Below are 68,889 nucleotides of genomic sequence, written 5' to 3' on the forward strand. Positions count from 1 at the left end.
CTGAAAACAATCCGGTGATTTCTAGCAAGATCCAAATGAATTAACAGTGTGATGGAGTAACCAAGAAAATTAATATAATATTAGACTACATTATATAATATAATATTAGACTACATTAAAAGAAAGAGCTCGGCACAATGACAGCCTCAAAGTCCCTTCAAGTCCTGTCTCTGACCCATATTAACCACTGGGCAAGTCCAGACCTGCTTAAGCCATACTGTTCTAGGAAAGTCTCTGAGACTATCAATTGCAGATTTCCAGTGTCTGGAAAACGATCAATCAATAAACATTTATTAAGTAACTGTTGTGTGCCAGGCACTGTGCTAAGTGCTAGGAAGACAAAAAGAAGTAGGGGAGTCCCTGCCCTCAAGGAGCTTACAATTTAAAGGGAGAGGAAGGAGGAGACAACATGCAAGCACAGATATATAAAGTAAGCTAGCTACAGGATAGAGAATAATTGAGGACAAGCACTAGGTGCTTAATAAATGCTTAATTGGGGCAGCTAGATGGCGAAGTGGATAGAGCACCGGCCCTGGAGTCAGGAGTACCTGAGTTCAAATCCAGCCTCAGACACTTAACACTTACTAGCTGTGTGACCCTGGGCAAGTCACTTAACCCCAATTGCCTCACTAAAAAAAAAAACAAAAACTAAACTTAATAATAAATGCTTAATTGGACTAGATTGGAGTGGGCATCGGGAAGGGTGTTTCCACAATCCAGGTGCAGGTTAGAGAAGTTAACTAGAGATGTCTTGGAAGGTAGTGAGTTCCTCATCCCTCCAGGTCTTTAGGCAGACTGAGATGCCCATCTGTCCATTCAGTGGCCACACGGGCATCCAGGAAATTCTCGTTCAGGTCCACGTTGGCCAGAATTGCCTCTAGGCCTCTCCCAATTCTGATTCCAGGCGGGGTCGGAGCAAGGATTTGAACCTGGGGTCTTTGGGGCCGCCTCTCGAACGCACAAAGAGCTTGGTAAACGTTAGTTACGATTATTACTGTAGTTGATGGGTGACCTCAGGCCAGTCCCTTCCTCTCCTGAAGCCTCAGGGATATCTCGAGCCTGCTCGAGACATCTCTAGTTAACTTCTCTAACCTGCACCTGGATTGTGGAAACACCCTTCCCGATGCCCACTCCAATCTAGTCCAATTAAGCATTTATTATTAAGCTTAGTTTTTTTTTTTTTTTTTTTTAGTGAGGCAATTGGGGTTAAGTGACTTGCCCAGGGTCACACAGTAAGGCTGCAATCACTGGGGTCAGTGTACGAGACGCAAGGTTTAACACTCCCCTCCAGATAAAGTTCCTTTTCCGAATAAATGGGGAAAAGAGAAAACTCTCCGGAACGCCACGTGCGCACCCCGCCCCCACCCCGGAGTTGCGTGTGCTCAGTTTCCGTCCCGAGGATGGGCTCCGGGAGTTGGGATGCAGGGGGCGTGGCCCAAACGGTCAGGCTCGTGGCAGGGGGCGGGGCTCTTAGGGATTGTGGGGCGGGGGGGTGGGGCCTCAAGGCCTGGAGAGGCCGGTAGGAGAAGGAAGCAGTCCCCAGAGGGGGCGGGGCTTCCGGAACGCTTCCTGTCTGCACCTGCGCCGTAGCTCCCTGACCCCGGAAATGGCGGTACTGCCCTAAGCTGTCACACCGAAGACCGGCAACCGGCGCCGGGAGCGTGAGCGGTAGCGGGAGGCAGCCTCGGCTTCTACGGGGTGGGGGGGTGGGTAAATGGAAGGGGAAGAGAGAAAGAAGAACCCTGGCCGAGGGAGGGAGAGAGAGGGAGAGAATAAAGTAAAGAGAGGTGGAGGGATGGGGTCAAGGGAGAGGGGATGGAATGGAGGGGGAGAGGGGAGGGGAGAAGGAACGGAGTCGGGGAAGAGGGAGGAAGGATGGCACGGAGAGGAAGAGAGGGGAGGGGGGATAGAACGGAGTGGAAGAGAGGGGAGGGGGATAGAACGGAGTGGAAGAGAGGGGAGGGGGATGGAACGGACTGGAAGAGAGGGGAGGGGGAAAGGAGGGGGGAGAGGGAGAAATAGACTAGAGTGGGTATAGAGGGGAGGAGACAGAACTAGTAGGGAAAAGGGTGATCTAATGGAGCGGAAGTAGTTAGAATGAGGGGACAGAAAGGATAGAACAGTGGGGGAGAGGAGAGAATGGAATCGAAAGGAGTCAGGGCAGAGGTGAATGAGTTAGAATGGAGTGGAGGGGCCCTTGGAGATCGTCCTGCCCAAACTCCCACTCCCCATTCAGTCAGTCAACACTTATCACACTCTAATAATGCAATAGAAGTTGGAGTCAGAACAGCTAGGTTTGGACCCCTATTGTACCTCTCACTAGATGTGAGTCTGAGCATGTCACCCATTGTCTCTGGGCCTCAGACTCTCAATGGGTAAAACGGTGATGCTGTTTTTTGAATTTAACCTAATGCAGAGAGGTGTAGTGGGGAAAGTGCTTTTGTCTGACTTAAGGTACCATAATTTTATGAAGCAGCATTTCCCTTGTACCAAATTGGACCACCAGCTGTTTGCAGAAGCCATTTGCTGTCTCTTGCCTTACAGGACTGTCCCATATACCTGGAATGCACTTCTTCCTCATCTAAGACTCTCAATCAGCCAGTAAACATTTATTAAGTACCTATTACGTGTCAGGCACTTCACTAAGTGCTAGGAATAAAAAGAAAGACAAAAGACCTGGCTCTCTAGGAGCTCACAGTCTAATGGGGGAGGGAGACAACATGCAAATAACTATGGACCAGCCAGATGTATACAGGATCAGTTGGAGATAGTCCACACAAAGGGAGGGCACTAGAATTAAGGGGATTTTCTAAGAAAGGCTTCTTACTGAAGGAAGGATTTTAGCTGGAACTTGAAGCTTGCCAGGAGGTGGAGATGAGGAGGGAGTGCACTCCAGGCATGGGGGACAAGCCAGAGAAAATGCCTGGAGTAGGGTAACAGGTGTCTTGTTTGAGGAACAGCTCTGGAGGTCAGTGTCCCTGGATTGAAGGGGATGTGGGTGGGGTAGGGGGTTGTGAAATGTAAGAAGACTAGAAAGGAATGAAGGGCTTTAAATGCCCGCCAGGACCTTCATCTTTGCTCCTAGATGTCATTGGGAGCCACTGAAGTTTCTGGTTCAGGAGTGTGCCATGGTCAGACCTGTACTTTAGGAGAGTGATTTGGTGGCTAAGTGGAAAATGGCCTGGAGTGGGCAGAGGCAGCCAGGAGTGAGAGGATGGGGACCGGTTCCAGGACAGGGACAGTGTCTGAGGAGGGAGGGGGCACTTGTTCTTCAAAGCTTCATCTTCCAGGCTCCATTCTGCTTTCACCTTCATGAAATCCTCTACTCCCCACTCTCCTCAGATGGCTTTCTCTAGACTCCTCTCAGTACACCTCTGGATCCCTTCCAGCAGATTCTAAGTGATTTGCAGGTTTTGTTTTTGTATCCTCAGCATTAGCTCAGTGACTCGTAAGGTTTTGGTTTTGTTAAGTCCAGACCTGCCTTTGATTTCAGTGGTATGGAAAATTCCTAGTGCAGAATTTCCCTCCACTGGTGCTGATGATCAGCTGTTGTGTCTCTTTTCACTGAGTTGCATAGGGCACTGAGGTTAGGTGACTTGCCCAGGGTCACCTAGTCCATATGTGTCAGTAGTGGGAGTCTTCCCGTGCCCAAGGCCAGCCATCTCTCTGCTATATCCTGCTGCCTCTTGCCTTCCGTATCAACCAATCAATCAACAAGTGTTTCTTTGGCATTTACTGTGTGCCAGGCATTGTATTGTTGGCTTGGGGTAGGGGGAGGGCTCAGGAAGCCAGAAGGGACCTGGGGACAATCTCTAACTTTACAAATGAGGAAATGGGCCCAGAGAGGAGGAAAGAGAAATGGTGAGAGACCTCCTGTGGGGGAAGACTATGAAAGGAGGGATCCACTGTCATGACCACTGAAGGACACACAGTGTTGGTTCCATTTTATCCCTGTGACCCTCGGAGGCATTATCTCCACCATGCAGATGTGGAGAAAGTTCTGGAGAGGTGAATAGACTTGCTCAGGTCATTCCAGGAGCAGAACCAGACTTTGAACTTGGGTCTTGACTACAAATTTGAGTCCTCTTTCTCTTCATACTTTCTGCTGCCTTGAGCCCAGAGCAGGGAGGGGACTAGGGGGAAGCTGGCAGTGTTGTTGGTGATGGGAGCAGACTGCATTGGGAGAGCAGCGTCTGGAATGGTTTCCTGCTTCAGGCTTGAGAGCAGGGAAGCTGCCGACCTCATTAATTACCCCGCAATTAGCACCAGTGAGAGAGAGGCTGGCAGGGACCTTTGAGGTCATGGGGTCCAGCCCTCTCGCTTCATAAATGTGGAAATCGAGGCACAAAAAGGTTCAGTGACTTGCCCAGAGTCACACAGTTGCTAAGCGCCTGAGGCAGGATTGAAACAGGTTTTCTTGACTCCGAACCTAGTGCTCTCTCCACTATACCCTGCTACTTTAGGCTCACATCGGACTTGTCCTCCCTATTTCGTGCATGTCCCTAAAGCAATGGGGACCCTGCCCCTCAGCATTAGAAAGGCCTCCCATCATCTTCCAGCACCGTCGGGGAGAGTCCCAGTGTCCCAGTGTTCGTGATCACTGTCTCCATAAAATCTTTTCAAAGTACAAAGGGTTGTGGTTAGCAATGTCCTCATCTTAGGGAGAGGAAAACTAAAGGCCAAGATATGAAGGCAAGCCCGACCCATCTCAGAGTACTCCTGTCAGCCTCTCCCTACTCTATTGGCTTAGGAACATCAGTAGCTCATTCTTGGGACGTTCGAAGGCTCATCAAGGGCCTTCTCCCCAGTGGCTACTGTTTTCCGAGTCATTCCAGGTCAGCCTCTTCTGTTCTGCCCCAGTGACCCTGCTCAGACTGTGTAAGGATGCTTGGGTTTCGTTCTGGGCACCACAGTTTAGGAAGGTATGGATAGGTTGGAGAGAGTGCAGAGGAAGGCAGGCAGGATCCTTTAATTCATGCCCTTCGAGAAGGGGCCAAAGGGACTGGGAGCATTTCACCTCGAGAAAGAGAAGGCTTTGGGGACCTTGGAGCTGACCCCCTGTACCTGCCGTGTAAATGGGGAAACCGCTTTGGAGTCAGATGATCGAGCTTCCAATCTTGGCTGTGCTACTTATTGCTTGTATTGGCCTGCACACACTGCTGATCCTCTCAGCCTTCCTTTCCTCTTCTGTAAACTAGGACATCACACTAGATGCCTTTGAGGTCCTTCAGCCCTAGGCTCCTGAGCCACCGCCATTTTGGTGGGGAAGAGGGAAGAAAAGTTCTGACAGCTACAACAGAGATTCTTCCCCCTTTTTGTGTCACAGACGCCTTTGGGAATCTGGAGAAGCCCATGCAGAAGAATAAAATACAGAAGGTTACAAAGGAAGCCCATTAGATCGAAATACAGCCACCAAGACAAGTGCCTGGTCTCAATTCCCAGTGGAACTCTGAGGTCTCTTCCAGCGCCAGCCCCAAGATCCTTGGGGGAGACTTGCTCCCTTTGGCCCCAGAGGCCAGAACTAGGAGCCTCGGGTGGAACTTGCAAGAGGTCCCTTAGAGCTGGGTGTCTGCCAGTGAGAGCCGTCTCCTAGTGCAGCAGGCTGCTGGGGGAGCTCGTGAGCTCTCCCTCCTTGGAGGGCTTCACACAAAATCTAGAGCATTGCCTCTTGGGAGTGACGGAACCAGGATCCACCTGCTAAGATCCCTTCCAACCCTCCGACTTTGTCATAGCTTATAAGTCCTTGGAGAACTGGAAATGTCCCTTCTCCCTTCTGCTCCCCCCGCCCCCCAAATCACTTGATTTAAGTCTTATTTTAAACACTGTAATCATTTCCTGAAATACAACTCCCTCCTCGCCCCCTCTGGAATGCTCAGAAATATAAATGAGACCTAATATTAAAGTAACTGTGCCTGACAGTAATTCTCTATCTATATATGTGTATATATGTACACACACATATGTATATATATATATATATATATATATGTGTGTGTGTGTGTGTGTATATGTATATGGAAAGGGTGGAGAAGGGACTGGAGGCTGTCTCTAGTTGTATATATAATCTAGAAATAGATATACATATGTATGTATATATCTCATTCCCCATTACCCCCTAGAGACTGTTTTCTTGTCCAGATCATGGAAGATTAGGGCAGGTGACAGGGCCTCAGGAACCCATGTAGTCCAATGCCTTCATTTTGTAGACGAGTGAAATACTATGTATACAGTCCCATCTCCAAGCACTGCTAGACTTTACTGGGCCTGTGAGCTCATGGCTGGGCTGTCCTGCTGGGTAGATGGCCGTTCCTCCTGTGTGTGCGCTTTGGGTCGGCAGCTTTCTGTCAGTCTTCCATCAGGTATCAAAGGCTCAGACAGAATTCCAGGCGACCTCAGAGCCACATGGGAGCATAGATTTAGAGCGAGAGTCCAGCCACACATTGTATACGGCAGGCCCCAGAGACTATTAAAGAAGAGTTTAGCCATGGCCACGCAAGGGGAATGTGGGGAGTCACAGAGCTGGGATTTCAACTCGGGCCCCTAGACACCTTCCTTTTCCCTTTGGTTCCCTGCATTATTTCTCACTGGGGCAGGAATCCCTTCAGTTGTATTCCCAGCAAGCAGCTCTCTAGCTGCCGCTGAAAGCATCCCCAGGCTGCCTATTCTCTCACTCTCATTGTTAGGAAGGTTCTCTTGACCTCCTGCCAAAACCTGCCTCTGTGACTGCTACCCATGGGCTCTACTTAGGCTCTTTGGGGCCAGAAAGAAAAGGTCGAATCAGTCTTCCTTGTGACAGCCTTTCAAGTACAGCTACCCATGAGCCTTCTCTGGGTTAAATAGCACCAGTTCCCCCAGTTGATTTCCATATGGCACAGCTGGAGGACCTTTAGTTGTCCTGGTTGTCTGGATACTCTCCAGCTCACCAGGGATCTTCAGAACTGAACCTGACACTCCAGATGAGGTTTGAACAGGGCATGGTGAGACGATGGATCACCTTCCTGGGCCACCATGTACTTCTCAATGTGGCTTGGGATGTTATGACAGCTTTCTTTCCTCCCCTATCACGTTATTGACTTCTATTGAGCTTCTACTCCACTAAGACCCCCCAGATCTTTGTCAGACAAATGGGTAGCTAGCTTAGTCATTTCATCTTTAGACCTGTAAAATAGATTTTTTTGAGCCCAAGTGTATAAGGTGGTTCATTTATCCAAATGAATTTTTTTAAATTTTATTTTATTTTTGCGGGGCAGTGGGGGTTAAGTGACTTGCCCAGGGTCACACAGCTAGTAAGTGTTAAGTGTCTGAGGCCGGATTTGAACTCAGGTCCTCCTGAATCCAGGGCCAGTGCTTTATCCACTGTGCCACCTAGCTGCCCCCTATCCATATAAATCTTAAAATTCATCGTAGTGTTCTAAGCCCATGGAGCTATTTTTGGATCATGACTGTCACCCATTTATCCCTTCTACAAAGTTAAAAAGTATCCATGGCCTCTCTGTCTTGGTCCAGGTCATTGGTAACCAGAGTAAGCAGTGGCAGAAGGACCAGCACAGCTCCTTGGGGCGCTCTACTGAACATCTCCCAAGGTGACGTTGAGCTATGAATGACGACTCTGAGTCTGGCCAACGAGCTCATTCCGAATCTGTTGAAATCTACTCCCCCTCTTGCCATGGTTTCTAGGGGACTTGCTTTACCCCTCCTGTCATCCTTTTCCCCAACAATCTCTTTGTTGCACTTGTGTGAGGTCATTCCATGCTTTGTGGTCACTTGTCCCTTGCTTACACCTGCTTTGTGAATCTTTTTAAAAGTTCAGATGGGGGTGGGGAGGCGAGTTCCTTGTGTATCTGCATCACCCTTTTATCTACTCCTCCTGATTGTTTTCTCTGTGTATCTTCAGAATTTCATCTTTGCAGGGCGTCTAGAGTTTGAGGCCAAACCCAGCCTTTCTCTGAACCTTTGGAGATTTCCGTCCTGAAGTCTAGGGCCCGTGGGAGACTCAGCTCAAGCTTTCTCTCCTCTCTCTTAAGTTTTCCAATGGAAAGGCTGCTTCCCTACAAGGCTCCCTTCATTTATACTCCAACAATCAGTTCCTCTTTATTGGTACCAATCAGACCCAGAACTGGATTTCCTCTAGTGGGTTCTCCCCTCTTTGATGGGTGATGTCAAAGCCCTTCACAGAGTCATTAGCTGCCCACTCTGTTGGCCTGTCCCGTTCAGACTTGCCTCTACCTGCAGGGCACTGGGCAAGCTACCTCCACTTCTGGGGGGTCTTGGGAGGAGGAGGAGGGTGCCTCCGAAACCAGAAAGCCTCACCAGATGACAGCTGGCCTCGCCCCCTGCTGACCTCTCATTCTTTCTTGTTTGCCTTCAGGAGGAGGGGACCCCAGCAAAATGCCTGCATTGCCCTTGGATGAACTACAGATCACGGAAAAGGATCCAAAGACGGGCAAGCTGAGGACCGTGCCAGCTCTGGTGAGCTGGGTGACTCGGGGCCCTTTAGCGCCGTGCAGATTCCCCTGTTTATCTGCCTTGGTTGGGGGGGTAAGGGGCGGGGGCTGGTCAGCCGTTAGTTGGAGAGCTCTCCAGCCACAAGCGTCTGCCAGGCGCGGTGCTTGTTAGCCACTGGGAATATACAGATACAAGAGAGTCTTTTCTTTGAGGAGTTAATGTTTTTGCTGGGAAGTATGCTCTGAATGTATAATCAATCAAGAATCATCAATTAAGTGCTAGGAATACAGGGAGCAGCTAGGTGGTGCAGTGGATAAAGCACTGGCCTTGGATTCAGGAGGACCTGAGTTCAAATCCAGTCTCAGACACTTGACACTTACTAGCTGTGTGACCCTGGGCAAGTCACTTAACCCTCATTGCCCTGCGAAAAAACCAAATGCTAGGAATACAGACAAAAGTAAAACAGGGTCTGCCCTTGGGGAGCTTGCACTCTAACAGGAGAAACATATGACTATATACAAAGTGGATACAATGTATCGGTGGGGTGGGGAGCAAGGTAGACTTCGCATAGCTTCAGAGAAAGCTGGAGAGTTGAAGAGATGAGGAGGAGGAGGGCATTCCAGGCCTGAGGGACGGCCTATACAATGGAATGGAGATGGGAGGTAGAATGCGGCTAAAAGACCAGTTTGGCTGCGTGGAAGAATGGTGTGGGATAAGGCCAGACAGGGGCGCGGCTCGACCCTAGAGGTGGTATGGGGCTATTTGAGCCTCCCAGAGGACCTGCTCCAACCTGTGCTCACTTTGGAGGCAGGGAGACCAGTGAGGCCGTTGTTCAAGGGAGAGGGGACGAGGGCCGGCCTGTGGGTGGTGTGCTCTGCGTGGAGAAGTGTTGGGGATCGACCTGAAAGCCAAGGCGATGATCAGTTAGGAGAAGGAGGAGGGAGAGTGAGGCTGAGCACCTGGGCTTCTGAAGGGGTGGTGGTGTCCTCTCCGGGCGGAGGGAAGGGCAAGGCAGAGGGTGTGCTTGTTTGGGGGGGACAAGAACTAGCTCAGCTTTAGACATGCTAGCTTTGAGATGTGTCTGGGTCATTCATCTTGAGATGCCCAAGATGCCCAGGGAGGGCAGGCGTGGGTTGGGATCCCTAGAGAGAGCATCTGGCACATAGTAGGCATGGTGTCACAAGGGCTGGCTGATGACAGGCCTGCTGTTGGAGGAGGAAGGAAACTGGGTTAGCCCGGAGGGGATGTGGAGAAGCCACAACCAGGAACTGCAGGGGGACGTCCCAGAGGCCCACTCACAGGGAGAGCCATCCCACAGGGGCGGCAGGCTCCCCCTCGGGGTGGCGTGACCACTGGTCAGGGATGCCTGAGTGGGGATGCCCTGGGGTACGGGTTGGACAAGATGCTGCTGAGGCCCCCAATTGTGGGAGCATCCCAGGTGTAGCGGACAGCGCCTGTGCACAGGCCTGGGGGTTGGAGGCAGACTGTTATGTGGGGACCAGCGAGCAGGCCAGTTTGGCTAGAAAACCGGGGAGTTCTTCTCAGCAGGGGCCTGCATGTCAGTCACGTTCAGTCATGAATCCATCCCAATGGCTCACGGTCAGAGTTACAAGACAGAGAGCCAGAGGGCGTTGGGCCTGCCTCATGGGTGGGTGGAAGCGAGCGGTCTGACTGAAGGCCCAGGACCACGGCATGTGTGTGGCAGTGCCGACCGGGAGGCCAGGACCCTCCTTGATCTTTGTGTGTTGTCGTCACACGTCTCCTTCTCTGGTTCTGCTCACCTCAGTCCCCATTAGATCAGTGTGAGTCAAGCAGCATATGTGGCTGTGCGCCCCACATTGTACCGGGACTCAAACAAAAGAGAAATCACCCCTGTCCTCAGGGAGCCCACATTCTGCTGGGACAGGCGACATGTACCAAGAAAGAGGTAGGAAATGGCTATAAAGTAGCCAGCAGGAAAAAGAAGCCTCTACAAGGGAGCTAGGGATGCTAAGAGGTGGGGGTGAGGAGCGAGCGCATGCCAGGCATGGGGTATGGCTTGTGCAAGAGCTTGGAGGCAGGAGATGGACTTCACATGCACAGAGCTGCAGTCTACCAGAGGCTTCTTAGGCTTGCTCACTGGCTCTCCATGATGCGGGCCCTCCTTCCCCGAAGGCTCCGAGTACCCTGTAGCCTCAGCCCCCATGTTGTTGAGCCAGGCCCTGGGGCTGGGCCCCCTCGCGTCCTGTGTCTGGGCTGTTTCTGCCCCTCCCCTGGGTCAGAGGAGATCCTGTGGCCACCTCATGGGAGCTGGGGAGGACGGGGCAGAGTCTTTGCTGAGTGTGCCTGGAGCACCAGGTGTGTGTGTGTGGGGGAGACGGGGACGGGATGAGATACGGAGCATAGGGCCCCTGTTCTCAAGGAATTGACAGTCTAAGAGAATGTGGAGAGACTGGTTAGCAAGAACAGGAAGTGTGCCTGCCTCTGTGTGAGCTCTCTGGGCCTCAGTTTCTTCATCCGGCCGTGGTAGCTTTAGAACCAGGATCCCAGTGGGAGCATTCCCAGCAGAGATCAGCTCTGGGGCAGGTGCCCCCCCTGGCCGGGCGGTGCTCTGAGGCGAGGGCAGGAAGGTTTTCTCAGTGACGGCCCTCGTCTCCTGCACCGTCCGGGCCCATGGGCCTACCCTGCTCCCCTCAGCGCTAGAACCTTCTCCATAGAGACGTACAGAGCCCGGGGCTCCTGAGGGCTTCAGTGGTGCCCCTCCTGGTTCCGGTGACTCCCTTGTCTCATCTTGGCCCCTGGCAGAGCAGAGCCTCATCCTGAGTTGGGCCAATAAGCCCCTGTTGATGGTTGCCACTGCTGCCCACGGCAGAGTCCTCTGCTTATAAGTGTGGGGACAGAAGTGCTCCATGGTGGGAAGGTGTGTGTGAGCAGATAAGCCAAAATCAAGGAGGAGGGAGGGGGCTCACGACCCTCAGGGAGTCCCACTGCAGAACCAGAAGAGGAAACTGAGGCTGCGAGGACCAGACTCAGGCCCTCTGACTCTCAGCCCCCACGCCATGCTGCCTTCCAGCTGGCAAAGCCACATGGGCCAGAGAGAGGGGCTGGTTCTAGAAACTGGTGGTGCTTAGACTGGGGGAGAGTAGGCCCAGGGGGAGTCTGGGGGCTGGCTTGGGGAGGAAGGATGGGCCTGGGGCTTCTTGACCTCCAGACAGAGCTCAGAGCAGTGCAGGGTGGGATGGGGAGGAGGCTGCAAAGGAAACTGTCTGGACTCCCCCAAAGGGCGTCCTCCCCAGGCAGCCCAGGCTGTGGTGGGAGGTGATGGGGGTCTTCTGGATGGGATCTTGGGGAATTCCTTTTGGGTAGGGGTTGGGCATAGTGACCCCTGAGGCCAATTCTTTGTGCAGTGATGCCTTCAATGGGAACTGAACTTGGAGAAACATATAAGCAAGAGATCCATGAAATCACTGGCCCTGGGCCTGATTAGGGCTGAAACGTTAGGGCAAAGGAGACAGGCTGGATGTGGGCAGAGGCTTTCTTGGGCCCGGCTGGGTGGGGCCTTGCCTTGGCAACGGCTCACCAGCCCCACCGCTCTACCTCTCACCTCTAAAGAAAGCAGCCTCCTTCTTCCTTGGCGAGCAGAGGGAGAAGTGGGCACAGGCCCAAGGTTGGAAGCCAGAGCAGAGGATGGTCATAGGCATATGTCTACCCAGGGTCCCCTTAGCCCGATCCTTCCTGGCTGGGCTGAGCGGCCAGACCAGGCAGAGGTATGGCGATCACTATGAATGGGCCGCAAGCATCCTCCCTGACTAACGTCCCCCACGGGCCCTCGTGGTTCTTGGACCCCCTAGCACCCAGACCAGAAGGCCGATCGCTGCTTTGTGCTGTATAAACCTCCACCTGCAGACAGCGCCACCGCCCGGGTAGAGGAGTACCTGGAACGGGCTGCCTTCATCGCCGACGACCTCGACTGGCTGCTGGCCCTGCCCCACGAGAAGTTCTGGTGCCAGGTAACCCCGTCTTTGGGGCCATCAGCAAGCCTTTAGGGAGCACTTACTCTGGGCGGGGAGAGGGAGGCTCCAGAGTCAGGGAGACCTGAATTCAAATCCAGCCTCAGAGACCTACTAGCTTTGTGACCCTGGGCAAGTCACATCACCACTATTTGCCTCAGTTTCCTTATCTGTAAAATGGGGGTCCTGAAGATCAAATCTGATATTTGTAAAGCACTTAGCACAGTGCCTGGCACAAAGCAGGCACTTCTTCCCCTTTTCTCCCTCTGCTGGGACAGGCCCTGGATTTCTCGGAGACTGTAGGCTTTTTAGAGGTGGTGTTTTTATTCCACATGTTGTGCTGTGCATCAAGCAGCCAGTTACAGTGGGGATTATCATGTCTCACAAGTCATAATGATATAACTGATTAGTAACGCTAGTGCTTTTCATTTTATTTTGTATCTGGATGCTTTTGCTGAAGATTCTGATTTGTCTCAGCTAATCTCACGGTTGATTCTCTAGGGTTTTCTAAGCAGATCATTCTAGGAGGCAGCATTGGCCACCGCGAGCAGGGCTGGGCTTGGATCTGAGGAGTCAGGTTCAGATGTGGCCTTCTGCTCCATACTGCTGGTTACCTTAGACAAGTCCCCTGACCTTTCAGGGCCATTTTTAAAATGAGGTTTCAAGGGGCAGCCAGGTGGCGCAGTGGATAGAGCACCGGCCCTGGAGTCAGGAGTACCTGAGTTCAAATCTGGCCTCAGTCACTTAACACTTACTAGCTGAGTGACCCTGGGCAAGTCACTTAACCCCAATTGCCTCACTAAAAAATAAAAAAAAAAAGAAGAGGTTTCAAGGTTTTCCCACTCTAACTGTGTGGTCTCAGTGGTAATAGCTGACTCACATAAAGGCCTTTGCATAACATTATCACAGCAGAAGATGGGTGTTCTCCCCACTTGGGACCAGCTGTCCTCTGCCCCCAAGCCCAGTGCTCTTTTCCTCATCTGAGCTGCCCCTTTGGAGGCCGGGCCTGGTCTGGGCATCTCCCTCCCAGGGTTCCCAGGGTGGGAGGGTCTCTTGGCAGCCCCCCTGCTGCTGCCCCCAAGCCCCAGTGGCACGTGCTCCTCTCGATCCCCGAGCAGGTGATCTTCGACGAGACCCTGCAGAAGTGCCTGGACTCGTACTTGCGCTATGCCCCCCGCAAGTTTGATGAGCTGGCCTCGCCCGCCTCGGCGGTCAGCGAGATGCAGCAGCGCCTCCATCGCAGCGTCTTCCTCACCTTCCTCCGTATGTCCACACATAAAGAATCCAAAGTGAGTGTGTCAGCCCCTCTTCCTCTGCGGGGCTTTCAGTGGAGCAACCCCGGGGTGCCCTGGGCCCCAGGGCTGGGGCCATCTCAGGTGTCCCCTTTGTCTCACCCTGGTCTTCATTCAGGGCTTTTGTGGGGCAGGAACAGATCTGGGTCAGGTGGGCTTTGCCCCCTGAGGTTTCATCAGTAGGACCCAGGGGCCTCTTGGCTGCAGACGTCGGGAAAAGCACGGATTCTGGACTCGTTTCCGTTAACTGGGCTGTTTCCCCTCCCCCACAGGATCACTTCATTTCCCCGTGTGCTTTTGGAGAAATCCTCTATAATAACTTCCTCTTTGACATCCCAAAGATGCTGGACTTGTGTGTGCTCTTCGGAAAGGGCAACGGGCCCCTGCTTCAGAAGATGATTGGTTAGTAAAGCATGAGGTGGGCCCGGGTGCAGGGGATCAGCTGCAGGATGACCCCGGTGACTAAGGGATCTGCAGATACTGGGTCAGAGGTGGGAATGTATAGAGAGCTGGCCTCAAAACCAGGAAGGCCTGGGTTCGAGTCTTGTCACTGACACATACTGGCCCTGTGACCATTAGCCAGGTCCAGGCCACACTAGATTCTCAGGTGTGGGGCAGTGACTGACCTACATTTCATCATGTGGGAATGCCCTGTGCCACTGAGATCATGGGTCTAGGCATGTGGCCCTAAAGGGAAGCTCTGACTGGCACGGAGTGCTTTAGGGGCAGCATGAGGTATTGGACAGAGTCAGGAAGAGCTGCTTCCAAGGCCCCCATCTCTTACGTCCTGGCTGCATGACCGTGGACTTCCCGGAGCTGTGATTGGCATCAGGAATGCCCCGTGAGGAAACAACCCTCTGGGGTCCCTTCTAATTGTAGGCTCATCAGTGGGGTCCAAGGGTCTTTAAAGAAGACTGCGAGGGGGAGGGGAGGCCCCACCATTTCTTCTCCTGTGAAAACGTGATGGGAGTAATGCCCAGGAGAGGAAGGTCATCAGTAACCAGGTTCCCATAGGAGGGGAGCAGAGGGAAGAGGGGATGCCTCCATCCTCTGGCCCGGAGGCCCAGGGCAGCTCGGACCGGGGGCAGTGGGAACCAGCACAAGTGTGTGAGGCAGTCGGGGGCTTTTGGCCACCAGTGTCTTTGGACACTTTGTGTATGACAGCCATGCACAGTCATCACCTCCAGCTTGGGGTTCGTGGCTGTGGCCAAAGCTCTGGCCTCCCTTGTAAGACAGGCCAGAGGGCAGCGGGATCTTTGCAGTCTTCCCAAGGAGAAGTTGCACAGTAGCTCAGGAGACCCCAGGGCTCAGTTCTGAACTTGAGGTTCCTTTCTTCGGCTGCTTGGGGGAAGGTGCCCTGGACAGCTCAGGCTTCAAACATCTGTGGGACTCTTCCATCTTAAAAACAGCCACCCAGCCTGGCTATAAGTGTAGCTGATCTTGGAGCATCCAGTGTCCCAGCCCTGATGTGCAGGGCCCAGGGAGTCAGAAGCCAGGGTGTGGTGGACAGAGCCAAGGCATCATGGAGGAGTGGACAGAATCCTGGACTTGGCCCTGAAAGGGCCTGGGTTTGAATCCCACCTCTGCCGTGGACTAGCTGGGTGATGCCAGGTGTGTCTTTGCACTTGTGGGCCTTGGTGGTGACAATAGCAGCATCTACCACAAGAGATCTGTGTGTTGAGGTCAGCTGCTAGGGTCATTCCTTGAGCTGTTGCCCTTCCTTCTTTATAAGCAGACAAGAAAGGCTTGTGCCAGCTGTGAGATTAATAATGGGCTGAACTGGGCCCTGCCCCATGATCTCCTTGGGATGTGGACCTCCCAGTGAGTACAGCCCATCTCCTGCTGCCATCCTGCATTGTAAGAGGGCGTCCTGTGGGTCTTAACAAGACATCTAGAGCAGAGGGGAAGTGACTTGGCCAGGGTCACCCAGCCAGTCTGCATCAGAGGCAGAATGTGAATCCAGGTCTTCCTGAGGCTGAGGCCGCTCATCCGGTCAGGTCATTCTCTCTGAGGTCATGCTATGCCCTGATGAAGTGGCTGGTGCTGGTGCTTCCCATTATAGAGACGAAGAAACTGACTTCCCCAAGAGGAGATGAGAGAGCGGTGAGAGGCGGAGCCTGGGGAGCCCCCAAGCCCCACCCGCTGCCCGTCAGATGAGTCGGTCACAGACATTAATAAGCACTTGCTGTCTGTCAGGCACTGCAGCTGTCCCAGGGGAGGTGCCCTCCCATCCTGCCTGCGCTCAGCAGTCACCGGGCCTCCTGACCCCCAACGTGGCCTGTGTTCAGTGTCCCAGCTCCTGCAGCGCAGTCTGGCCCGCTCCCTCATTCGTCCCTGTAGCAGATTGCTCAAGGTCAGAGTATGTCAGGAGGAGCAGGGCCCTCCTTGACCAGGCCTAGCGCTGGATGAAGCCCCCTGCTCTCTGAATGCCCTGTGGGCTCCAGCATGGGGTTCTTTTTATTCCCCAGACTGCTGGCATTTTCCTTGGCTCGCCCACTCTTGGGCCCACTAGAACCTGTGGTTCCGGGCTCCAGTCTCCATCTGCTGGTGCCCGAGGAGGACCGTGGGTCGGGGAAGCACCCCCAAAGGCAGTTCAACGTTGCCGCCTCGCTCCCTCGCTCCCCAGGCCCTCTGTTGCGAGGCTTGGCCCCAGGGTCAGATTCTAAAGCTGGGGCAGGGATGGCTGAGAGAAAACCCGAACTCCCTCTTGGGAACAAAGGCTTGGCAGGAGGGCACAGTGGTGGCGCAAAGAGATCATATCTGCTTGTTTTCCCAGATGACTAACAGCACCGTCCACAGCCAGGTCTGTAGTGCAGGGCACGGCGCCATGTCGGATTTCTCCCTGGGAGGGTCAGGGCCAGGCCACCTTGAGGGGCATAGGGAGGGTTAGCTGACTGAGCACAGCCTCAGGGGTCCCATCCTCCAGGAAGCTGGTCTATTGGCCTCAGAGGCCAAGACATATCATCCAGTGGGCATTTAGGAAGCGCCTACTGTGTGCCACCCAGTGGGCACTTAGGAAGCACCTACTGTGTGCCACCCAGAAGGCGTTTAGGAAGTGCCTGGCCTCGTTGAGGTGGGGACAAAGGGCCCTGGAAAACACTTGACAACCATTCCCTCTCCCTTCTTTTAGAAAACATCTTTACTCAGCAGTCAAGTTACTACAATGATCTGGATGACACTGTGCCCACTATCCTTCAGGTATTGTCTCTGCCTCCTACTGGGCATGGGTGGGGGGAAGGGTGGGGAGGAATGGTCTCTGGAAGAAGGGCCAAAGGACCAAGGGCAGAGACAAGCCTTGCCCAGGCCTGTGCCCGAGCATCTGTCAGGTGGTCACCTTCCCCAGGACATGCCAGTGTTTGGCCGGGCTAGGGCCTGAGGCACCAGGCTGCTTGTGTAGACGTCCTTGGTTTCCTGGCTGCCAGCTTCCCATAGGGGCAGGGGGAGGCTCCGGAGTCAGAGGACCAGTGTTGAGATCCTAGCTCTGAGTGACCGTGGACAGGTTGCTTCACTCTCTGGGTCTCCGTTTTCTCCTCTGTAAAATGGAGGGATGGATCAAGTGGCCTCTGGGGCCCCATGGGCTTGGGCTACTCTTTCCAAGTCACGAGGGCTGATGGAGGGAGGGAGCGCTCTTGACAGCCTCCGCTTCCTTAGGTTTTCAGCAATATCCTCCAGCAGTGTGGCCTGCAGAGTGAAGGGGCCTCCACTGAGCCCCAGAGACTGGAAGAGAAGGTCCGACTGACCCCCAGTGCTATGCCTCTGCAGGTGAGCTCTTCTGCCCTTGCCCGCAGCCCTGCCCAATCCTGGCCCACCCGGCTCCCAGAGCTTGTCTCCTCTGCTCTCTAGAATACAGAGTTCTCCCTCCCTCCCTCGCCTTTCTCCTGTCTCTGACTCTCCCCCTCTCCCCTTTCTCTCCCTCCATCCCCCTCCCTTTTCCCCTTTCCCCCCTGCTCTCTCCCTTCCCCTCTCTCAATCCCCCTCCCCATTTAACGCCTCCCCTGTGGTTCTGTTTCTGTCTCTGCCTCTCTCTTCTTCCCTTTCTCCTTTCTCTGTCCCTGTCTCCATCTTTCTTGCCTCTTCTCCCCATCCCCTTCTTCCCCCAACTTTGTCTCCATTTCTCTCCCTCTCTGTCTCTCCCTCTCACTCCTTCCCCCCCCCCCGCCCCGCCATCTCCTCTTCCTGTCTCTCCCTCCTTCTCATCTGTTAAATGGGGCTAATCCTATCTGTCCTGCCTCCCTCACAAGATCAACGCTCAGCCATGCAAATGGCTTCGCTCATTCCACAAGGCTTTCCTGTGGGCTGCCCACTGGGTGACAAGGTGGAGGTTGGTGAACCCGTGGACATGGGCATTCCCTTCAGCAGGCCTGATCGTGGCCCATCCTGTACGGCTCGGCCACATCCTTCCAGAACTTTCCTTTGGCTGGCTGGCTCGGGGGGGAGGCAGGGTCCCCTCCGGTACTGGGGTCTCCGTCAGTTTCTGCACCAGGAGTGCCCCGGGCCAGCCATCATTAGGGCCCTCCACCCCTCCGTGCTGGCTGGCCTTGCTTCCTGTTCATTCGTGCCTTTCTCTGTTGATGTCTCGTAAATGGCTTCTCCCGTGGCAGTCCTGGTTCGTCGTGGGTCCCAGCCTGGTGCATGTGAAGCAGTTTCAGGAAACCATCTGACAAAGGGTTGCCCTTATTCCCCAGGCAGGGGCATTCTGGATCTCCAAATCCCTCGTGTACCTCATTGTCCTGCCAAGAGGTCCCTTGATGCATCTCATCAAACACTTCCATTTTATAAGTGAGGAAATCTGGGTTGGTAGAGGAGAAAGGACTTACCCAAGGTCTCACAGCTGGTGGAGAAGTCGCACAGCTCACAGAATAACTCCCATTTGCTTGCTTGCCACCACCGTGGTATATAAAAATCATTCGGTCAGCACGCATTTAATAAGAGCCAACTGTATACCAGGTTCTAGCGATACAGCGATAAAAAAGAACTGTTCCTTGCTTGGATTGGGGCAGGAGATGTGCAAGAACGTAAGAGATACCAGAGAGCTCCGCAGTGATGGACGGGGGTCAGGCAAGGCTTCGGGAAGGAAAGGGCTGGTGAACTAAGCCTGGAAAAAAATCAGTCAAGTATTTATTAAGTACCCACTGTGTCTAGGCACTGGAGTCTAGACCTGTGATTTCCCACTAAAGTTCCCCCCATTCCTGCCTTTCCCCAAGCTCGCAAAAGACTCCTGGCTATCACTCACCCCCCAGATCCAAAGGGTGCCGAGGGCTGTCGGTGTCACCTGCAGCAGCTCTCCAGTAGGCCCTCTTCTCTTCCCCACCCCCGCCCTGATGCAGACCTCACCCCCTCATGCCTGGACTTTTGCAGTAGCTGCTGGGGGTTCTGCCGGCCTCATGCCTCTGCCCCTTCCAGGCCATTCTCCATCCAGACACCAAAGGGATTTTCCTAAAGCACAAGCCTGACCACGTCACTCCCCTGTTCTGTAATCTCCAGTGGCTACCTGTGGTCTCCAGGAGCAAATACACAATGCTTGGGTTGGGGGCAGCTTGGTGGCACAATGGGCCTGGAGTCAGGAGGACCTGAATTCAAATCCAGCCTCAAACACTTGATGCTTACTAGCTGTGTGACCCTGGGCAAGTCACTTAACCTTCATTGCCTTGCAAAACAAAAACAAAATGCTTGGGTTGGCCTTCAAAGCCCTCCATAACTGGTGCCTCCTCCCTTTCCAGTCCCCATCCAGTGAGAGGGGCCTCCCAGCTGCTCCAAGAACAAGACCCTGCGTCTCTTGGCTGTGGGCATCCTCTGTGGCCATCCCCCATACCTGGAGTGCTCCTCCCCTCCTATAGGAAGCCTCCCCCTCCCCCCTTCACTGTGGTGCCTTGCCCCGTTAAAGATTTCCTGTGGAGCTTGCTTCGTGTATCTGCTTTTGCACATTGTTTTCCCCAGCAGAGTCCAAGCTCCCTGAGGTCAGGCCCTGCCCCCAGCACTTAGCTCAGTGCCTGCCACACAGTAGGTGCTTAAGGAGTGTTGACTCACTGATTTCCTCAGGAGGGAGCCAGTGCAGGGGGTGACTTTTGTATGACTTTTCATCTTAGACGGGGGTCCACGGAGATGTTCCGTGACTGCCCATGGTCATGTGGCCAGCCTGCGTCAGCAGTTAGACTCTGCTGGTTGTGCCTGCTCAGAGGCTGCCCCCCTTTCTACTGTGTCTCATCAGCTCCCCCCGCTGATGTTATCTTCCCATGTTACAGATGAGGCAACTGGTTGGGAAGCATAGGGCTAGAATGGAAGGAAGCCCTGTGAGGGCAGGACTTAGGGAGCTCTGCACCCTCGCTGTTAGCACGGCGCCTGGTGCAGGGTAAGTGCTCGGGACTCCAGGGTGTCAGACCCCAACTCTGGCATTCCTTCCACTACGATGACTCACAGACGTAATTCAGACAGTGACTTGTCTAAGGTCACTGTGTTGTTACTGGTAAATTCTGGACTCGCCCCTGGGTCTCCTGCCTCCTCTTCCCACACTTCCCCCATGGTGTTACACCGGCTCTCACGCCCGGTAGAGGCCCCTAGGCTTCTTCCTGACACACGTCTCTGTGGAACATAGGCTGGCTTCTAAGCCTTGGGGCTAATGCCAAGTTCTCTTCTGGTGCCAGGAATTGCGAGACGTGGTCCTCTACTTGTGTGACACAACTACTACCCTCTGGGCCTTTCTGGACGTCTTCCCATTGGCTTGCCAGACCTTCCAAAAGCACGACTTCTGTTCCAGGTACGGCCTCGGGCTCCCTCTCTGCTCTGACCCTTTAAGAAGAGGGCCCTCTGGCTTCCTCTGCCCAGCTTGGGGCCCCCAGCCTCTTCTGGGGCTGCTGTGGAAGAAGCTCCGTGCTTGTGTCAACATGCTCCAGGCTCCTCTCACTCATGAGACTAAGCCTTAGTTATAACAGAAAGAGAGGGCCCCCCACCCTCACCTGGGCCAGGGCCCCCCCCCCCCACCTGGACCAGGCCCCCCCCCCCCCGAGCCAGTCCTGGGTCACAGGGCAGAGACTCTGACTGTGGCACTATTTGGGCCCTTGTACTCACAGGCTCCTAGCCTTAGAGCTGGGAGGGACCTTTGAGGTGCCCCCAGCTGGGCTGGGGTGAGGTGTGTGACCTCACTAAAGCAGGAAGGCAGAGAGCAAGCCCAGGCTCAGGAGTTCAGCCTGGAGCTACAAAGTAGTGGGGAGCTACAGGAGACGAATGATCTGAACCTCTTAAGTCACACCATCCCCAGTCTGTGTTTCCTAAGTTCCCATCATGGAAGCTTCGGGGTGAAAACCCCAACCCCATCTGCACCAGGGGCAAAGTTATCAGCCATGTGACTGACCAAGCTACAAGGGAGGCAATTGGAGGCAAGAGGGTCCAGGGAGAGAAGTGGAGTTGGTTGGTCGGTTGGTTGGTCGGTTGGTTGGTCGGTCGGTTGGTGGGTCGGTTGGTCACTTGGTTAGTTGGTGGGTAGGTGGGTTGGTTGGTTGGTTGGTTGGTTGGTCAGTTGGTCAGAGGGTTGGTTGGTTGGTGGGTGGGTGGGTCAGTTGGTTGGTCAGTTGGTCAGTTGGTCGGTTGGTCAGTCATGATTGGTTGGTCATTTGGTCAGAGGGTCCGTTGGTTGGTCAGTCAGTCGGTTGGTTGATAAGCCCTCCCCCTTGTCTCTGGAGGAGGGATGGATGACACCTTTAGCCTCCCCCTGCCTTCGAGGCTCCTGCTGGGTATTGGCACTGGCTGTGGCTCCCTGGCTGGGTGACCCGGTGCCTACCCTTTCCCTGCCTGTGTCCTTCACAGACTGGCTTCCTTTTATGAGGCATCGATTCCCGAGCTGGAGTCCGCCATCAAGAAGAGGAAGCGGGAGGACGGCAAGTAAGGATGATGCCTGTGCTGGTGGGATGAGAGGCGCCCCTCCCCTCCGAGGGCTCTGTGAGTCCCTGAGCCCCATGAGGGTGCGGCTGAGGGCATGGGCTAAAAGACCGGATCTGGAGACTGTCCTCGCCCCTGTTTTATGGAAGGAGACTGAGGCCCCACGAGGGCAAAGGGCACCCTGGCAGTGAGAGTGATCCTGATGGATGCCCATGGAGCCCAGAGCCTTCCTGTCAGAGATGAAGATGGCAGTGAGGCCCGGGGTGGGGTGGGGGGCTCCAATGTCCTGATCAGGCCTGGCAGGCCTGACACCCCGGCTCTACATGGGGCAGACTGTGCCTCCCTCACAGACCCCTTCCTGGACTCCCTTCCTCATTCCCTCCCTCCCTTCCTTCCTCTTCCCTCTTCCCCCCTTCTTTCTCCCTGCCCCGGCCCCCACTGTGAATGACCATGGGTCTTCCTCACAGAAGAAGTGACTTGCCCAAGGTCTCAGAGCCAGTAAGTGGCTGAGCAGGGCCTTGTGGTGGTCTTCCCCCAATGTTCTGCTCTGTCCACAGCACATCTCAGAGCCTCTGCACATACTTCAGGCCTGGGGCCAGGCTCTGGCCTCCCTACTCTTCAAGTGTCCCCACGGGCTGGGTTTAAATACCTCTTGCAGAGTCCCTTTCCCTCCCCGGGCCTCAGATTCTTGATCCTGTCTGGGCTTGTGAGAGCTGTCTGGATGGGAGGGGAGGCCTCTGGAAGCTGGGCAGCTGTTTGGTTTGAAGGGCCAGATGTTCCCAGCTGCTGGTGAGGTCCAGTGACTGATGCTCCCAGCTCCCCTGCCCTGGCTCAGGGAGGGAGGGGCTGGAGGGGTGGGCACTAGCCTGGGCTGCTTAGAGAAAAGGGGAATGTGCTTGGCCCATCCTCCTGTCCAGCTCATTTCTTTGTCCTCATCTCTTTTCTTTGTCTTTTGTTTTTTGTTTGTTTGTTTTGTGGGGCAATGGGGGTTATGTGACTTGCCTAGGTTCACACAGCTACTAAGTGTCATGGGTCTGAGGTTGGATTTGAACTCAGGTCCTCCTGAATCCAGGGTCACTGCTCTATCCACTGCGTCACCTAGCGGCCCCACTTTGTCTTTTCTTAAATAACATTGCTGTCCTTTGTTTTCTCATCAGTTCTATTTCCCAACACAGAGCGTCGTCCCTTATAACAGACAATAAGAAGAGAGAACCAGCTGAGCAGAACTCTCCAACCCGTTAGGAAAGCCTGACATTAGGTGCAGTGCTCCTCACCCATAGGCCTCCACCTGGGCCTCCTCACCCCTCCCCTTGGGGGCCAGGCCGCATCCGCTTGTTGATTTTCGCTCCCAGCGTCCTCCCAGTTCCACTTGCTCCCCTCAGCATTCCCGCCCAAAAGCCTTCTGTTGTTCCTTTTCTCAGGCTGCTAGCTGACCTCTGGCAGAGGCTTTCCCATTCCCGGAAGAAGTTGGTGGAAGTTTTTCACATCCTCATTAACCAGATCTGCCTCCTCCCCATCTTAGAAAGCAGGTACTTCCCGCCTTGTGCCTCAGCAGACACGTGGCTAGAGAAGGCCCTGGAGAAGCTTCCAGACTGGGGGGGATGAGAGAAGCCCATGTGGGGCGCCCGAGCGTGGGAGGGTGAAAGGAGAGAGCTGGGCCGGGGTGGGGGTTACCTGGAGAAAGGGGCTTGAGCATAAGAAGGCCATCCAGGGTGGTGGGGGGTGTGGAAGGAGCACACCAGGCGTTGTGGTTGGCGGCTGAGGAGCGAGGCCCGGAGCGGCCGAGGCTGCAGACCTCAGGCCCTTGGCCAGCGGTGCTCCTGCTGCTGCTCTGGCCATCTCCACCCCTTCCCCATCCCCACCCCACCCCCATCGTCCCCCAGGAGCCCAGGCCTGTCCGTGTCAGATCCTTATGGCTTCGGCAGGCGGGCCTCAGCTGCATCTCCCTCTCCCTGTGCAGCTGCGACAACATCCAGGCTTTCATCGAGGACTTCCTTCAGCTCTTCAGCTCGGTACTGCAGGAGAAGAGGTGAGTGCGGTGGCCTGGAGGGCTCCGGGCCCAACTCCAGCCTCCGACACTTCCTGGTAGCAGGGTGATCCTGGACAAGTCACTTCCCCTCTGTCTGCCTCAGTTTCCCCATCAGCAAAATGGGGAACCTAGCTGCCCCCTGCTCAGATTGTTGGGAGGATCAAATGAGATATTTATAGACTTGAAAGTGTTACAGAAATTGTTGTCGGTAATGACGGGTGGGGCAGGAGGCTGGACTGACTGACCTCTGACTTTCTTCTGGTTTCTGGGATGACTCATCCGTGAATAGGAGCCTTGATGGGCCTTGGGTGGGGGGGCCGACCAGATCCCCACCCACCTGCTGACCTTGACTTTGGGCTTGGCAGGTTTCTCCGAGATTACGATGAACTCTTCCCGGTGGCGGACGATGTGAGTTTGCTGCAGCAGGCGTCTTCGGCCTTGTATCCTTTAATAGCCGCTGGGCAGGCCGTCCCTGGAGAGTAGGGAACCTTTCAGAGGGCTGGGCCGAATTCCTGCCCTAGGTTGTCCTGACACCTGCTGAGGTGGGGGGCTCTGCACCCGAGGGTGGTGAGTGGTCAGTAGCCTACAGCCCTGGCTGGGGGGACACCCCATCCAACAGCCTGCCTCTTGTCAAAAGCGCAGTGAGTAATTTGGCCGGAGAAGGAACCCACTGGCCTCCTTGACAGCCCTCCCTGGCAGCCGGATGCAGAGGGAGGAGCAGATGTGTGTGCTCCACCACGGCCCCCCTGACATGGCTGTAATGTGGGGTTTGTCTTGGCTACCCACTGCTGGCTGGCTCTCTGCTAATTGCCTGACAGCTGTTCCCCTGGCAAGGCCCCTGCTGGACTGCTGAACATTTCCAATATGGCCCAAATTTCTGCCCATTTCCTTGGAATGTTATAACCCCCTGGCAGCTGAAGGATAATCATAGGCAACATTTACCTAGCACATCAAAGATAGCAGAGTACTCAGCCTGTGTGGTCTCATTTGATTCCCACAACAACCTTATGAGGGAGGGGTGTTACTGTCCCCATTTTACAAATGAAGACACTGAGGCGGACAGGTTAAGAGATTGGAGCAGGTCCCTCGGGTGTTGAGTGTCTGAGACAGAATTTGAACTCGGGTCTTCCTGACTCGAAGTCCACTGCTCTATCCACTGAGCTCCCTGGCTGCCTAAGGACAGTGTGCCCTTAACAGGTGCCCCCAGGGATGAGACCCGCACTGCCTACATCCTCCAGGCTGTGGAGAGCGCATGGGAAGGTGTGGACAGGAGGAAAGCTGCCACCGTCAAGGACTCGCCACCGTCTCAGCCTCCTGAACGGCCTCCAGCCCCAGAGCCAGCGCCTGGGGCAGCCCCAGCACAACTGAAGCCAGATGAGGAGGAGGAGGAGGAGGAGGTGGGTACGAGGCTGGGTGGGGCTGTCCTGGTGTTTGCTCCTCTGCCTTTGCAGGATCTTTACGGAAGCCCCTGCTACAGGGAAGGGAAGTGGGGCCCAAAGAAATGGTGAGATTATAGAACGAGGATGCAGAGAGATCACCAGCCAGGCTGCTTTAGAAATGAAGAAACTGGGGCAGCTAGGTGGTGCAGTGGATAGAGCACCGGCCCTGGAGTCAGGAGGACCTGAGTTCAAATCTGGCCTTTCCGAATAGCCCTGCTGGTCTGATGCAGGTTACAAGCTAAAGAGACAGGTGGGGGGCTGGAGGCAGCCGGCCGTGAGCCCCCTGACTTTGGGGTTCCCTCTTACAGCTTACGCCGAGCCAGAGGCAGAGGATTATAGATTCCAATTCCTCGTTTTACAGTTGAGGAAACAGGCCCAGGAAAGTGGATTGATTTGACCCAGGGTCACACAGCCCGTACTGGCTGAGGCAGGATTTGTACCCAGTGCCCTTTTCATTCCCCTGGCCTCCCCAGCCCCGGCTGGCATCTCACCCCTTTGCTTATTCCACAGTGTGCCGGGGCAGCGGCTGCTGCGCCCGCCGCCCAGATCTCTGGAGTCGAGCTCAACTCCCTGATCTCCCAGGTGAAGGACCTTCTGCCAGACCTGGGTGAGGGCTTTATCCTGGCCTGCTTAAAGCACTATGGTTACAGTGCTGAGCAGGTGATCAACAACATTCTGGAGGAGAGGCTGGCCCCAGCACTGAGCTCCTTGGATCGTACCCTCAACAGGTGTGTGTTCAAGGAGGCCGGGCCACTACGGTGCTGGCAGGGATTAGGGGGCCGGGCAGGAGAAGAGAGGCCGGGCAGGAGAAGGGAGGCTGGGCAGGAGAAGAGAGGCCGGGCAGGAGAAGGGAGGCCGGGCAGGAGAAGAGAGGCCGGCAGGACCCTGGGAGGCCGGGCAGGAGAAGGGAGGCCGGGCAGGAGAAGAGAGGCCGGCAGGGAGGCCGGGCAGGAGAAGAGAGGCCGGGCAGGAGAAGGGAGGCCGGGCAGGAGAAGGGAGGCCGGGCAGGAGAAGGGAGGCCGGGCAGGAGAAGAGAGGCCGGCAGGGAGGCCGGGCAGGAGAAGAGAGGCCGGGCAGGAGAAGGGAGGCCGGGCAGGAGAAGAGAGGCCGGCAGGGAGGCCGGGCAGGAGAAGGGAGGCCGGGCAGGAGAAGAGAGGCCGGGCAGGAGAAGGGAGGCCGGGCAGGAGAAGGGAGGCCGGGCAGGAGAAGAGAGGCCGGCAGGACCCTGGGAGGCCGGGCAGGAGAAGGGAGGCCGGGCAGGAGAAGAGAGGCCGGGCAGGAGAAGAGAGGCCGGCAGGACCCTGGGAGGCCGGGCAGGAGAAGGGAGGCCGGGCAGGAGAAGGGAGGCCGGGCAGGAGAAGGGAGGCCGGGCAGGAGAAGAGAGGCCGGGCAGGAGAAGGGAGGCCGGTCAGGAGAAGAGAGGCCGGCAGGACCCTGGGAAGCCGGGCAGGAGAAGGGAGGCCGGGCAGGAGAAGAGAGGCCGGCAGGGAGGCCGGGCAGGAGAAGAGAGGCCGGGCAGGAGAAGGGAGGCCGGGCAGGAGAAGAGAGGCCGGGCAGGAGAAGAGAGGCCGGGCAGGAGAAGGGAGGCCGGGCAGGAGAAGGGAGGCCGGGCAGGAGAAGAGAGGCCGGGCAGGAGAAGAGAGGCCGGGCAGGAGAAGGGAGGCCGGGCAGGAGAAGAGAGGCCGGGCAGGAGAAGGGAGGCCGGGCAGGAGAAGAGAGGCCGGGCAGGAGAAGGGAGGCCGGCAGGACCCTGGGAGGCCGGGCAGGAGAAGGGAGGCTGGTCAGGAGAAGAGAGGCCGGCAGGACCCTGGGAAGCCGGGCAGGAGAAGGGAGGCCGGGCAGGAGAAGGGAGGCCGGGCAGGAGAAGAGAGGCCGGCAGGGAGGCCGGGCAGGAGAAGGGAGGCCGGGCAGGAGAAGAGAGGCCGGGCAGGAGAAGGGAGGCCGGGCAGGAGAAGAGAGGCCGGGCAGGAGAAGAGAGGCCGGCAGGACCCTGGGAGGCCGGGCAGGAGAAGGGAGGCTGGTCAGGAGAAGAGAGGCCGGCAGGACCCTGGGAAGCCGGGCAGGAGAAGGGAGGCCGGGCAGGAGAAGGGAGGCCGGGCAGGAGAAGGGAGGCCGGGCAGGAGAAAAGAGGCCGGGCAGGAGAAGGGAGGCCGGGCAGGAGAAGGGAGGCCGGGCAGGAGAAGAGAGGCCGGCAGGACCCTGGGAGGCCGGGCAGGAGAAGGGAGGCCGGGCAGGAGAAGGGAGGCCGGGCAGGAGAAGGGAGGCCGGGCAGGAGAAGGGAGGCCGGGCAGGAGAAGAGAGGCCGGGCAGGAGAAGGGAGGCTGGTCAGGAGAAGAGAGGCCGGCAGGACCCTGGGAGGCCGGGCAGGAGAAGGGAGGCTGGTCAGGAGAAGAGAGGCCGGCAGGACCCTGGGAAGCCGGGCAGGAGAAGGGAGGCCGGGCAGGAGAAGAGAGGCCGGCAGGGAGGCCGGGCAGGAGAAGAGAGGCCGGGCAGGAGAAGGGAGGCCGGGCAGGAGAAGAGAGGCCGGGCAGGAGAAGAGAGGCCGGGCAGGAGAAGGGAGGCCGGGCAGGAGAAGAGAGGCCAGGCAGGAGAAGAGAGGCCGGCAGGACCCTGGGAAGCCGGGCAGGAGAAGGGAGGCCGGGCAGGAGAAGAGAGGCCGGGCAGGAGAAGGGAGGCCGGGCAGGAGAAGAGAGGCCGGGCAGGAGAAGGGAGGCCGGCAGGACCCTGGGAGGCCGGGCAGGAGAAGGGAGGCTGGTCAGGAGAAGAGAGGCCGGCAGGACCCTGGGAAGCCGGGCAGGAGAAGGGAGGCCGGGCAGGAGAAGGGAGGCCGGGCAGGAGAAGAGAGGCCGGCAGGGAGGCCGGGCAGGAGAAGGGAGGCCGGGCAGGAGAAGGGAGGCCGGGCAGGAGAAGGGAGGCCGGGCAGGAGAAGGGAGGCCGGGCAGGAGAAGAGAGGCCGGGCAGGAGAAGGGAGGCCGGGCAGGAGAAGGGAGGCCGGGCAGGAGAAGAGAGGCCGGCAGGGAGGCCGGGCAGGAGAAGAGAGGCCGGGCAGGAGAAGGGAGGCCGGGCAGGAGAAGGGAGGCCGGGCAGGAGAAGGGAGGCCGGGCAGGAGAAGGGAGGCCGGGCAGGAGAAGGGAGGCCGGGCAGGAGAAGGGAGGCTGGGCAGGAGAAGAGAGGCTGGCAGGGAGGCCGGGCAGGAGAAGGGAGGCTGGTCAGGAGAAGAGAGGCCGGCAGGACCCTGGGAAGCCGGGCAGGAGAAGGGAGGCCGGGCAGGAGAAGAGAGGCTGGGCAGGAGAAGAGAGGCTGGCAGGACCCCGGGAGGCCATCTCACCTTTGGTCGCAGAAATCACTGGGTCAGGCCCTTAGTCCGGGCAGAAGATGCTTTCCTGCTTTGTGGCTGAGAACCCTGAAGTGAGAGGCATGAGACAGATCACGTGCACTAGACATGGAAGAGACCATAGAGACCGTCCAGGCTTGAGCTTCTTTACCTCTGGGCCCAGAACTGGCTCTTTCAATGTACTGATAACTGTTTGTAGAACTGGTTTCCTTTGTCATCCTGTACATTTGGTGTTGGGCACTGAAAGTCAGGATTCTGGGAAGAGGTGCCTGGGCCTCGGCCGACCTCAGAGGGGTCCCTGAATCACAGAGGGGTCCCCAGGCCTCAGCCGACCTCGGAAGGGTCCCTGGGTCACAGAGGGATCCCCTGGCTTCGGCCGATCTCAGAGGGGTCCCCCAGGCCTCAGCCGACCTTGGAGGGGTCCCTGAGTCACAGAGGGGTCCCCCAGGCCTCGGCCGATCTCGGAGGGGTCCCTGAATCACAGAGGGGTCCCCCAGGCCTCGGCTGATCTTGGAGGGGTCCCTGGGTCACAGAGGGGTCCCCCAGGCCTCGGCTGATCACAGAGGGGTCCCCCAGCTCTCAGCCGACCTCGGAGGGGTCCCTGGGTCACAGAGGGGTCCCCCAGGCCTTGGTCAGCTGTAGAGGGGTCCCCGTGTCTCAATCTCCCAGAGGGGTCTAGGACACCCAAAAGATGAAGGCTGCTTGAGCCCATTCAGCCCTTATTTTAAGGGAGGAGAGACTGAGGCTGAGAACAAGGGGGTCAAAGGCAGCAGAGCCTGCATTTGAGCCCAGGTTTGTTGGGTCTGCATCTTCCCCAACACTGAGGGAGTTGGTGCCCAGATGGGACAACAGGAAGGATTTACCCTGAGGGAAAAGGGCTGTGGCTGCTGCACAGAAGGGACGAGGAATCCCCTGGCCTGGGCCTAGGGAGAGTGATTTCACCCCTGTAAGCGTCAGCTTCATCCCCAGAATGTGCGCACAGGTGCTGCTGAGTCAAGCTCAGTGCTGCCCTGTGGCCTCACAGGGCTCAGCTTCTCCTACGTCCCCTGCGCCAGAGGTACAGGCCAGGGATCAGTCAGTGCCTTCTCACCCCAAGGGGGAAAGGCTAGTAAGTAGAGACCGGAGGAATTACCTTCCCCTGGATCCGAAATACGTGCGCCCCAAACCACGGAGGGCAGCACAGAGGAGTGGCTTTGGAACCTGGGGACTGGGGTCAGATTCTGCCCCTTACTCCCTTTATGACCTTGAGCAAGCTGCTCCTCGTCTGTCAGGTGGGGGCGTCGGACTGGAGGACTTCCGGGTGGTTCCCCCAAGCTCTAAATCTACGACTCTCCTTCTCCAAGCCTGGGATCTGATGCCTGAAGAGGCAGACACCGTTAAAGCCCAGTTCTGTCTCTCTGTCCCCGGCCTCCCCCCTTCTGTGTCCGCCACACACGGAGGACTCTCGGTACATGATCCAGGTCGGAGGCCATTGTTACGGAGGGGAAACACTTTAGGAAACTGAGGCATGCGTTCTTTGGCGTTGCCACTGCTTGCTGTGTAGTGCAGTGAGCCCTTTACTCGGTCGGGATGGAGGCCCTGGCTGCCCCTTCCTCCCTAGTCCTCGGGATTCTGTGACCGTTTGAAAATCCTAGAAAGAATCTGATTCCGTCAGTGTGGGATGCCCCTGCCCTGCCTTAGTAAGAGTTGATGTGGGGGCAGCTAGGTGGTGCAGTAGATAGAGCACTGGCCCTGGATTCAGGAGGGACCTGAGTTCAAATCTGACCTCAGACCTGTGACACTTAGTAGCTGTGTGACCCTGGGCAAGTCACTTAACCCCAATTGCCTCACCAAAAAACAAACAAACAAAAAAAGAGTTGATGTGGCCAGAAAAGTTCATCAGCTGGTGGCTGTCTCTGTGATGAGCCTGACCTAGCCCTGACTGTACTGACCCAGGGCCGCTGCTAGGCTCTGGCCTGGCCTCCTCGGGAAGCGAGAGGGCAGGCCAGTGTTGGCGGGTTAGCCCATCATGCAGGGACAGAGGCTGGGGAGGACATCTCTTTGGGCAGCTATTCTCCCTTCTTCCCTGCCCCTGGAATCTGGCCTCAGGCCTACCTCCTGCCCCTCCTGTAACACCAGGGTCACCTGGGGGCAGGCAGAGGGAGCCTGGCCCGGGCGGCACCCTGGCCGTCTCCTGAGGCTCTTTGTGCCTCTCTCTCTCCCCAGGCAGATGCAGCCAGGCCCGACCCCACTGGTCAATTCTCGCCATAACGTTTTCCAGAATGATGAGTTTGACGTGTTCAGCAGAGACACCGTGGACCTGTCGCGTGTGCAGAAAGGCAGGAGGTGAGTGTGGCTGTAACAGAGAGGGGGGCAGCCTTCAGCCGCTGGGGGTGGGCCCAGCTCTGTCTGAGCCCGATGCTAACCCCCCCCCCCGGCCTGGGGACCCCTGGGCGCCCAAGCCCCTGCCTCAAGCTTTTTGGTTTGCCTAATTACTTCTGTTCCACAACCTCGGGGAAGCCCCTCGCCCGCCTGGGCCTCAGTTTCCTTATCTGTAAAGTGAGGGCAGTGGACTAGGTGACCTGAGGTCCCTTCTGGCTCAGTAAGCCTGTGGATCAGGACCTTAAAGGAAGCTCGGGCTCAGCACCCCCAGCAAGGTGGCTGGTCAGCCTTTCTTTGGAGACTTGCAAGGACAGGGAGCTTAGCACCTGCTGGGGCAGCCCTTCTGTGCTGGGGCACATCTCGTTGGGAGGTCATCCTCTCTTTGACCACCTGTCTGCCCTCCATTTAAGAGCGACTCGTAAGACACTTGGTGAGCCTCGCTGTGCTGCGATGCCTGGCACACAGTGGGCGCTTAGCCAGTGTTTATTGACTGACTGCAGGACTGTAAGTGGCAGTTGTTATTAGTGTTTTTAGGCCAGGAGAGGTCTGACTTCAGGCAAGTCCAGTTGCCTTGGCCCTCCCCCGGGATCCAGATGTGCCCCTTTCAGGACACCTGAGGGCTCTGCCTGGGGGGGAGGAGGAGGAGGTGGTGATGGTGGTGGTGGTGGCGGCCAGAGGCCCAGATCCCTTCTCAGGAGCCTCTGCCCCGGTCCTGGTGAAGCTGGCTAGCCGGCCAGGCAGGAAGCAGCAATTATAAACTGCTTAGTCACCCTCATTGCAACACTCCCAAATACCAGGCCTGAGATCTTTATCCTGGCTTGGCAGCCGTGCCAGGAAGAGGTAGGGGCAGGGCCCCAGAGGTTTTGTGGGGGAAGGAGCACGATGCCCACCGAAGGTGTGGCCACACCCGGACTGCCTCCCATGCCCAACTGTCAGGGCCCAGGGATCTCGGGCCGGCTCCTCGCCCAAGGGCCGGAGGGCTGAGGTTCACCCGGGATCCTCTGTGTTGCAAGCTGGCCCTGACCTTGACCCAGGCCCGTCCAGCCACTCGACAGGCTATTCATTCCATCTGTCGAGGTCAGCCCAGGCACTGCAGCTGAGAGCAGCCAGCTTTGCCCAAAGAGGCCATCTTCAGGGAGGGTCCTGACTTCCCATATGCCCTCAGCTGTGGTAGAGACGCCCACCAATCCATAACCTACCCAGTGGATATTTTTTGAGCTCCTACTGTGTGCAAGATCTTTGTGCACCCTGAACTTAGCACAGTGTCCAGCACACAGCAAGCCCTTGATAAACAAATGCCTGTAGACTTGACAAGGCTGTGCTGGGCACACAGAGGTAGGACTGGCGGCCCCTGCCCCCCAAGAGCTTCCAGTCTAGTTGATGATTCCAGACAAAGCAGCCAAAATGTGAACCAGAAAGAAGCATGGGGTCAGAAGGGACCTCAGAGGTCACCCCCTCACCTGCCCCACCCATCCCTGCTTGCCCGCCTGACAAGGTGTGGTCCCAGAGGTAAAGCAGCACTCAGCACGGATGCGTGAGAGATGACAAAAGGCAGTGGTTCCTGATTCGTTGCCAGAAGAGGGTTCTGGGAAAATGCCCCGGGAGCCATGAGCCCCAGCAAGGCTTCACGGTGTGCTTGGGATGGGGATAGGGCCAGGTGTGGGTGACAGTGGGGCTGCTAACGTGCATGACCTTGGGCAGATCTCTTCTTTCTCAACAACAGTCCGTAAACAGTTATTAATCGCCTACTGTATGCAAGGCACCAAGCACCGGGCCTCTCTTCCCTCATCTGAGGGATTGAATTCTTGTTTACTAAGGTTGTTCCCAAGTCTGCGAGGGCTCCAGGGGACAGAGCTCTATCTCTAGAGTCCGGAGACCTGGGTTCCAAGTCCTCCTCTGTTACTAACCCCCTTTATGACCCTGGGCAAGTCTCTGGCCTCTGTTTCCTTATCTGTAAAGGAAGGGGATCGGCCCAGGGGGCCTCTGAGCCCCTTCCGGCTTTAGACCTCAGACCCTGTTATGGATTGGATTAGAATTGAGACACGTCTTGTGCCGTGTGCTTGTTACCAAGGCCACCCTTGTAGAAATGCCTGTGTAGGGCTCAGAGTGGGGGGCCTCCCTGTGTGCGCCTGGCACGGTGCCCAGTGCCTGAGGTCACCCTCCCCGTGCCCAGCTCTGAGGGAAGGCCCGCCGCCGGGATTGGAGCTGCACCAGGTACAGCCAGACTACAACGAGCCTGACCAAGGGCCCCCAGGGGAGGGACCCTCTGCCTCCAGGCTTCCTGGGCCACCTTGGACAGCCCCAATCATTACCAGTCTGCTGCCTCTGCCCAGAACAGGCCCTTCACATCCTCCAAGCCACAGGGTCTCCCCTAGCTCTTCCCCCAACTCTTGTCTACGCCAGTGCCTTTAACTGATCCGCAGATGATAGGATCCCAGGGCCCTCAAGGAGACAGTGTGGCCTAGTAGAGAGAGTGCTGAGCTTGGACTCCAGAAGCCCTGGGTTCAAATCTCATTTCAGTCCCTTGGTGCAACCCTGGGCAAGCCACTCAGCCCCCCTGAGCCTCAGTTTTCTCTGATGTAGAGTGGGGATAATCACAACCCCTCCCTCACAGGAACCCATGGTGCTAATGTTGGTGAAGCAGTTTGGGGGTGGGAGGAAGACAGATGAGAAAGAGGAGAGAGACACACTACCCCAGCTGCCACCTCGGTGTGGCATGATGTGTGATCCTGGGCACACCCTGGGGAACACTTACACCATTTATGTTGGAAGGAATGTCTTGATAATGCACAGTGGCCCTTTGAACATTTACAAATACTCAAGCATATGATCCCAGGTGACCCTCACAAGCACCCAGGGAGCTGGGCCCTGTTGGCATCATACCCAAGTTACAGATGAGGCTGAGTGCTGAGGTTCACACCATGATGGGGGTCAGAGGTCGCATCACACTCAGGTCTCCCAAACTCTATATCAAACATGCCGAGCCACCGAGTTTTGCTTTATTGGCCCTGGGATTTTGTTGTTAGAAGGAAATCTGATGGAGGAAAACACCCTCTGTGATTCAGGGTGGCACCTGGGGCATTGCTGCCAGGTCACATGGCCAGGATGTGTCTGCAGAGGACTTGAACCCAGGGCTTCCTGACCCTGAGGCCAGCTTTCTGACTCCAGTGGTGGAATCAGGAAGGTCTGAGTTCAAATCTTGCCTCAGACCCTTATTTGCTTTGTACAAGTCACCTAACCTGTGGCAGCCGCAGTTTCCTCGTTTGTAAAAACAGTCATCCTGATAACACTTCCTGAGGGTTGTCGAGAGCATCCCCTGAGATGGAGTGGAGGATGAGCTAAACGCTGGCTGTTGTTAGCCCTGCTGTGGTGCTCCCTCTGTCCCTTCGTTGCCCTTTTCCTTGTTTCTCCCCCCAAGAGGCCTGTCAGGACAGAGGAGCCAGACTGGGTCCCTCCAAGGTGAGGAAACTCTATCCACCAAAGCAGGTCAGCCGCATCTCTGCAACTGATATGCTTAGAGTTGTTCGGACCCCCAAGAGCCTTAGGGAGCATCACCTTCACTGCAAGTCATGACATCACCTTGATGTCGTGATCCTCTTCAAGAATGAAGGACAAACTGGGGGCAGCTAGGTGGCGGAGTGGATAGAGCACCGGCCCTGGATTCAGGAGGACCTGAGTTCAAATCCAGCCTCAGACACTTGACACTAGCTGTGTGACCCTGGACAAGTCACTTAACTCCACTGCCCCACAAAGACAAAAACAAAGAATGAAGGACAAACAACCATCTTTCTCTATGTCCCTGACTGTCTCTCTGTTTCTGTCTCTACCTATGGCTCTGTGTCTGACTATTCACTCATCCTAGGACTGTCCACAGAGGGCAGGGGCTGCTTTATCTCTGCCTCTGAATCACTTGCCCTCGATTACCCTGACTCTCCTCCTCTCCCTCCCTCCTGCCACAGGAAGGGGGAGGACACTCGGAGCCTGCTGAATGACAAGCGTGTGGTCCAGGAGCAGAGGGAGCGCTATAGCCAGTATAGCGTGGTGGTGGAAGAGGTCCCCATGCAAGAAGGGGCCACAGAGGGGCAGCTCTACAGGGACGACTATGAGGACGAGTATGATGACACGTACGACGGCAACCAAGTGGGCGCCAATGACGCGGACTCAGATGACGAGCTCATTACTCGGAGGTGAGTGGGCGCTTTGCCTCCTGTGGCTCCCCAGCCAGGCCGGCGTGGGCCCCTGTGGGCCTCATAGACTGGCTTGACGATCTTTCTGTAGTGCTCCAGACAAAAATTCTGCAACCTAGGCATGGACAGGGTTCTAGAACTGGGGGACCTCAGGGGCCACTCATCTTAAGAGGAAACAGGCCCAGGAAGCTAAGCACCTGGCCTAAGGTCCCTTAGGTAGTTGGGAGTCCCCGACTCAGAATCCAGGGCTCCCAAGGGGCTTCGTCTCCAGGGTACTGACCTGAGGGAGGGGGCAGCCAACACTGAGGAATAGGATGCGTTCTGTTCTGTCATTCACTCAGTCAGCCCTTATTCAGCTCCAGCTCTGGGCCCAGGCCCCACTTGCATTCTCACAAAAGATAGAGATAAGAAATTCACAAGTTGTAATTATAGCTTTGAATGTGCATGGAATGAGCACACCCATCAAATGGAAATGGACAGAATCCAGCATATGTTGTTTCCAGGAAATGCATTTAAGAATGAGAGATACTGGGGCAGCTAGGTGGTGCAGTAGATAGAGCACCGGCCCTGGAGTCAGGAGGACCTGAGTTCAAATCCGGCCTCAGACACTTAACACTTACTGGCTGTGTAACCCTGGGCAAGTCACTTAATCCTCATTGCCTCACTAAAAAAAAAAAAAAAAAAGAATGAGAGATACTGCCTGTGGTGGTGCCTCCTCTCCCAAGCCCCTGCTGTGAGGACATCCCCTGGGCAGGCATCCTATCAGGGAAGGGTTTTCTTTGGGCTACCTGTGTATTCATGTTCTCTAGCCTCTTCCCCCTTTCCAGTTCCCTGTGTTTATTCCCTTCCATTCTCCAGGCGTAGTTAACATTTATTCATTCATTCATTCATTCATTCATTCATTCATTCATTCACAACCATTGAAGCGTGCATTGTGCCCCAGGCACTGTGCTGAGGGCTGGTGACTCAAAGACAAAGCCTGTTCCAATGAGCTTGCCTCCCATTGGAGACACCTGATTCCATTCAGTGACCATTTATGAAGCATCTGCTGGGTTCCTTACCTTCCCTGCCTCAGGAGGCTTACAGTCTCCTGGCAGGGAGGGGAGAGAACCAGAGAAGGAATTTGGATGGATGGATGGATAGATGGACGGGTGGGTAGACAGACCAATGGGTGGATGGACAGATGGATGGACAGATCGATAAACGGATGGCTGGATAGATAGACGGATAGATGAATAGATGGACAGATGGATGGATGGCTAGAGAATTGATGGAAGAGGGGGCAGCTAGGTGGCACAGTGGATAAAGCACTGGCCCTGGATTGAGGAGGACCTGAGTTCAAATCCAGCTTCAGACACTTGACACTTACTGGGCAAGTCACCTAACTCTCATTGCCCCAGAAAAACAAAAAACATTGAAAAAAGAGAGAGAATTGATGGAAGGGCGCTCGCAGCTGGGGGATTGGGAAAGCCCTCATAAAGGGGGCAAGCTATGATGTAGAGGGAGGGGTCTTGGGGCTCTATAGGAGGAAGATTTACCAATGTCATCTCTGTCTCTGTCTCAAACCCCTCAGGCCCTTTACCACCCCCCAGGTGCTGAGAACCAAAGTGCCTCATGAGGGGCCTGAGGATGAGGAAGAGGAAGAGGAAGAGGCTGAAGAAGAAGGCCCTAAGGTACCTTGTTCTCCCTCTTTGAGCCTCCATTTTCTCTGCTGTAAAATGTCGGGGGTGGGGGGTTGGTGTGGGGGGGCCTTCCAGACTCTGCCATTCCATGGGCCGGCCCCGGGGGTCCTCTCCCTGCTTCTCAGCAGGCCTGGGGCTTGTGGAACAGTGAGAGCTGCCCCCCCCCCCAGTGTCCTTGGAGGCAGGGAGGCCCAGACACCTGGTGTCCTCTGGGCAGGGGCAGTGGTGTGTTCACACCTGGCCCTGGACTAGGCCTGTGGTTGTGAGTCCTTTTTTTTTTTTATTCTGGGGTTGTAAATCTAAAAGGCACAGCCTGTTGTAGCAAGGAGGGACCTTAAAAGTGCTTCATTATGCTGGGGAGCTGTCCATAGTGCTACCCGGATTGGTTCGACTCTATATAGAGCGCCTACTGTGGGCCAGGCACCATCCTGATGAGTGCTTCTACCAATCTGAGCTCATTTGGAGGGGGAGATCTGAGTTGAAATCCTGCCTCTGACACTTACTAGCCATCTGCTCTGTTTAAGCCACTTCACTTAAATTAGCCTCAGTTTCCATGGGGGGAGGGGTGATAAGCACCCTTACCCCACAGGGTGGCCATGAGGGTCACAGGAGATCAAGTGAGGTGATCAATGTAAACTGCCTGGCCAGCCTGAAAGCTCTGAGTCACAGCAACCTTCATAGGCACCCTCTCTGCCAAGCTGGAAAGGGCCAGAGGCTGAGGGCAACAGGGACAGCCCCAAATCAGGAGGAACTAATCATTTTTACCTCAGGGAGCTGTTGGTGAAAGCTTCCTGGAGGAGGCAGCCCCAGAGGGGGCCTTGAACGATGGGAAAGTCCTTCATGGATGGGGAGGGGAGGGAGGGCAGTATGCCACAGCCCTGTGGGAATTCTTCCGCACAAACCCTTGGGGCTTCTGGGGCCCTGCTCAAGGACCATCTGATTGGGGCTGATGCCAGAAAGAAGTTCCAGTCCTGCCTTGTCCTAGCTGTGTGACCCTGGGCCAGTCACTTAACTTCTAGTGGCCTGTGTGTTCTAGGGATAATCAGAGCCCCTCCCTCCCAGAGTGGGAGAGCCTTTTTACCAGCTGGGGAAGCTCGGGCCAAACCACTCCCCCCAGCTCCTCAGTGGAAGCATCGGGCCTCTCCCGTGATGCCCAAGCCTGAGAGACTTGGAGGCTCCCCTTTTGGTACCAAAAATGGCGGATGGGAGCAGCCACGTTGGCAGGGCTGAGCCTCCTCGGGCCTTGTCACGGCCTAAAAACTGTGTCGCTGATTCCCTCCACAGCCCGATCACTTTGTCCAGGACCCTGCCGTGCTGAGGGAGAGAGCTGAGGCTCAGAGGATGGCCTACCTGGCCCGGAGAGGGTGAGCTGGAGGGGGGTGGGGGAGGAAAGCGGGGAGGGGGCAGAGAGGAGGGGGAGCTGGTATGGAGGGGTGGCCAGCATATGGGCCCACACCTTGTGTGGCTCCAGCAGCTCCTGGATCCCAGACCCCTCTGCCTTCCTCTGGAGAGCCCTGGGCCTTCTTGGGGCCCAGTCCTCCCCTGGTCTTCCTGGGCCACCCGTCTGGGGATGGAGAGGTCAGCCGAGCGGTGCCCTTTTCTCCCAGAGTGCTCTGCAGTCACCTTGCTAGGCCGTTGTCCCCTTTCCGCGTCCCCCCCCCCAAGAAGGGCCTGAGCAGCACCTCTTTCCCCCTACTCGGGCCCTCTAGTCCACAGCCCTTGGGCCCGCGGGGCTCCACGGGGCTGATGAAGCTTGTCTTGTCCAGGTACAGGCATGATAACTCTTCGACAGTCACTGGCAACCCGCGGGGCCACGGGCAGAGCCGAGAGACTGTCCAGGAGCGCCGGAGGAAGGAAGCCAACAAGGGGGCCAGGGCCAATCACAACCGGCGGTTCATGGCAGACAGGAAGAGGAACAAGGGCATGATCCCTTCCTGAGAGCGCCCCTCCTCCTCCCCCCTGTCCCCCACCCCCTCGGAGGGGCAGCCCAGCGCATCCCGCGGCCCCCTCCCCTCTAGCCAAAGCATTGGACCTAAGGCCATTGGTGATGCCCACTGCTCCTTCGGGCCTCCCGAGGCCAGAGAGCGCGCTGTCTTCCCCTCCATGACGGGCCGGGGCTGAGCCCGGCCAGCGGCCGACTCCAGGATCCTTCCCTCTGACCACCGAGTGCCTTATCCATCAGGGCCCTGACCCCAGGGCTGCGAAGTCGAGCACACGTCGCAGGAGGTCCCCAGGACCCCTGGGACCCCAGCATGGCAAGAATTCTGTACATACGACCACCAATAAACTCAGTGAAGCCATTGGGCATTGTCCGTGAAGGGCCAGCGGCCCCCTTCCACCCGCTCCCCCGCCCCGCCCGGCGGCAGCAGAGGCCGGCGCCAGGAAACCCTCCGCAGCCCTCCTGTTTGTGCCGGGGAAGAGATTGCTCAAGTCCCTCCTGTCTCGCGTTTGATGCTCGGTCATCCTGTGATCTTATTAGCATTTTACAGAGGAGGAGACTGAGGCCGAGAGGGAAGGGACTTGGTCATTGAGTTACTGTCGGGGCTGGCCAGGAAGCCCGTGACCAGGGCTCTTCGCATTCCGCACCCCTTGGCAATGAGATGGGGAGGGAATCAGAGTGTAGAACTGCCCCCCCCCCCCCCCCCCCCCCCAGTGATTTGGGAATAAAGCGGCAGGCAGCGGCAGAGAGGTTGGCTGGGCGGCCCCTCCCTCGCTCCCCCAGCCGGCCTGTCTACACCGCGCCTGCACGGCCCAGGGCACAAATCACCGTTGATTCCTGCCTTTCCCTGCCCTGGTCTAAGCCTGTAGTAAATAATACAATCAGCGCTTGTAGCCAAGGGCCCCGGGGAAGCCGAGGGCTTTCTGGGAGCTGATTTCAGCTCCAGTCATTGACTGAATTCCTTTAGTGCTGCTCTGCCCGGAACCCCCACCCCCGGCCGGCTCTGACAAATCACCCCCTGGACGAAGACGATTTATTTTCCCACGTTTGGGATGAGCATATTAACCGGAGAGGCAGACGAGCACTTGACAGATGGGTCTTGTTAGGTCAACTCGCACAAGTGAAAATCAATAGCGATTTCTCTGTGCGTCGGCCTGCGTTCTCCCTGCACCACTTAGGATGCAGGAGAAGGTGCGGGGGGCTCCCCCCATCCCCTCTTGGCCCCGGTCCCTTTGTGGATGACCTCGAAGCAGTCCATTCTCGCCTCGCGGGCGGCCCGGCCGTTTCTCCAGGTAGGGCCAAATGCCGGGGCAGCAGCCCATTTCTCTCGGGCATTTTGGCGTGGAACGCTGAACCACGTCTTCCCAGCCGAGGCCCTTTGCAAAGGAGTCAAGATCGGAGGGTTCCCAGTGGCCACTCACCGAGGGAGGGGGGTGATCGATCCATGAGCAATGTTATGGCTTCCATTCCCTTCCACGACTTCTCTTGTCCTTCCCTCATCTGCATTCCTTCAACAAGCAAGCTCCTATTTTTGTGCCACTGTGCTAGGCACCATGGGGGGACACGTTGCGGTTTGTATCCAATCCGTGGCTGGTACCCTGAGTTTACAGTTTAGCTGGGAAGGGCCGGCATATCCATATGCATTGTGTGAAGCCCCAGGGGGTGGGGCTGGGGGCTGGGGTTGGAGATCATCCACCCGGGCTTCATACAGCTCACACTCCTACAGGGCTGTCTCTCACACACACACTCTCAAGGGTGCATCGTTACACACACATACACACGACAAGACCACTAACCCTAGAAGGGATGCCCCGGGCTGTGGTGCAGACAGTGAGGTTAGAGGTAAAAGGGAGGCAGAGGCGGTAGCAGTGGTCAGCTAGTGGAGGAGGAGGAAGGAAGGAACTGAGCTGGCCTCTTCCATCCCCATCACTGTCACTGCCCTCTTTGGGGGGGGCCGCATCTCACTTTCCTGCTCTTGACACTCCAGCCCGACGAACTATCGACTCTGCCTCATCAACACTTGTGCCTTTGCTCACAACTGTTCCTGATGCTGGAAATGTCTTCCCTCTCCCTCTCTGCCTGTTGACTTTGGATCTACCTTTCCAAGCCCAATTCCAACGGCACCTCCTCCAGGAAGCCTGTCCTGATTTCACCTTCACCCCCCTCACGGAGCACTTTGTTTTGTAACTCTAATGCACTTACGGAATAGTCTGTACTCTAGCTAACTCTGGTGATTTCCTATCCTTTTGTTAGACTGTAAGCTCTACGAAGGCAGGGACTATGTCTCTCTGTCTTACCTAACTTTGTAGTTCCCCAGAGCCCCCAACAAGGTCCATCCTGCACGAGGTTCATAAACATTTAATAAACATTTGGTGGATGAACGGCCTTGTGGGAAGTGACCTTCACTTTCTCCCTCCCTTTCCTTCCTCTGACCTCCCAGTCCCCGGGAGCTGGACCCCTTCCTGTCTTTTCCCTTTCTCTTAGCCCCATCCTTGCTCCCAAATCCCCTGGTGCCTGATGGGTTGGGATGAGGTCAGGAGAGAGGACAGCTCCCAGGGGAGAGAGGAGGGGACATTCCCTCCCCAAAGGCACCTGCTAAAGCCGTGGAGGCTGGCCAGGACCTCCCATTTCTCAGGTCCCAGGGCTGGTTCCCGTAGGAATCCTGAGATTTCCAAGTACTTGGGGGCCGTCCCATTCTGTGGCCTCCTTTTGTAGATAAGGAAACAGGCATCAAGGGAAAAGAATTTCTCCAAATTCAATCAACCAGCATCTAACAGCTCATAACAAGAAATGACATTATATAGCATTTAGTACAGCATATAGTATTCTGTTGCCTCATTTGATCCTTAAAACAACCCTGGGAAGTTTGTTGTTCAGTCGGTCGCTCAGTTACGTCCTTCTTCACGTCCCCACGGCCCCCAGCACTCCAGGCCCTTCCATCCCCCACTGTCTCCCAAAGTTGGTCCAAGCTCATGGTCATTGCCTCCATGACACTGTCTATCCATCTCATCGTCTGCCCTTTTTGCTTCAATCTTTCCTACCACCAGGGTCTTTTCCCATGAGTCCCCTCTTCTAATTATGTGGCCAAAGCGTTTCCAGTAAGTCGCCTGAATTAATTTGGGGCGGGGCACCCAAAGGGTTCTGGCCCCTTCTCTCTATCCTTGGCTCAGTCCTTCCAGACAAAGAGGGATCCTTCAGGAGACCTCAGCGGGGGGGATAAGGGGGTAGGGCTCCTGCTGTGGAAGATGGAGGCATTAGCACTTGGCCGTAGGGCGGTGAAGGGAGCCTCAGCCCTCTCTGACATAGAGACAGCAGAAGAAAGGGAGGTCCAGCCAGAGACAAGCCCTAACCAGGAGCTGTGCCAATGGAGAACAGAAGAGTGACTGGGGGACCGGGAAGCAGATCCTGCCTCCCTTTGCTCTTCAGATGTTTCAAATGGAATGACAGAATTAAGCAGGCTTTCCTAATGCTTCGGGTCAGCTCAGCATCTCTCGGGAGGCTAGGTCTCATGACTAATTGTTACTCAGCAGGTAATCCCGGCTTCTTGCCCTGGACTCCGGAGAGGGTGAGGACCAGGTCAGTGCTGGTGACTGAAGCCCTGCCAAGGGCCTGGCCCATTCTGACAGCCCAGAAGCCCATCTAAGCCACAGGCTGGACCTGATTCCCCTCCCTACTTGACATATTGGAAGGCCTTCGATGCAGGCGGGCAGACGGCTTTCTGGCCGGTCAGCTAGATTGCTAGGAGAGCCCAGCCAACTCATGCATGGCATGGCCTTGTGTCAGTCACTATGCCCATAGTAAGGCATCTTTGAGGCTGAGCACCAGCAAATGGCCTTGGACAGGCCACAGCATAGAATCAGAGCTGGAAGAGACCTCAGAGCATATAGTCCAACCCATCCTAGAACAAGAATCCCCTCTACACCATCCCTGACAAAGAACTGATCTGCCTCTGCTTGGATACCTCCAGGGACGGGGAGCTTACTACCTCTCAGGAAGTCCATTCCCCTTTGAGATACCTCTGAGGTCTAGGCTAAATCTGCCTTTCTACAACTTTCCAGAGCGTCTGGTTCTGCCCTCTTTGGCCCAGCAGACCGAGATGAACCCCTCCTCCACATGACAAGTCTTTCAGATACTCAAAGACATCACTGATGCTTCCTCCCTCCAAATCTCTTTCAACTGATCTTGATATGGTGTGATCCAAAGGCCCTTCCCCAGGCTTTCTGGACACTCCCCAGCTTATCTAGAAGCTTCCTGAAATGAGGTGTCCAGAACTAGGCAGCATGTGGCCAGCTCAGAAGCAGACAGCAAGGCAGTCCCACCTCCCTGCTCACAGAGCCTCGTTTTCCTTTTTAGCAAGGCAGAAGGGATGTCTTATACTGGCATAGTTCTTTCTGCTTGCCCGGTGTGTCTAAATCCACTCATTCCTTGTGAGGGAGGGAAGACAGAAATCATGCCCATTTTATAGATGGGAAGATAAGGGCAGAAAGGTTTCACACCTTGCTTGGGTGCAGAAGTATCTGGGGGGTGGAATTTGAACCCAGGTCTTTCTAACTCCAAATTCAGCACTGTATTCACTAATACAATGTACCCTCTCTGAAGGTGAGATGGCTTGTCTGGAAGGAAGAAGTCAGTAAGAAAGCCAGGACTCCCAATTCCCAGATTAGAGCTCTTTCCTGACTCCGGCTGCCTCTCACAGCAACCCCTCTTAAAACATCTGCAGGGCAGTGTCTACAGGAGCGATGGGACCACCCTGGGGGTGGAGGGGAATCCCATTCTGTTACATGAAGAGTCGCCAAGATGAAGAGTGGTCACCCTTGTTTGCTTGGCCTCAGAGGAAAGAACCAGGAACTGGAGGGGAAATTTGAGTTGGAGGCTCTCTGTACAATGAGAGGAGACCCAGAGTAGCCTGGGCTGGCTTGGGGTGGGGGGAATGCTCCAAGCAGAGGCTGGAGATAGAGATAGAGGCTGGGGTCCTTAACTTGGGCTCCGTGGACTTCCAAGGGTTCATAGACTTGGACAGGGAAAAAATTATATCTTTATTTCGGTGTTTTTCATTTCCTTTGTCATACACTGGATTTTAGGAATTTAAAAGGTTCTTCTGAAAAGGGGGTCCATGGGCTTTCCCAGGCTGCCCAAGAGGTCCATGATACAAAGAAGGCTGTGAATCTCTACTGGAAAAGGACTTTATAGTCAGGTCTGGGCTGGACCCGATGCCTCTGAAGTCCCTTCTCATCTGATCAAGTCAGGCCTCTTTTGAATAAGAAAGACAATAATTCTGCCTCTTTTTCGGGGTACTGTAATCAAATAATCACCTCCGTTCCTGGAAAGGACTCATCAGCCAATCACCCCGAAACTGGTTCCACCCTTCACCCTCGCATGACTCCTGAGAGCAACATATCCCTCTGTGGCCCTCATTCTCCCCTACATGGGAATGCGTTGTCGCCCCCAATTACAACGAGGACAGCAACTGTCCTTATTTTCATATCCCTGGCACTTTAGTCATTGTTGTTTATTCATTTCAGTCGTGTCTGACTCTCTGTGACTCCATTTGGGCTTTTCTTGGCAAAGATCCTGGAATGGATAGTCATTTCCTTCACCAGTTCATAAGGAAACTGAGGAAAACAGGGTTCAGTGACTTGCCCAGGGTCACACAGCTAGTAATTGTCAAGTGTCTGAGGCTGGATTTAAACTCAGGTCCTCCTGACTCCAGGGCTGGTGCTTAATCCACTGCGCCACCTAGCTGCCCCTTAAGCCAGCTCTTAATTTTAATTTATTTCTCCTGGGGCCACCATGCCCCTAAACCCTAATGGTTCTGGTCCCTTGCTTATTAAACAGCTGTATGGAACCCCTTGCTCTAGTCACTTGTCATTAACTGTGTCTCTGAGTCTATGGGAAGTTGGACAAAGACAGACACTGCCACATGTCGGGGCATTGCCAGCTCGAACCTTTGAAGGTGAAGCCTCTTTTTACAGATGCCAATTCCGGGAGCCCTCCGAGGCCCCTGCAGGCCTTGGGAGAATCTTTTTTCAAACGTTTTGATGGGAACTTGCTTGGGAGAAGATAAGTCTGGCTTCCTCCCCTCCCCTGACCAATTTACCTTCTGTTTTCTGAAAGGCTACACTGGCAGACCTCCCTGGAGGGGCCTCAGGTGGATCGGAGTGTCTGAGAAATGCTCCCCTGACCTTCCTAATCACTCTAAAGGAGAAGACGCTGCCCCAGCCAAAGCCGAAACCTCCCTGACTACCTGAGACTGTGAGCAGAAAGCTGATAGCAAGCCTTCTGGCAGGAGATCTGAGGATCTGCCAAATCCTCACCCCCCCCCAGCTCAGCCCTCCTCCAGTTGGGGCTGCTGGTCCCTTTGGGGTGCCTTTGATCCTGCAAGAAGAGAGAGAATCTGAAGAACCGCTTCATGCCTCAGCCCCCATCAGAGCTCTCCCAGCCAGGGGACATGCAGACCTGTAAAACCAGGGCACCTCCAAGCGCCTCCTGGACCGCACCTCAGCAGGCTTGGGATGCCTCACCTGGCATCCTTTGTCTGATTCACCGCTCCAATCCAGCCCAGCATGCCTCCCCCGAGGACCTGCTGTATCAGTGAGTAATTCTATTCCTGTGGTGTCATCTTCCTGACTCATCTTCCTGAATTCAAATGTGGTCTCAGATACTTAGCAGCTGGGTGATCCTGGGCAAGTCACTTCACCCCGTTTGCCTCAATTTCCTCAATTTCCTCATCGGTACAATGAACCGGAGAAGGAAATGCCAAAAACTACTCCGGTATCTTTGCCAAGAAAACCCTAAAAAGACATGACTGAAAAATGACAGAATGACAGCAACTGTGTTCCATGTAACAGAGTTCAGTGGAGAGAGCCCTAGGCCTAGAGTCAGAGGGTTTAGGTTTAAATCCCAAGGGAGCCTACATTCTGTTAGCACATGACTCAACTCCACAAACATCTATGCAACCAAGCCAGGCACTGTACTAGGTATTAGGAATAGAAAGATGGAGCCTGAAACCAGCCCCGACACTCACTCAGGCAGCTTACATTCTGGGCAGGGCAGCGGTGCGGGGACATCATGTGAACAGAGGACAATATAGAGGAAAATCTGAGGAGGGAGAAAGCATTAACAACCAGAGGAAATCAGGAAAGCTGTCAGCCAGAAGCTGGTGCATGAACTTGGTCTGAGTACTGAAGGGAGTGAGGGATCATAAGAGGTGGAGGTGAGGAGGGAAGGCATACTGGGTATGGGGCACAGTCTATGCAAAAGCATGGAGGTAGGAATGCCAAGGTCAGGAAGGGAGGCCAGTGGGATGAGTAGTGTGATAAAATAAGCCTGGAATAATGACTCAATCAATAAAATTTATCAAGTGCCTACTATGTGCCAAGCACTGTGCTAAGTTCTGGGGATACAGAAAGAGGCAAAAGCCAGGCCCTGCTCTCAAGGAACTTATAGTCTAATGGGGAAGACAACACATATGCTACAGACAAGATAAATAGGAAAATTTCCAGCAACAGAGGGAAAAGGGCTTAGGGAAGGCTTCCTGTAGAAAGTGGAATTTTAGTTGGTCCTTGAAGGAATCCATCCAAGCCAGGAGGCAGAGAGGGAAGAATGGATGCATTCCAGGCTTGGGGGATGCCAGAGGAAGTGCCCCTAGCTGAGAGATGGAGGGTCTTGCTCCTGGAACAGCCAAGAGGCGAGGGCACTGGATCAAAGACTGGAGAGGGAGGAGGTGGCCAGCTTACGAAAGGCTTTGAACATCAGACAACATTTGGCCTCATCCACAAAATGAGTGGGTTGGGTTGGACTTAATGACCCTTCTAGAATTAAATCTGATCCTCTGATCTCTACCCAGAGAGAGAAATGATTTACCCAAGGTTCCCCTCCTCCCCCCCCCCAGTGACTGGCAGGCCTAGGATGGAAAAGAATCAGAAATCATGGAATTTTGAAGTGGAAGGGATCTTGAAGGGCACCTTTGACCAGCAAGCATCCAGCATCTTCCTGGACACTGTCAGTGATGGAGAGAAGATTCCCTGTACAATGGAGAACACACTGGACTTGGCAGCACAGTGACCTGAGTTCACATCCTGCCTCATATATTCCCTACTTGTATGATCCTGGGCAAGTCACTTACTTTTTCAACCTGAGTTTCCTCCTCTGTTACAATAAGGATAATAATAGCACCTAACTTCATAGGGCCCTTGTGAGAATCCAATAAACTAATGTCAGCAAAATGCTTCACAAGCTTTAAAGAACTTCAGAAAAATGTCAGCTCTTCAGCTATTCCCCTGCCCAAATCCATTCCATTTGGCGGCAGTCTGGTTAGGGATGAGTTTTTTCTTGCCTCGCAGTGAAATCTGTCTTTCTGTAATTTCCGTCTGCTGTTCCAAGTTCTGCCCTTTGAGGCCAAGCAGAATAAAGCTGATCTTTCTTCCCAGAACAAGGCCTGGACAAGTCCAGGACAAGTCCTTGAAATTGGCTTATCCCATCCGTGCTAAGTCTTTTTCTCTCCAGGTTAAATGCCCGTACTTCCCTCACCTGATCTTCATGTGGCATGGTCTCCAATCTAGCCTCTGCTTGAAGACCTTCAATAACAGGGACCTCACTACCTCCCTGTTCCACTTTGGGATAGCTCTGTTGGAAAGCTTCTAATGACCCTGTGCCTAAATCTCCTCTCTGGAATCAGGCAGAGTGGAGCTAATCCTTCTTCCCCATAACAGCTTTGCTGACCTTTGAGGTCATGGCCACCCTAAGTCTCCTCTTCTCCAAGTGAAGGAGTCCCAGTTCCATCAGTGATCTCCCTTGGGACATTAGTCAGTAAATTGGAGAATGTCCGGAGGAAGGCAGCCAAGCCATGGAAAAGAGCCTCCAGCTCATGCATTTTGGAGTCCAGCTGAAGGACGTGATGGAGGTGTGGCACTGGGCATTAGGAATGGGCCGGAGAGGGTTTGCAGGGTCCCTCTCACTGGAGATCTCCACGCAGAGGTAAGTGCACCCCTAGTTGGGGAGGTCATAGAGGATTCTTGGCCAGGTGTGGGCGGGACCAAATGCCACTGAGGTCCCCTCTAGCTTGGAGTCCATGAGTCCAGGTAACAGTTTCATGATGAAGGCAACTGGGTCTCTTGCTTCTCTCTCCACATTTCTCTGGGAGAATGTCTGGGACCACACATCTCTCTCCTGAACAGACTCTCAAACCAACTCCATCCTTCCACTTGTATTCAGCATTGGCTCAGTTCTCTCCCGTGCTCAGATGTCCCAGTATGACATAGCCACACACAAAACGCCCCGGGCTTTGGTAAAAACCCAGTTAGGCATTTAATGAAGCCACAACGTAGGAAGACAAGTAGTAGTATAACAAAGTACAGTATGGTAGACAAAATTTCAAGAACGTTACCAGCAATAAAACCAGATTATGACCAATAAGATGGAGTTGGCTGCTCAAGCCAGAATGATAGGAACCTTGGGGAGAAATTCAGAGATTGTCTTGACGTGTACCAATATTTTGGAAGAGCACAGTTACAAGATTCGAGGACTCTTGATTTGGACTGGATAGAATTTCTCCATATGGGAATGAGGAAAAAATTCCAGAACATTATACTCATGGGCTCTACAGCTCAAAGAGACTTCAGGATAATATAAGCATCGAACTGTAAATATAAGGGACCTCTTGTTGTTCAGTCATTTTCCAGTCATGTTCAACTCTTTGTGACCCCATTTGGGGTTTTCTTGGCAAAAATACTAGAGTGGTTTGCCATTTCCTTCTCCAGCTCATTTTCCAGATGAGGTAAACTGAGGCAAACAGGGTCAAGTGACTTGCCCAGGGTCACACAGCTGGTTAAGTGGCTGAGGCTAGATTTGAATTTAGGTCTTCCTGACTCCACTGTGCCACCTCGTGACCCCTGGCAAAGTGGCAGGGGTAGGATTTGAACCCAGGTCCTGTAACTTTAGATCCAGGACTTTTCCCAGTATGCAACACTACCTAGAATCACAGTCCAACCCTATTATTTTTCAGATAAGGAAACCTTAAGAGACAGGAAATAACTTGCCCAGGGTCACATTGATAAGTGAGTAGCAGAACCAGGATTGGAACCCAGATCTTCTGAGGGCAGATTCAGAATTCTTTCCACTCCATGATGCTGAAACAAGGCTTAAAATGTTTTTTTCAGTTAACATCCCCCTACTTTCTCCTGGCAGTGTGTAGTAGTAGATAGAACTCTAGACTTGGAATAAGGAAGACCTGGGTTCAAATCCCACCTCGGATATTTATTCCCTGTGTCATCATGGGAAAGCGTTAACCTGTCTGTTGCCTCAATTTCCTCATTTGTAAAATGAAGGGGTTGGATTTGATGGCACCTAAGGTTCTTTCCAGCTCAAAATTCATGGTCCTATGATCTTCCTAAGCTAAGGCCCCAACTTGATCCCATTTTCTGAAGATTCCAGTTGAAACAGACTCAAGGGTCATGGAAAGGGGAAAGGGAGCCACATGTACAAAAATATTGATAGCTGCTCTTTACGTGGTAGCAAGGAATTGGAAGTTGAGGGGGTGCCCATCCATTGGGGAATGGCTGGACAAGTTGTGGTATAGGAATACAATGGAATACTATTGTGCTGTAAGAAATGATGAGCAGGAGGAGTTCAGAGAAACCTGGAGGGTCTTACGTGAGCTGATGGTGAGTGAGATGAGCAGAACCAGAAGAACATTGTACACAGTATCATCAACATTGAGTGTTGACCTACTGTGATGGACTATATTCTTCTCACCAATGCAATGGTACAGAAGAGTTCCAGGGAACTCATGATGGAAGAGGATCTCCAAATCCAAGAAAAAACAAAAAAACAAAAAAACAAAACCTGTGGAGTATAGATGCTGAATGAACCATACTATTTCTTTTGTTTTTGGTGCTGGTGGTTTTTTTTTCTATTTTGAGGTTTTTCATCATTGCTATGATTTTTTTCTCTTATAACAGGACTAATGCAGAAATAGGATTAATGTTATTATGTGTATATATGTGTGTGTATAGATATCTATATCTATATGTATATAGATATATAGATATAACCTATATCAGATTACCTGCTGTCTAGGGGAGGGGGGAGGGAGGGGAGGGAGGGAGAAAAATCTGAAATTGTAAAGCTTGTATAAACAAAATTTGAGAACTATCTTTACATGTAACAGAAAAAATAAAATACCTTATATGTAAAATAAAATTTTAAAAAAGCATAAAAAAAAGTAAATGTGAAAAAAAAAGAAAGAAACAGACTCAAGGGTATTACTCTAGCGAGATCCTTACTTAACTGTTCTCAGCAATACAGTGATCCAAGGCAATCCCAAAGGACTAATGATGAAGCATGCTCTCCACCTCCAAAGAAAGAACTGATATTGATGGAACACAGACTGAAGCAGGCTATTTTCCACTTTCTTTCATTTTTTTTCTTTCACTCAAGTTTTCTTATACAAAATGACTAATATGGTCGTGTTTTACATAATCGTACACGTATAACCCACATCTGATTGCTTAACCACCCCAGGAAGGGGAGGGAGAGGGAGGGAAGGAGAGAGAGAATTTGGAACTGAAAACTATCAATAAAATGTTTACTATTAGGAAAAAAATTTTAAATATATCTTATTTATGGACAAAAAAAGAAAAAAGAAAAAGGTCCTCAGGGGGTCTGCTTTAATAAATCATTAAGGAATGATTTGTAATTAGCGTATCAGTTGTATGCAAGTATTTGGGTGGTAAGTTCTAATGTTTTCGAAGAGACCAAGTGAGGTGATTCCCCTGGCTACTTTGTGTGTGTGTGTGTGTGTGTGTGTGTGTGTGAGGCAACTGGGGTTAAGTGACTTGCCCAGGGTCACACAGCTAGTGTCAAGTGTCTGAGGCTGGATTTGAACTCAGGTGCTCCTGAATTCAGGGCTGGTGCTCTATCCACTTCGCCACCTAGCTGCCCCACCCTGGCTACTTTTGAGTCTATTTTATTGTCATTTTTTCCCCATCCCCTTTCTGTTCCAGGGAGTTTTTCTTTGTGGACTTTACACAATTCGTTTTCATTCCTTTTTGTGTGTGTGTGCCTTTGCTAATTCCACTAATTTCAAGTGTTCCTCTGCAGCCCTTATCTCTTTTCTGCAGCTTTCACAAATGTAATATATGTTTCCTTTCTACCTCCAGTCCTGTTTTCCAAAAGCTTTATTTATTCTTCCCTTATTCATAGGCTCTAGGGCATCTCTTGCTGTTCTTGCTGTGGTCCAGAAATCCTGACCTGGTTCAAGGTGTCTCCTAGTCTCACAGCCCTTCCCACAGGGACTGCAAAATTTCCTGCTCATTGGATCTCAAAGGCCCCATCTTTCCCGGATGAAGGTGATGTTACCCATCGGTCAGGAGGAGGAGGGAGCAAGAATCCAGACCAGGTGAGGAGAGCTTTACCGGGATCTTCAGCCTGGAGAAGAGATGATTTAGATGGGAACTTATCGTTGTCATCGCTTACTGAAAGGGAGGAAAGGATAGGACACCTGCCTGGCTCCAAAGGGCAGGGAGTCACAGTAAAAGATCTGAAAGGGGCAGATTTAGAATTGATGTGGAGAAAACCATCCTAATGGTGAGAGCAATCCCAGAATGCAATGGGCTGCCTGGAGAGGTGGTGAGTCCCCCATCATTGAGGGGGGTGACGATAATGCCCGTATCACATACTCCACAGAGGCTTTGTAAACTCTAAAATGCTCTAAAAATGTGAACTATTGTATGCTTTTCTGCCTCTGGGATGCTGGGATGACATCTCCACCCTTTCTGCTTATCCAATGCTATATCCACCCTTCAAGGCTCAGCCCTATCATCCCACCACCCCATGAAGCCTTTCTCTGACCACCTCAACCTATCATGATGTCTCTTAAACTTTACTTCTACGAGTCTATGATGTTACAAATGGGCATACTCCTTCAAGGGCAGGTAGTGACCCACCTGTACTGGGCAGTTCTTCTCTCTGTCCTCCCATAAAGACAAGGAGGCAACATAGTTAGGGAGAAGGGGGATGGATCTTGAATTGGAGAACATGGGTTCAAACCCCAGATCTTTTTATTTTTATTTTTTTCAAACCCCAGATCTTTAGCTTTCTCCCTTGGCAAGCCACTTCATGTCCCCAAGCCTCAGTTTCCTCATTTGTAAAATGGGGGGGGAGGGATTAGAAGGCCTCTGAGGTGCCTCCCACCTTAGATCTATGATCCTAAAACCTCTTCCAGTTGAAACTCCTGCCGTTGCATGGACCCTAAGAGAATGCGTGGGCTGTCCATCCGTTCTCTGGACACATGAGCCGCTTTCTTTTCTGGTTCCCATGATCTGTGATGACACATCAGGCACTGCTTCTCTTGAACAATCCTTTATTGATAATAGTCTGCAGCCTATTAGTGCCTTCCAGGCACCTCCCCAGTGCCCTTTGGGTAACCCGAAACTTCAACGTCTCATACCCATAAAACATTGCCAGAGGGGTATGATGAGAAGAGAGTCACCTTTGTTTCAGAGAAGCTGAGGCCAAAGGCCACCCATTCTGCATTCCTCCTATCATTCAGTTCTGGACCATTGTCCATGCAAACAGTCTATCCGACATACGTGGACAGACTCCTTTCCACACTGATGGAGGGGGTTAGGGGCACAGAGTCTCAGTGATCCCAAAAATCCACGTAGAATTTTTTGGCCCTCTCTTCACACCAGAGAAGAAGTTTGAACTTTTTCTTTTTCTTTTATAAGGTGTTTACAGTACTTTATTGTAAAATGTGGGTTGACATTATACAATACTATACATATATTTTATGCATTTCTGAGTTTCTAAACTTTTTCTGTGTCATCGGCTGGCCTTCACTTGTCATCTGCAGCTTCCTCAAAGCTCCCCCCAAAATCCCATTTAATTTCTTATGCCAACTTGAGATATATCGAAACAGTGATGGGGAAAGTTACAGTGTGGAAGGGATAACTGTACCGATGAACTCGAATTATAAATTATAAAGTCCATTCTGCTGCTATCATTGTCTAAACCAGAAGCATCTACCCACAACATTCCTGAGTGTGGCCCCTTAAACCAGATTAAAAATATAATTGGGAGGGGGTGGCTAGGTGGTGCAGTGGATAGAGCACCGGCCCTGGTTTCAGAGTACCTGGGTTCAAATCCGGCCTCAGACACTTGACACTTACTAGCTGTGTGACCCTGGGCAAGTCACTTAACCCTCATTGCCCCACAAAAAAAACATCCATAACCTTACATGTTAAAACTAAGTCAACTAGCTATGTGACCCTGGGCAAGTCACTTAACCCCAATTACCTCACCAAAACGAAACAAAACAAAACAAAAAAACCCCTAAGTCAATTTGTAGCCCACAGGAATCTTTTTGCATAGAGTAGTGGCCTCCCTTTCTATTTGAGTTTGATACCACTGGTCTAGACAACAAGCATTATTATTCATCCACTTGGTTTTTCCTGTGTGGATAGTTAGAACTCCTTGGAGTGATTTGATTGTGGATCTCATTTAGGAGTGTTCCAGGGCTCTGTGTGTCTTTTTAAGCAGTTGTGTATCATGGAGCTCTTTGGTAGTCTAGTCAAGTCCATAGGCTCCTTCTCAGAATATTATTTTGCAAGGCACAAAATAAAATAGGATAACAAAGGAAACCAAGGGTTAATGGAAATAACCTTTTCACAGTTCACAAACCCCCTGAAATGCATTTGTGTACCCCAGGTTAAGAACCCCAGTCTAGAAGATTTTGTCTTCCATAGGGAATCCATTTGAATTTTGCTTTGGACAGCCTCAGTGATGGATTGGTGGGGTGCTATTCCAACTGAATAGGACATCTAGATGGTGCTACAGTGGATAGAGTGCTGGGCTGGGAGTCAGAAAGGCCACCTTAGAGGGCCTTACCCCCTCCAGAGGCAGCCCATTCCAATTTTTTGGACAGTTCTAATTTTTGGGAAGTTCTGCCCTATGTAGGTATAATAATTATGATTATAATTATGATGGAGATAATAATAGCACCTTCCTCCTAGACTTGTGGTGAGGATCACATGAGATAATATTTGTAAAACACAGCACTTGGCACATAGTAGATGCTTCTCTCCCTCCCTTCCTTCCTCATTCCTTCCTCTCTCCCTCCTTCCTTCCTCCCTCCCTCCCTCCCCCCCTCCCTTGTCCCTAAGACAGACCTTCAGATCCTTGGGACTCGATGCTTCTCTTCCTCCCTCCCTCCTTCCTTCCTTCCTCCCTCCCTCTCTTCTACCTTCCTCTCTTCCTCCCTCCTTCCTTCTTTCCTCCCTCCCTCCTTCCTTCTTTCCTTCTTCCTCCTTCCTCCCTTCAAACCTCCCTCCCTCCTTCCTTCCTCCTTCCTTCCCTCCCTCTGTCCCTCCCTTGTCCCTAAGACAACCCTTCAGATACTTGGGACTCGATGCTTCCCAACAAAGTCCTTTCTTTCCCAGCCTAAATTACATTTCCACTTCTTTCAATTGAGCATCCACCAACCCCTTGATTCAGGGGAGCCTGAAATGCCTGGCTGAGAAGCCTGGGTAATAGGAGCCAACTGAAGATTTCATAAGATCATGGATTTTGAGCTGGAAAGGTCCCTCATGTTTATCTAGTTCAAACTTCTCATTTCCCAAGTGGGGAAACTGAGGCCCAGAGAAATGAGTGTGAGCCAGGGGTGGGATTTGAACCCCTGACTCCAAGTCCAGTGCTCTACCCACTATTCCACCCTTCCTCTACTAAAATGGGGTTGGAGAAAAATAATAGGAACTGGGTCACACTTCCATCTCCCTGGCTCCTCATCAGGTGGCATAGGAAGGGGGGTTCAGTTGTGAATGGATTTCAAGATCTAGGGTTCCCGTTGCTCACTTGGCAGAACAACCAGCACACTACCAGGAACTCACCTTCAGTTGGGTGGCCGTGGGGCTGGAGCCCTGGCTCTTAACAGGTTTCCGTAGTCTCAGAGTCTCAGAGCTGGGAAGGCCATTGAGTCCACCCTATACCTTCAAAGGCGTCACCTGGACACTACACTCCAGCGCTCAGCACCCTGCCGGGCACTTAATCTGTGTTCGTTGGCTGCTTGATTCTGCCTGTCTAAGGCTTTGTTTGAAAATCTCCTGGGGAGGGTGGAGGGAAGCCCACTACTCCCCAGGATGGCCCAAGACAGCTTGCCTCGGTAGAAAGGTTCCCCTAGATCAAGTCAAAATCTGCCTTTCTCAGACTCCATTCTCCCAACCCCTCCTGCCCCAACTGCTGCTGGTTCTGTCCCTCGGGACCAAACAGAACCTTTACTCTCCCCCTTCTTTGGGTGAGCTGCTTCACCTCTCTTGCCTCAGTTTCCTCTCCTGTAGAATGGAGTAGGGGGGATGGGCTCCATGACCTCTAAGATCTCTTCCAGCTTCAGATCTGTGACCCTCTGTTCCTAAATGTTTGAAAGGCTGATATGTGGCAGCGTGTTCAAACGGAGCGCTCTTCTGCTCTCTCCTTCGTACTTACAAGAACGCTTGGGATCTCTGGGTCCAAACCCTCATTTTACAGTGGGGTAAACTGAGGCCCAAAGGCTTGGGATCTCAGGATGGGATCATCAGCATTGGGATCCAATGACGTCGAATCAAATTCCAGTTGAAACAGAAGCCGCTAAACCAGTCCTAAGTATCCCTGGCAGTATATTGATTGACTCAGAAAACCACACACTAACATTATCTATCTGTTACTGTTTTTCTTGTTTGCTAAATATTTCCCAGTTATCTTTTCTTTTGGTGGGGCAATGAGGGTTAAGTGACTTGCCCAGGGTCACACAGCTAGTAAGTGTCAAATGTCTTGAGGCCACATTTGAACTCAGGTCCTCTTGAATCCAGGGCAGGTGCTTTATCCACTGCACCACCTAACTACCCGCTCCCAGTTATCTTAAAAATATGTGTTGTTGTTGTTGTTATTCAGTTGTTTTTCAGTCATGTCTGACTCTTTAAGACCCCATTTGGGGTTTTCTTGGCAAAGATACTGGAGCAGTTTGCCATTTCCTTCAGCTCATTTTACAGCTGAGGAAACTGGGGCAAACAGGGTGAAGTGACTTGCCCAGAGTCACACAGATGAGTGTCTGAGGCCAGATTCGAACCCATAAGGAAGATGAGTCTTCCTGATTACAGACCCGGCACTCTAACCAGTGTACCACCTAGCTGCCTTTAAAATTTTTTTATTTTTTCCAATTACATGTAAAAAAATTTAATTCAATTTTTTAAAATTTGAGCTCTGAATTCTCTTCCTCTCTCCTTCCAGTTGGGCTGCCAGTGTGTGTTTGACTCCCCTATTCCAAGCCCTTCATTTTACAATTTGGTAAACTGAGGCCCAAAGAATTTTTTTTTTTTAAGTGACTTGTCCAAGATCTCCCAGGACTTAAAGTCCTCTTCCCCTTTAGTCTTCTCTAGACTAACGTCCCACTCCCAATTCCTTTGGTCAGCCCTCCTTTGGCATAAACTTGAATCCCTTCATCACAGTAGATACTAGGATACCACTGTCTTTGTCCCGTCCCTTGAGCACAATCCTCCAGGTGGTCTGACCAGGACCCCAGTTCTCTCTGCATATGGAACTCCCTCTCTGGTATGCCCTTCCTTGGGATCAGCAATTCCTTGTGGGAGAGAATGATTTTAACCTGATCTATTGGGGGCAGCTAGCTGGCGCAGTGTATAGAGCACACACCCTGGATTCAGGAGGACCTGAGTTTGAATCTGACCTCAGACACTTGATATTTACTAGCTGTGTGACCCTGGGCAAGTCACTCAACCCCCATTGCCCCACCCAAAAACAACAACAAAAAAACCTGATCTATTGTTGACTTCTTTTTTTTTCTTTTAGAAAGTTTTCTTTTTTTTAATTCTGAATTTAACAAATGCAAAAACGCCCTATTTTCTTATGTAAACTATAATAGAAAAAGAGGATTACATATAAAAATAAATCTCAATTATGTATAATTTGCAGTATATAATTACATTCAACATATTACCTTCTTTTTAAAAAAATAAACTGTTATTGATCTTTTGTTTTTTATATCTTCAGAATGTCTCCCAGTATCCCTCCTCATCTGCTCTCTTAGAGTCACTCCTTTTAAAGATTAACTTTTTAATATTTTATTTTCCCCCATTCCATGTAAAAACAATCTTTAATGCTTGTTTGTTTTTTAAAATTTTGAGTTCCAAATTCTCTCCCTCCTTCCCTCCGGTCCTTCCTCTTTGAGACAGTAAACAATTTGATTTAGGCTTTACATGTGCAGTCATGCAAAACATATTTTCAGAAGATTAATATTTTTTAAAGAAAAAAGGAAGAGAAAAAAAATCAGTAAACCAGTCAATACATTTAAAGACTCTCAAAATCTATGCAATGTACCTGGCCTATGGACATCTAACCTCTGCCAACTAGTAGGGAGGGAAGGGGGTAGTCTCCTCATGACTCTTCTTTGGGCACCAGGTAATTTTGCCCCATCTGGTTCTGATCTTTTGGGGTGGTTGCTCTTTCCATTTGCTTTGTTGTGGTCATTGTATATACTGCTCTCTGGCCTCCACATACTTTATTCTGCATCAGATGGGGGTAAATCTTTCTATGATTCTCTATACTCATCATTTCTTACAGAACAGTAATATTCCATCACATTATGGACCAAAGTTTTAGCTATTCCCCAATCGATGGACATCAATTTTCTTTTCCAATTTTTTTTCCTGTCTCAAAAAGTGCTTCTATAAATATTTTGCTGTATATGGGGACTTTCTTCTTAGCAATGAGCTTCTTGAGATATAAGCTTAGCCAAGGAATCGCTGGGTCACAGAGTAAACCTACACTTCTCACCTTCACCTCATTTGGATTGAACATAGTTTCTACATGGCATTGTTTGCACCAATTCCATGTCCAGAAGCAGCATTGCACCATCTCATCACCACCTTCTGTCTTTCTGATTTAAGGGTGGAGCCATGAACTTCAGTTGAAGGAGAGAGCCCAAGTCAAAACATCGCCTCATTACTCACCTGGCTGCACTACTCTGGGACATCTCTGACATATCCACCACATCCCTGTGTCAGAAACCTTCCCCCACCCTTCCTTTTATGTGCCATCTTCCCCTATTAGATTGTAAGCTCCTTGAGGGCAGGGACCATCTTTTTTTGTATCCCTAGTATTTAGCACAGTGCCTGGCACATAGTAGGCACTTAATAAGTGTTTATTGACTATGTATTGATTTCCACATGGACCTTTGTTTCAATTAACCTTGGGCTTCCTCCCAAAGGTTACTCCTTGAGGCATGGCTACTGGGCTTAGGACTGCAAACCCTAGTGTGGATGACATAGGCCTCACTCTCCTGTCCTTCTAAACTCACAAGGTCATCACTTCCAGATTAATCTCCTTCACCTAAGATGAAAGAACAAAAGCTGAGAAAAGATAAATTAATGAATGGATGAATGGCTGGCTGGATAGATGGATGGATGGATGGATGGAGGCCTGTGTTCAAGAGGTCATCTGGGGGCATCTAGGTGGTGCAGTAGATAAAGCACATGTCTTGGATTCAGGAGGACCTGAGTTCAAATCCAGTCTCAGACACTTGGCACTTACTAGCTGTGTGACCTTGGGCAAGTCACTTATCCCTCATTGCCTCACATTAAAAAAAAAAAAAGAGGCCATCTGTTAGCCTAATATGGAGAGAGCTCAAAGCTTTCTCCCTTGAAGTATTGTTTCCCTTCTCTCTCCAGAATGTTAGTCACAGGAAGAAGTCAGCCAAAGAGAAGGCAACAAACCAAGTGTAGGAAAGAGGCTGATCTCTCCTTTTAAATTTCCTCTACTTCCATCTATATTGCTCCAATTAATCTATTTACTGGCATTTACCTGACATAAGTACCTGCTATCATACCAAAGCATTGTGCTGAACACTGAGGGGAAAAAAAAGGCAAATGACAATCCTTGCCCTCAAGGAGATTTCAGTCTAATGGGGAGACAACATGCAAACAGCAAATATAAACAAGGTATAGACAGAGTAATTTAGAGGTAATCTCAGAGGGCAGCTGGGTGGTGCTGGGCATAGAACGCCTGGTCTGGATTCAGGAAGGCCTGAGTTCAAATCCAGCCTTAGACACCTACTAGCTGTGTGACCTTGGGCAAGTCACTTCACCCTGTTTGCCTCAGTTCCTCATCTTTAAAATGAACTGGAGAAGGAAATGACAAACACTCCAGTATCTTTGCCAAGAAAACTCCAAATGGGGTCACCAACAATAGGACATAAATGAAAGGACCAAACAGCAACAAGAATCTCAGAGGAAAGGCACTAAGGTTAAGGAAGGCTGGGAAAAACTTTTTTTTTTTTTGGTGGGGCACTAGGGTTAAGTGACTTGCCCAGGATCACACAGCTAGTGTCAAGTGTCTGAGGTTGGATTTGAACTCGGGTCCTTCTGAATTCAGGTCCAGTGTTCTCTCCACTGCGCCACCTAGCTGCCCCCCTGGGAAAGACTTCTTGCAGAAGATGGGACTCTAGCTGAGGGATGAAGGAAGCCAGGGAAGGCAGGAGGCCACCCATGGGCTAACATGGCATGGTCCATTATGTGGAGAGCAGACCAAGTCAGCTATGGAATGTCTGCACGGTCTCTAGTTCCTCTAAGTCCACTTTCATTAGGCATCATGGTGGCTTTTTTGGAAGCAGGCTCTTCAGCCTCTTCCTCATGACAAATGACATCAGGGTGCTCTTCACCTGCCCCTAAGGACTAGGCTCAGGGGCCAGTCCCCTGCTTCACCACCATAGTTGATCGAAACAAATCCCCAGATTGGCCACATTTAAAATGTGTGTCTCTCTCTGGATCTTGAACACATCATCTCTCTGTCAAGAGTTAGGGACTGTGTGTCACCTTCAGTCAGTCCTCTGGAATTACAGTCGTTGCATTGTTCAGAATCCTTAAGTCTCTCAAATTTGTTTTTCTTTAGAATGTCTATTTATGAATTTTGAAATTATTTGAAAGAACCCACCTGGAACGGGCAGCTGTTTCCATTGTTTGTACAGTTATTTCCATTCTTGAGACAATCTGGTAGGGGGTGGGGCATTGAGTTCTTGCTTAAATGCTGTTCATTTCTACATCTTTCTGAAGAACAGCAATTCTCCTTCCTTCAAAAGCGAACATTCAACATTCATTAAGGGTCTACTGTGTGCTAGGCACTGGGGATCTTTGTCCACAACAATGATTTCGCCAGTGCAAAGTAAGGAAACCCCTTCTACCAATGTAGGTCTCTGCATCCTATAGTCTTTTTTTTTTTTTTTTTGGCAGGGGAAATGAGGGTTAAGTGACTTACCCAGGGTCACACAGCTAGTAAGTGTCAAGTGTCTGAGGCCGGATTTGAACTCAGGTACTCCTGAATCCAGGGCAGGTGCTTTAACCACTGCGCCATCTAGCTGCTCCCCGCATCCTATAATCTTAAGAGAATTGTTGGAATGTTTGAGAGTTTAAGTGACTTGTCCAGGGTCTCATAGTTGGTATGTGTCAGAGCTGTGACTTGAAACCAGGTATTCCTGACTGAGACCAACCCTTTATCTGATACAGTGAGTTGTTTCTCTAGGTGCTGGAGATACAAGGATTTAATAAAATGACACAGTCTCTGCCTTCAATAAACTGACATTCTGACAGGCTAATATGACAAGTACACAGTGGGAAAAAATAGAATATAGGAAGGAAGGAAGAAGGAAAAAGGAAGCGAGGGAGAGAAGAAGGAAGGGAGGGAAGGTGGAAAGAAGGAAGGGAGGAAGGAAGGAAAGGAGGAAGAAAAGAAGGGCAGAAAGGAGGAAGGAAGGAAATAAGCATTTAAGTTTTGGGGGCAGCTAGGTGGTGCAGTAGATAGAACACACACCCTGGATTCAGGGGGACCTGAGCTCAAATCCAACCTCAGACACTTAACACTTACTAGCTGTGTGGCCCTGGGCAAGTCACAACCCCAATTGCCTCACCAAAAAAAAAAAAAGATAGCATTTAAGTTTTAAAGTTTAGTCATTTCAGTCACATGCAACTCTTTGTGACCCCATTTGAGGTTATCTTGGCAAAGATACTAGAGTGGTTTGCCTTTTCCTTCTGCAGCCCCTTTGACAGATGAGGAAATTAAGGCAAAGAGGGTTAAGTGACTTGTCCAGGGTCACCCAGTTAGTAAGTGTTTGTAAGGGGCTAAAATTCTAGCTAGTCTGTCTAAAATATCTAATGAGTGGTCACCAATAAATTATAAGCTTTAGCAAGAGTTAGACTTTTAAGCATTTATTAAGGAGAATAAGAATTTGGTGAAGAGAAAGAGAAGGGCCTAGATTTATCTATCTATTAAAGGAAGAGCGCATTTCTAGCTCCACTCTCCACCAGAGTCCTCACGAAAGAGAACGAGAGAGCCAGCCTCGCCCCTTCTTCCTCCCACAAGCAAACGTCACTTCCTGACGCCAAAGAAAAGTCACATGGCTTGCCGTCAGGCGCCTTCTCCTCATGGTGGAGCTTTCCTACAGTAGCTCTCCAGCAGGTGGCATCATTCCAATCATTACAGTCCCCACTTTGTTTCTTAAAAAAACGCAGGGCGTTTCCTTGAAACGGTCAAAAATAACAGAATATAATACCCTACGCTAACAAACAATATGTTAATAACAACATAGAAAAGGGAGAAAGGGGAAATTTTGTCCAGAGCTGGCAGTCCCTCATGAACCGGTGCTTTGACACTGGCCTGCAGAAGGAGGGCCTCTGCAGAGAATACATGTTACAAATGGTGTATATAATAACAGAAGGAAAAAAGAAAAACAACAAAATCAAACTGTTCATTTAAAGTCTTTGAAAGTCTTTTCTCAGATGATTCTTGGGACGTCCTCTGGGTATAGTCATGGAATGGAAATCTTTTCAGGGGTTGATGTGTGGATTCTGGTAATCAGCCAGAAAAATTTCCTACAAAATTGAGCTTAACACAACTTTAAAATAGCTTTGTCAATAATCAAATCAAACAATGAGAGTTCTTAAAAACATGTCTAAGGGAATTCAGAATCTTAGTTATTACACATGAAACATATAATAAAACAAAAATTGAAACATTCTCTAAAACTTAATATTACTATAGTCCCCCCTTGTGGAGGGTAAATTGAGAAGACAATTGCTGTGATATTAATTTTAAAAATAATTTTTATCTTTGTTTCATCACTTTTTGCATCATTTGCCTAATTATTCTCATGCCATTATGAGAAATTTAAAAATCTAATATAATTGGTAACAGATGTCAAGGCCAAATTCAACACTGTATTTATCATGACACCTGAGATAATTATGGAGGTTACCATAAAAGAACAGAGAAATGATGGGATATGAGCATTCCCATACTTGAGCAATATATACTGCCCATGCAGTATGCCAGGCGTAAAATAGGTGGATGGGATATACGTCCATGCCACTGAACATATTGGAGGAAACTGAGTCAGACTTAATCAGATGTATGGGATTGAGACTTCTATGGCATCATGTCTGAGGCTGGATTTGAACTCAGGTTTTCCATACTTCAGGCGCTATGCTCTATCTGCTTTGCCACCTACCTGCTCTACCTAGTTCCAGGCACTGTCTAAGTATTTACAAATACATTATCTCATCTGATCCTCACAACAACTGTGGGGGTAGATGCTGTTATAATTTCCATTTTACGGTTGAGGAAACTGAGGCAGACAGAAGTTCAGTGATTTGCCCAGGGTCACACAGTTAGTAAATATCTGAGTCTGGATTTGGGCTCAGATCTTTATCCACCAAGCCAAGCAGGGATAAACATGAGCAAAGAAAAGATCTAGGCAAAGTTCTTTTGGAAATTTTGAGAGGGGGAAAAACCCTCAAATGAATGAAAAGAATAAGCATTTGTTAAGTTTTTACTGTGTGCCAAATACAGTGTTAAGTGCAGGGGATACAAATACAAAAGCAAAGTATGTCCCTTTAAAAGAATTTACAGGGGGCAGCTAGGTGATGCAGTGGATAGAGCACCAGCCCTGGAGTCAGGAGTACCTGAGTTCAAATCTGGCCTCAGACATTTGACACTTACTAGCTGTGTGACCCTGGGCAAGTCACTTAACCCCAACTGCCTCACTAATTAAAAAAAAAAAAAGCATAAAAGAATTTACATTGGGGCAGTAGGTGGCACAGTGGATAAAGCACCGGCCCTGGATTCATGAGTACCTGAGTTCAAATCTGGCCTCAGACACTTGACACTTACTAGCTGTGTGACCCTGGGCAAGTCACTTAACCCCCATTGTCTTACCAAAAAAGGGAAGAATTTACATTTTAATGGGGGAGACTGTAGTCGCAGGGCTGGGGGTGGGAGTCTGGAAAGTTATTGGATGATCAATTGGCACAGCCCAATCCAGGAACAATGGTAGAGTTGATTTAATCATGGCTCGGGGTGACACAATTAGAAAGGGTGTGGTGAGTATGTATGTGTCTGTCTGTGTCTGTGTCTCAGTGTCTGTGTCTGTGTGTAGGGCACCCTCCAGGCAGAATGGTAGTTGGCACTGTTGAGGAGGGGGCCAGAGAGGAAAGAGTTAAATGAAGCATGGCTTGGGCTGAAATGGAGTTCCGGGAAAGGGAGTCACCGGGGAGGAGATGGAAGTCCCAGGGGAACAGTCTGTTTAAGACTGGTCTCTGCTGGTGTGGGCAGCCACTCAATGCTCTCCCTTCAGAGTTCTAGAGGTACCCCTGAGTATTAGGGAGTATCTTTAAGGATCGAGTTCTCTTTCCTGCTGTTCTCCTGGAGTTAATTGCCAGGGATTAGTGCCAATTAACATCGATTAGCTTTTACTAAGGAATACTTGTAAGGAAAATAGAGCAAGAACAGAAATTCCCAGGCATTTCCTCCCTAGCACCCGAGGGCACACTCTCCCTTACACCACCTCAGTCCCTGGGAAGAATAGGGGCAAACTTAATCAGGGCTTACTTCCAAATGCTATATAGCTGATAAGGTAATAGGGACAACAACAACAATGGCTAACATCACTTACTATGTTGCCAAGAAAACTGAGGCAGAGAGCGGTTAAGGGACTTACCTAGGGTCACACCGCTAGTGAATGTCTGTGGGTAGATTTGAACCCACTCCAGGCCTGGTGCTCTGTTACCACATCCTCTCAGCTTCTGGGTCCCATCAATCAATGGGTTGCATCTCCTAGGCTATTCTGCAGGGTCTCTGCTGCCGCCACCCCTGTGCTCTGTCTTGAACAAATCCTGATGCAGACTGACTCCTGGAGCCCTTCAAACGATGCTCCTCGGTTCCTGCTCAATGGCCAGTCAGAAGCCCGTCCTGTCAGCACATAGTGGAAGGACCAGAACCAGATGCAGGTCAGTGTAGGCTCTGCATCGGGCAGCCACTGCGCCTTCTCGTGCCTTCCCAGAAGCAGGCTCCCCAACCTGCTCCAAGTGGGATAGAGCTTGCTGGGCATATCCTGAGGGTGGGAGCTCCCACTGGCCAAGTTCCTGTTATGCTGATTGTCTGCACCTATTGAGGTTCAGATGGGCTCCTCCAACAGACCATGAGCTCCTTGTGGGCAGGGACCATGTTTTTGACTTTCTTTGTATTCCCAGGGCTTAGCACAGGGCCTGACACATAGTAGGCACTTAATAAATGCTTGTTGGACAGAAACTTTTTTGTTTTGTTTGGGTTTTTGCAGTGACTTGCCCAGGGTCACATAGCTAGTAAGTGTCAAGTGTCTGAGGTCGGATTTGAACTCAGGTCCTTCTAAATCCAGGACCAGTGCTTTATCCACTTCACCACCAGCTGCCCCCTGGACAGAAACGTTTTCTGCAGGGTGGGAGGTGCACAGGCAGATGGGCATCATTTTGGGGCTTCCCTATACCCATAAGTGAAACACTGAGACACGAGCCCAGAGACTCCTTCTGACCAGATCAAAAGCTACAGCCTAAAAGGCCTGTGAAATACCAGCTTATCTGCAGCAGTTCAGGGGCACTGGGTTCTCCTTGCCAGCTTCCCTCACCTGTTGTGCATCAGGCACAGCCAAGCATTACCAGGAAAACGACTTCAGCTTCATTAGTGCTGATGCCACCTGGAACTCCCCTGGGCTAGCGTCCCCAAGCCCTGGTTGACAGCAGAGGCACCAGGGCAGCCAAAAAGCTTGTTTTTACTTTATTGTATTTTTCAATTAATAATCATTTGTTTTCTCTCCCTCTCATTCCTCACTCCAATGTAAAGGAAAAAAAGAAAATCCTTGTAACCCAATATGCAGAGTCTAGAGAAACACGTTCCCATGTTGGCTGTGTTCTAGAATGTCATCTCATTGTGCGCTGAGTCCATCCATCACCTGTCTGGCAGGGGGAGGGGAGCGGGCTTCATGGTGGGCTGATCACTGCATGGATTTGAGACCTTGAGTTCTTCAAAGTCTTAACCATGTCATATTGTATAAATTGTTCTGGTTCTGCTCATTTCTACCTGCATTGGTTCGTGTAAGTTTTCCAAGGTTTCTCTAGACTCATCTCTTTGATAATTTCTTTTGAAACAAACATTTTCATTTTATTTTCCAGTTCCATGTAAGGGTAGTTTTCGACATTCATTTTCATAAGATTTAGAGTTCCAAATTTTCCTCCCCCCTCCACAAGATCGCAACCAGGTTATATATGTACAATCCACAAGTGTTCTTTTTATCAGTTCTTTCTATAGGGGTGCATAGTAAGCTTCCTCATTGGTTCCTTGGGATTGTCTTGGTCTTTGATCATTTCTTATGACACAGTAGTATTCCATGCCATTCATATACTGTTATTTGTTCTGCTATTCCTTAATCGGTGGGCGCTTCCTCAATTCACAGGGTTTTGTGTCATATTTTTGTATGTATAGGAACTTTTCCTTCATTGGAAACTAAGTCAATTCAATTCAACAATCATGTCTTGTTGTTCAGTCATTTCAGCTATGTCCAACTCTTCGTGACCCCATTTGGGGTTTTCTTGGCAAAGATGCCTGAGTGGTTTGCCATTTTCTACTCCAGCTCATTTTCCAGATAAGGTAAACTGAGGTCACACAGCTAGTAAGAATCTCAATTTAGATTCGAACTCAGGTCTTCCTGACTCCAGGCCCTGCACTCTACCCACTGAGCCACCTACATATGAGGTGGTGCCACAGTGCACAGAGCACCAGGCCTGGCTGGAGTCAGGAAGACACATCTCCTTGAGTTCAGATCTGGTCTCAGACACTTGCTAGCTGTGTGATCCTGGGCAAGTCACTTAACCATGTTTGCCTCAGTTTCCTCATCTGTCAAATTAGCTAGAGAAGGAAATCTTTGAAGAGAAAATCCCAAATGAGGTCATGAAGAGTTGAACGAGGCTGAACGAGAAAACCCTCTAGCACTGTCGGTATCAATATCAGTCATTATTAGCATTTGCTATGCTCACAACCTTCCTGGGCCAAGTTCCAGTGAAAAAACCAACCAAACAAACAGCACCTAAATTGGAAATTAATTACTCCTAGAATTCTCCCTGTACACTGTTATATAATTGGTTTGTTGGTCTTGCCAAGTCTGGGGACATTTGCTTCAGAAAGGCACTGAGTGAACAAAGCCCTACTGAGCAGCTGGGGGCAGCCTGTGTTTCTCAGGCGTGGGCGTAGGGGCCCACGGGGAGACCTGGCTAAGAGAACTTTCTTCTCCAGACTCACAGATTGGTGGGATTAGACTCAGGAGAGGCCTCCCAGGGCAGCCCATCCCCCAAAGGGATGGGCACTGTAAACATACCTGACCAATCTGCACATGGCCAGCCTCCCCAAGGGGAGCTCCAGTGAAAGGAAGCCCCCCACTTTCCCAGGGGGCTCATCCCACTTTGGGACGGCTTGGATCCTTGAGTTCTTTCTCATTTCAAACCAAAATAGCCACTTGGCCACTTCCCCCCATTGTTCTTGGGGCAAGATGTAAGGTCTAATCTTTCCTCCAAGGGACAGACCTTCAAATGTTTGAGACTTCCTCCTTGGTCTTCTCTTCTAAACACCCCTGGTTCCTTGCCCTCATCCTCATATAGCATGGATCCCAAACCCTTCCCATTCTTGGTTACCTCTTCAGACGCTTCCTGGCTTCTCCATGTCCTTCTTACACTGTGACCCCCTAGAACTGAACACAACCCTTCAGATGAAGTCCAGTGGGACTTCCATGTCCTTATTCCTGGAAGCCATACCTCTCTTTATTTCTCTTAAGAATGCCTTGGTTTTTTTTGCTAACTCATATTGAGCTTGAAGTATACTAAGAGCCCCAGATCGTCTTCAGAATTGTTGGCCAGCCATCTTTTACTGGAAAGGTGGAGTTTTTGAACCTGAGTGCAAGACTTCCCACTGACCCCTAGTACACTTCATCTAATTAGATCCAGCCCAACACTCTGGCCTTTCAGGATCTTTCTGGATCATGACTCAGTTATCCATGGTCTTCCTTAGATACCCTACAGATTGGTTTCATCCTCCAATTTTTTTTTTTAATGGGGCAATGGGGTTAAGTGACTTGTCCAGGGTCACACAGCTAGTGTCAAGTGTTTGAGGCCGGATTTGAACTCAGGTACTCCTGAATCCAGGTCAGGTGCTTTATCCACTGCGCCACCTAGCCGCCCCACCATCCTCCAATTTGATGTGCATCTATGCTTTTGTCCAAGTCATTGATACAAACAGCCCAAGGCCAAGCACCTGTCTGGGAAGGAAGGAGGGGCCTAAGCCTTTGGGCCTGGCTGAGTCCATCTCCTCTCCTTTACCTGCCTCCCACCCATTTGGAGAAAGATACTCTAGCTTTCAAGGATCTGAAGGCTATTGGACTTTCCATCTCCCCACTGACATCCTAATGGTGCCCAGACCAACAGACAACAGTGTCTGTATCAGGCAGACAAACTGGATGGATTTACCACAACTGAGGGGACTTTCTTGGGTGCCCCACAAATGAGAGAAAAGGACTTTCCATCGGCTGTGCGACTACTACAAGAGCTAAGCTTATAGAGCACCGGCCCTGGAGTCAGGAGGACCTGAGTTCAAATCCGGCCTCAGACACTTAACACTTCCTAGCTGTGTGACCCTGGGCAAGTCACTTAACCCCAATTGCCTCACTAAAAAATTAAAATAAAACAAAACAAAAAACCCCAGATGTTTGGGGGGATGTTTTGTACTGACAGGGCTTACTGTACCCCTTTAGTAAATACCCTGTTCTAAAGAACTACATACGATCTACCTCCAGGGAAAGAACTGATATTGATGGAACGGATCAGGGCATGCTATTTTTGAAATTCTTTCATTAAGTGATAAATATGGTGATGTTTTCCATGATGATTTATCTATAACCCTCATGAGATTATTTACCACCTTGGGGAGGGGGCAAGGGAGGGATAGAGGTTGGAATAGAAAAATATAAACAAAAATATTTAATCTGGAAAGGTGGGGGAGGGGTATGCTGGGAAGGGTACGGGTGGTATATATGTATTTATACACACACACATATATGTTGTGCATTTATGAGTTATTTAGGTACTTATATAATTATATTTAAACAAATTTGTCATATGAATTGATACATATTTGTTATTTAAGGAATTAAAATACTAAGTTATATGTATTAGAATATATCTAGGTATATGTAAATCTAACAATGTAGAAAATTTACATTATATATGTGTCTTTCTGTATATTGTTTGATATATGTATAAAATATAATTATATACCACAAATAAAATAAACATTTTTTAAAAAAAGAATTACTTAAGGTTGGCTAAGTTCTCAACTGATAACCTTAGTGGTGGGTGAGGAAGCCCACTGGTGGGGGGGTCAGTGCCAGAACTAGTGAATCACTCCTGACAACATAGGGGTACCCCCCAACTCTGATGGGGAGATGTAGCCAAGTGCTGAGGACCCCAGGACTTGTCTGTGAGATTAGGAGTTGGGTCAAGACTCCCTAGAACTTACACGGGCTATGTTTATAATAGGGAATTACCAGTTGGCCAACTGACTGGAATAGAAACACCAGTGAGGAATTGGAGATTTGAAGTAACTTGTCTAAAATCACCCAGCAAGTTGGTGGTGGAGTCAAGACTTTCAGAGAAATCATTTTGAGCAGAAAGCAAACTCCTAGCTCAGCAGACTCATTTTACAGATGGGGAAACTGAGGCCCAGAGAAGTGACTGGCTCAAGGCCACACAGCCTGTCAGAAGCAGAACCAGGACTTGAACCCAGGTCTTTTGACCCTCTATCCAATACTTTCCCCATTGGTGCCTTCCCTCTAAAGTCTCCTGGACACTATTGGTATGCATGTATTTATGTGAATAGAGTCTGCCCCGTTAGAACATAAAATCCTTGAGGGCAGGGTCTGAATTTGCCTCTCTGTATCC

General features: G+C 51.9%; 1 protein-coding gene across 9 annotated transcripts; it reads left to right on the plus strand.

Annotated features, from left to right (window-relative positions):
• The first annotated feature begins 1,558 nt into the window (after positions 1-1,558).
• ASCC2 (activating signal cointegrator 1 complex subunit 2) lies at positions 1,559-39,271 on the plus strand. 9 transcript variants are annotated; one of them, XM_043973197.1, is made up of 21 exons: positions 1,596-1,668; positions 5,327-5,454; positions 7,507-7,583; positions 8,369-8,469; positions 12,276-12,434; positions 13,553-13,723; positions 13,999-14,128; positions 16,857-16,924; positions 17,378-17,488; positions 20,368-20,480; positions 21,527-21,601; positions 23,020-23,127; positions 23,559-23,627; positions 23,993-24,067; positions 24,835-25,024; positions 25,577-25,794; positions 30,606-30,725; positions 34,721-34,948; positions 36,522-36,621; positions 37,915-37,994; positions 38,397-39,271. In XM_043973197.1, exons 4-21 carry the CDS (start codon positions 8,389-8,391, stop codon positions 38,566-38,568), a joined length of 2,268 nt encoding a protein of 755 aa, XP_043829132.1. In that variant the 5' UTR covers positions 1,596-1,668; positions 5,327-5,454; positions 7,507-7,583; positions 8,369-8,388; the 3' UTR covers positions 38,569-39,271. The 9 variants fall into 9 exon arrangements, with proteins under 9 accessions (XP_043829139.1, XP_043829117.1, XP_043829154.1 ...); XM_043973225.1 differs by having other exon boundaries at positions 1,600-1,661; XM_043973182.1 differs by lacking the exon at positions 5,327-5,454 and having other exon boundaries at positions 1,579-1,668.
• The last annotated feature ends 29,618 nt before the right edge of the window (positions 39,272-68,889 follow it).

The sequence above is a fragment of the Dromiciops gliroides genome, chromosome 1, assembly GCF_019393635.1.
Source record: "Dromiciops gliroides isolate mDroGli1 chromosome 1, mDroGli1.pri, whole genome shotgun sequence".
NCBI classification, from domain to species: domain Eukaryota; kingdom Metazoa; phylum Chordata; class Mammalia; order Microbiotheria; family Microbiotheriidae; genus Dromiciops; species Dromiciops gliroides.

Bases quoted from the DNA above. Each gene is read 5' to 3' on its own strand.
- ASCC2 (XM_043973204.1), top strand. From the start codon at position 8,389: ATGCCTGCATTGCCCTTGGATGAACTACAGATCACGGAAAAGGATCCA. The intron at 12,435-13,552 runs GTAACCCCGTCT...ATCCCCGAGCAG, and splicing joins ACGAGAAGTTCTGGTGCCAG to GTGATCTTCGACGAGACCCT. The intron at 25,795-30,605 runs GTGTGTGTTCAA...CTCTCTCCCCAG, and splicing joins TTGGATCGTACCCTCAACAG to GCAGATGCAGCCAGGCCCGA.